This window comes from Coenobita brevimanus, chromosome 88, assembly GCF_032717465.1.
Source record: "Coenobita brevimanus isolate Jiangsu-jjx chromosome 88, ASM3271746v2, whole genome shotgun sequence".
NCBI lineage: Eukaryota > Metazoa > Arthropoda > Malacostraca > Decapoda > Coenobitidae > Coenobita > Coenobita brevimanus.
The window spans coordinates 31,988,728-32,060,816 of NC_137041.1; the positions used below are offsets into that span (position 1 = coordinate 31,988,728).

The 72,089-nt window shown below is 42.4% G+C and overlaps 2 non-coding genes across 2 annotated transcripts; one reads left to right on the forward strand and one right to left on the reverse strand.

Moving 5' to 3' along the window:
* The first annotated feature begins 12,907 nt into the window (after positions 1–12,907).
* Positions 12,908–13,026, forward strand: LOC145411277 (5S ribosomal RNA). The gene has a single exon (XR_013899403.1). It is a non-coding gene; the product is annotated as a 5S ribosomal RNA (ribosomal RNA).
* A 29,110-nt stretch (positions 13,027–42,136) lies between these two features.
* LOC145411262 (5S ribosomal RNA) lies at positions 42,137–42,255 on the reverse strand. Its single transcript, XR_013899389.1, has one exon. It is a non-coding gene; the product is annotated as a 5S ribosomal RNA (ribosomal RNA).
* Between the last annotated feature and the right edge of the window lie 29,834 nt (positions 42,256–72,089).

Sequence of the window (72,089 nt, forward strand, 5' to 3'; positions counted from 1 at the left end):
TGGTAAACATGTTGGATCCTTTCTTGATAGTTTTTTTTTTTTTTTCCACTCGCCTGCAGCCTCGGAAGATAATTCACGGTGACAAGCTGCCGTGGAATCAAATATCCTAATGTCGAAGAAAGCCCTCTGCCGTGTCCAGAAACCTTAAGCACTGACATCCACTTTTGCATCAGTTGGCGAGTTTGCTATTCTGTGGATGACGTGCTCACCGACTAGACTCTAGAGGGAGCAGAGCAGACTCTATGGTGACAACATGACATGTTTCCTACAGCATTTTTGCAGTGAGATCACGTACTTCATCATGTACGTAACCCATTACTACTACTTCTACTGCTACTTTTGTTACGAGAGAGCGAGCGAGCGAGCACAGCTGGCCTAGTGATGTTTATGGTATGTTAAGCTGAGAAATGAGCAGCCCGACACGACCTGGCCCGGCCCAACACGACACGGCCCAACCGTGACGATTTTCAAAAGTTAATAACTTATCTATTATGTGAGATAGAGCACATTCTTTCAGTAAGTAGTAGAAACATTCAGCAAATTTCGTTTTTAGCTATATATTTACTCATGAGACCAGCGAAACACCTTGGAATCCCAGCTTTCCAAGGAAATGTACCGAGGGCTTCAACTGACATGCTTCTCTATGAAATAGAATTAAAAAAAGATTTCCTGTTGTAACAGTATGTTTTCTTGCATGAATTCTAACAATTAAATACCGGGTCCTATGTTCATAATTTTACATGAATGTTGTGTCTGTTTAGGGGGTGAAATCATCAAGGGTAATTGCCTCATTTCTAGGTTTTATCATTCAGTCAATAGCCAGGCGTTTACCTATGCAGGTTGTTGACACGGCAAGTCAGGAGTAGAGAACTGAATATTGCTCGAGTGATAAATGCTACGGCGCTTCACTATATGCACATCCAGAGAGAAAACATGAGAAAAAAAAAACGTGAGAAGGTAAACATTTTAGCTCAATTATTCTCCTATTATAGTTCAACTGCGTCACCAGAAATGTGCAAGTTTACACCAAGATGAAATTATGATGATAGGCATATGTACACACAACAAAAAAACTATCGTTACACCTTCTGCGCGATATAAAATGACACACGAATGAAGGTTTTTGACAACAGCCTCCTCCATTGGTATCCCTGCGTGTGTTTGTTGCATATTTATTATAAGCTATATCCATTGCTTCTCCCATGCATATTTCTACCTCGTCCTATTTGGCAACTCACCCACTGTCAGGCTTACCAACCCTAGCGAGACAGCCAGGTTGTTCAGTATGAAACACATCGGACCCCCCTGTAACGATAGTTTTTTTGCTGTGTGTACACACGCTTACTTGCCCTTCTAGTGCTCACAAAACGCACTTTAGTGGTTATTATCATTATTATTTCTGTTTTCATTTATTATCATTAGTAGTAGTAGTAGTAGTAGTAGTATTCATTTACAGGAACACCAGCAGCAATATGGCGATGAGCTATTATTATTATTATTATTATTATTATTATTATTGTTATTCTCGTACAGGAACAACAACAACAATATGGTGATGGGCAAGTCACTGCTGCAAAGGCTGGCCAGATTCTTGCGTCACTCCGCCACGGGGGTCACGGCAGCCGTCACTGCAGCCATCACCTCTGTGTTGCCTCAGTCTTCATAATTAGTCACCTTCATAATTATTCACCTTTATAATTATTCACCTTCATAATTATTTCTTTATAATTATTCACCTTCATAATTATTCACCTTCAAATGATTCACCTTCATAATTATTCACCATAATTATTCACCTTCATAATTATTCTTCAAATTATTCACCTTCCTAATTACTCACCTTCCTAATTATTCACCTTCATAATTATTCACCTTCATAATTATTCACCTTCATAATTATTCACCTTCAAATTATTCACCTTCCTAATTACTCACCTTCCTAATTATTCACCTTCATAATTATTCACCTTCATAATTATTCACCTTTATAATTATTCACCTTCATAATTATTCACCTTCAAATTATTCACCTTCATAAATACTCACCTTCCTAATTATTCACCTTCATAATCATTCACCTTCATAATGATTCACCTTCATAATTATCCAGCTTCATAATTATCCAGCTTTCTCAGCATTCTTCGTCTATGAGAGATGTGGCTGGGAATAAATTGCCTTCCTGCCACCCTGCCTTTCGCCATTAAGCTGCCCTTCCTCCACTCACACTACTCTCGTTCCCATCCCTTTTCGCTGCATCTCCCCATCTCATCCTCGGCCTCCCTCTCACATCACTCTTGGGTCTCGTCAGTTAAGGAAGCTCCCCAGCACCTTTTCTTGGCCGATTTATTGTGCTTATTACACATTACTGTCCTATTCTGCGATACATAAAGCCTTCAAACGTCGCCATCGCCACTCTCATCACCAGTCATCACCTTCATCACCACTGTCATCACCACTATGATCACTTTCACCACCACTGTCATCATCATCACTGTCATCACCACTATGATCACTTTCACCACCACTGTCATCATCATCACTGTCATCACCACTATGATCACTTTCACCACCACTGTCATCATCATCACTGTCATCACCACTATGATCACTTTCACCACCACTGTCATCATCATCATCACTGTCATCACCACTATGATCACTTTCACCACCACTGTCATCATCATCACTGTCATCACCACTATGATCACTTTCACCACCACTGTCATCATCATCACTGTCATCACCACTATGATCACTTTCACCACCACTGTCATCATCACTCCTCACCATCACCATTGTCATCACCACTGTCATCATCATCATTTTTGTTATCACCTTCATTACCACTATCATCACCATCACCACTGTCATCATATTCATACCAGTCATGATCACCAGTCATCACTAAGCTACTGTCATCATCATCACCACTGTTATCACCTTCATCAACACTGTCATCTTCCTCACTGTCATCATCATTCTCATCACCAGTAATCACCTTCATCGCCCTTGTCTTCACCTTCATCACCACTGTAATCACTTTCATCACCAGTGTCATCACCTTCACCACTCTCATCACCACCTCTTTTAATCACCTTTAAAGTCATTAATCTGTCGTTAATATTCTGCAGCACTGACTGTTAAAAATGAGACGATATGGGTTTAAAAATGTGTGTGTGTGTGTGTGTGTGTGTGTGTGTGTCGTTACTGTAGACCCTTTAAAGATATATTGTAATAACCCATGGTATACTTTCCCACAGAAAAAGGAAAAGCTTGTATATATTAAAGCCTAAGAAACCTTTGAAAGTTCTGCAGTAAACAGACCTCTTATTAATCCCTTCAGACCGGTGAAGTATTTCTTGATCTATTATTGTTTTATCCAGTCACAAACAATATATAAAACTTTAAAGTAAACACCACCATTATTGGAAATTCGTCCTCTTTTGCTACGTGTTCAGAGTCCATCTTCTTGTTCTCTGGACACGAGCGACTGATCTGGGGTTCCCTTCAAGACCAGTCTAGAGCATGCAGCTAGAGCAACAGGGCATAAAAACTCGGGTCAACCAACCTTACCCGTGTATTGCTACAAAGCCAACACAATACTTGATACAATCTTAACACAATACACTGTACAGGTTAATTGCACAATACGACAGGAGGACTTTGGTTGGGCTGCTGGGGACTGGGCGTATCACAGGTGTCGTCCAGGTGTGGGAGGGATCCCGTCAGGTGTGCCTTCCCGCAGGAGGCACGGGACCACTGCTAGGGACCGAGTCGTCTGAAGTGGGGTGCTGGGTGGTGTGGAGGGAGGCCTTTCCCTGGTGGGGCCTCAGTGAGAAGGTCAACCCTCGGGGCTGGGGCCGAACAGGGTGAGCAAGTGCACTTCCCTGTGCCTGCTCCTGGAGGAGGACTGCTTGCTGATGGGGCTGGGAAGGTCAGGCCCCAGAGGTCTGGGGCGCCCTTGGGTGACTGAGGACTGCAGTCTCGCTCGGGTCGAGCCTTCGTCAGGGCTGCCTGCGGTGTCCCTTCCTTCGGGAGTCCGACTGCGATGGATATCATAGGGGCACAGGTTGAAGGGAGTGGATCCCCAGACTCACCAAGGGGCCATTCCAGATCTCCTCCAGCTGCAACTCCGCCGTGGGGCTGCCTCTGTGGGGGGAGAGAGAAGGGTGTCCCACTCGGCCTCTGGATGGGTGAGGCAAGCAAGGGACGTCCTCAATGAGGGCCGTCAAAGGGGTGGCAGACGAGGGACATACAGTGCCCAATCCCTCCCCGGCGTGGACGGTGGCCGTCGCTGCTGTTCTGCTTACCCCTGGGACAGCAGGTGAAGAGTGTACAGTGGCCGACCCTTCGCCAGCGCAGACGGTGGGTGTTGCCGAGGTCCTGCAGGGGGTAGTAGCAGAGAAGCGTACAGTGGCTGACTTCTCCCCCCGACGCAGATGGTGGCCATCGTCATGGTGCTACCTGGGATTGTAGGAGTACAAGTCCCACCCCAATCCCAGTGAGTGCTGGCCCAGCTGGAGAGTAGTCTGCCGGAGTGGCGTTCTTCTGGCTGGCTCCGTTGAGGGGAAGAGGGGCACAAGGTAGTGGGAGACATAGGCCTGTCTGGCCTGGGCCCTTCACGCGCCCTTTGCACCTCCCTGTGGTCTCCCCTTGGGGTGGGTGTTGCAACACCCTGTCCCTAGCCTCCCAGTGGGGTGGGTATTTCACTTCCCAACTTGAAAAATGTGTCTTTGAGAAAACAAAAATAAATATTAAGTATGATACTGAACTGTTTCACACACACACACACACACACACACACACACACACACACACGCAAGCATATTCATACTGTATATATACATACATATATATATGTATATATATATATATATATATATATATATATATATATACATATATATATATATATATATATATATATATATATATATATATATATATATATATATATATATATATATATATACAGTAATCCCCATAATATCTGGACGCCCAATTTCCGGACATCCCCAATAACCGGACATTTTGTCCCGGGATCCAATATTACCAAAACGGGCAAAAAAACACAGAAAAATCGAAAAAAATCCGACTTTTTCCCGCCCGTAATTTGAAGTTGGCGCACGCGGCGCAGGCCAGCTGTGTTTTGGTGCATCGTTCCGCCGACGTCCGCTAGAGTGCCCCTGCATCCTCCCCACTTACCGCCCGTCTCGTTGTGTGTGCACGCTCGTCGTCATGGCCTCCCACGTGCTTGCTTTTGTGGTGGTGCCTTACCTGCTGCAGGCTCTCCTGCTGCTCTCGTGCCTCTTCTTCATGTGCATGATGATGGCCCCACTGCCTGAGAAGAGGAAGAGAGTGGTTTTGACTCTGGAGAAGAAGAGGGAGATATTGGACAAGGTGGATGCGGGATGGTCTTCCTCACACATCCTTCGTGAAATCAACCTTGCCCGATCTACTTTGTTTGATATCAAGAGATCCCGCGACAAACTCATGCAGTACACGGCTGACTTCTCGTCGAAAAGCAAATGCAACATGGAGAGGAAGGTGATGTATACAGTACTCCCAAGTATGCAGAAGTCGACCGCTTCACGTTGATTAGGTATCGACAGCAACGTGCTGCTGGTGTGATGGTGCATGGCACAGAGCTGAAGGCTGTTGCTGAGAAGTTTGCAAGGCTTCACGACGCCCTAGACTTCAAGGCATCCGAAGGTTGGCTCTTCGCGTTCAAGTTACGACATGGCCTTACCAACCGTAAGTCTCATGGAGAAGCTTTGGACGCCAACGTGGATGGAGTAGATGAGTTTCGGCACAAATTGAAGCGCTTGATCGACAGGGAGGGCCTCACCCTTGGTCAAGTCTACACCACTGATGAAACTAGCTTATTCTATTGCTCTTTCCCTACGAACACTCTAGCCAAGGAGACAGAGAAACGTGTACCTGGCCGCAAGCTCTGCAAGCAATGGATATCTGCTTTGTGTTGTGCCAATGCTAACGGCATGCACCGGCTCAAGCCCGTTATTGTTGGCCGTGCAAAGCAGCCTCGGTGTCTTCGTGGGGTGATGGATGTCCTTCCTGTTGTCTGGTACCATTCCTTGAAGGCATGGTTCACAGCCCAGATCTTCAAAGACTGGTTCTACCCCCATTTCATCAAGGAGGTCATCCATTACCAGACGGAGAAACTGGGTATCCCATGCGACGAGGTAAAGGCCCTCCTTCTCCTCGATAATGCACCTGCCCACCCGTGCGACAAGGAGTTGGTGACTGAGAATGGGCGCATTAGGTGCATGTTTCTGCCACCTGATACTACTGCTCTCATCCAACCAATGGACCAAGGAGTGATCGTGGCAACGAAGAGGCTGTACTGACGGAAGTTCCTGGATGACGCGATGGTTGTTCTCGAGGACGAGGATGAGCACAGGGAGGGACGGGACACGCGAGGCCAGCGGACTTTGGAAAACCTTCACCGCCACAACATCAAGTCTGCAATCTACAACTGGGCCAGTGCATGGAAGGAAATCCCTGTCAAGACTCTAGAAAATGGTTGGTCTCGTCTGCCTCTCGGAAAGGTTGTGGAACACGATTTCCTAGGTTTTGACGTGGATGACTTCCATGCACGTCTACGTGCGCATGGGGACGATGTTGATGTGGACGAAGTGCGTGAGTGGTTGGATGACGACGAGGGCAATCCTGGGTATAAGACATTGTCTGATATCGAGATCGCATCTTCAGATGCAGGCGTCAGTACCCAGCTTGAAGATTCCGATGATGATGCAGACTCCTCTCAATGTGACACCACTCCAGCCATCCCCAAGCTGAGCGCACTCCGGGAACACCTAGAGTTCATTCTGGACTACCTGGAGCACCCAGACTGCGACAGGGAGATGGGGCCCTTGGGACTTTTGGAGGAAGTGCACACTTTCAGGCAGCACATCATTAATCATCAAAATCGTCGTTCCTTGCGTCAATCAACCATTGACAGCTTTTTCAGGCTCGTGACCCCCGCTGTGCCCAATCCTGGCTTCACTCCATTGCCTCCCCAAGATAGGCCCTCATGCTCCGAGCCACAGCCCAGCACATCAGGCATGGTGGAGTCACAACTTGATGTGAGTTTGCGCCTCTCTTCAGAGTCGTCTGCAGTGGGTACGTCATCACCACGACCCAGCGACGCACCCCTGGGTCACCTGCATGAGCTACTCTCAGACTCTGACATTGATTAGACGCCTAGAACTTCTCCACAAGACCACACGGGAATTTACAGTGTTGTGCAGTGAAAAAAAAAAAAAAAAACAGTGCATAGTGTTGAGGAATTTGAGTTCTGAGTGAAAAGACAGATTTAATTGACTTTCACTGTAACGTAAATTAACTAGAGTGTGTTATGTTTAGAAAATGGTTTTATGAGTGGAAATACTTTATGCGCAGAGTGCAACACTTATTTCATTAAGGTACAATGGAGTGCAAGTAGGACAAGAGTGCACAGTGTTACTAACAATTTGTGTGGCAACTATCTTATGCCTAGGGTTGGAATTCATTTAGCTGGATTAGATGAAAACTTTAAGGTCCAGCAGGTTTTGGTTGCAAGCCATTTATTAGACCAGTACTGTATTGACCCTAACAAGCCTATCTCTGGCATCATAGCCAAGGTACAGGTTAAGAGTGAGGTTTCTCCAAAATTCATGAAGGCTCGCACAGTTCCTTTTCATCATAGGCAGATGGTTGAAGATGCTTTAGACAAGCTTGTCAGGGAAGGCATTTTAGATCCAATTTCTTGCAGTTAGTGAGCAGCACCAGTTATACCTGTATTGAAGGCTGAGAAAAAAATCTGTTAGAATATGTGGTGATTTTAAAGAGCTAAATAAGCAAATCCAACGTGATAAGTATCTTCTTCCTAAAATCGAAGAGTTATTGCCAGGAATTGGTAAGGGCAATGTGTTCTCTAAGATTGACCTCCAGAATGCTTATTTGCAACGGGGTTGCCAGGTCTACAGAAATTTCTGTATTTCTACAGATTTTTGGAAGGATCTACAGAAATACAGAATTTTGTTCTTAAGCTACAGATATTTTGATATATTACAGAAATTCTCAAGAAATTTTACAAGCAATATGGAAAGGAATTCAATTTACAAATACCATAGAGAAATTTAGCAGTGGGCAAGAGGACAGTCCTGAAAGAAAGCGTATTGTATACAGTCGTTAACCCTTGAAACGTAAAGTTTTCTATGAAATATCGTATTTTCTTTAATTTCAAATTATGTCGCTTAAGCTATATTAGACTAGTACTTGCAGTATAACAATTAATATACTTATAAACTGCTTAATCTGTGAACTAATACGAAAATTTCGATATTAAATATATACATTTTTCTACTATCGAATGCGCAGGTGTGTACTGCCATTTTTGTTTACATTTTGAGGGAGTCAGAAGCAGGTATGTCAGAGTTAGTTTCGGAAGTTTGGACATATTTGGAATATATTAGTGGTGTTAGCGACTGTTCCTACGGTTATCTAATATAACAAGGTTATAGTTATTTGGCCTAGAAAGTTATGAGCAAAACGAAAAGTGAAAAAGGGGCTCTCTCTTTTAGCCCTTGTTTTCAGTATAAGTTTTCAGTTAGGTTCGTGTCTAACTTGACCCATAGTAACTGTGTGTTAACCCGCATTTTATGAATTTGAAATATGAAAATTCATACCATATTCTTAATTTAATAAAACTATTAATCTTAGATTATTCGTATGGAATTAATCATATTTTTTTTTTCTTTTAAATAAAGGCACAGACAACTGAGACATATTTGCATACCTTTTGTCAATATATGCGTGAAATTGTGATCTACAGAATTTTTTTCAAATCTCAAGAAATTTTATGGATGATTCTACAGATATTTTAGGGCCAGCACTCGTAGTAATAATCACTCATAAAGGAATGTTCAAGTATAAGAGATTACCTTTTGACCTTTCCTCATCTCCAGCTATTTTTCTGAGGTTTATTTCACAGTTAATGGCTCAGGTAGAAGGTGTAGCAGCATACCAAGATGATACCATTATTTCAGGTGAAAACAAAAGTGAGCATGATGAGAGGCTTAAAAGGGTACTCAAAATTTTGCAGGACCATAATGTTCAGATCAACAAGGATAAGTCTCAGTTGCATGTGAATGACTTGGAATACTTAGGTAGGGTATCATATCTCAGGTTAGGGTATCGAGCCTTCGCCAAGCAAACTTCAGGGTATACTTGATGCCCCTGCTCCTTAATCAACTGCTGAAGTAGCCTACACTCCTTCTTGGGATTGATCACATATTATTGTAAATTTGTTAAGAATTTTTCAACTTAGGTAGCACTGTTGTATGATTTATTAAAGAAGGATGTCAAATTCCAGTGGACAACGCTAGAGCACCAGGCATTTGAGGACATCAAAAATGATTTAAAGAATTCAACCTTGTTGACTAATTTTGATGGTCAGTCTCCTTTGATTGTTGAAGTAGATGCCTCTCCCACTGGGGTTGGATTTGTTCTGTTACAGATCCAAGAGGGTAAAGAGAAACCAGCGTATTTTGCACTATATATATATATATGAGTCTAAAAAGAATTACTCACAAATTGACAGGGAAGGCCTGGCTTTAGTTTCTACTGTCAAAAGATTTAGATATTTTTTGCTTGGAAGACACTTTCTTGCTAGGACAGATCACAGACCATTACTTGGATTATTTGGCAAGGGAAAACCAGTCCCTGCTAATGCTGATGCCAGAAGTCAAAGATGGGCTTTGTTCCTGTCCCAGTATGATTATGACTTGGCTCACAAATCTGGGATGGATAATGTAGTGGCAGATGCCCTCAGCAGACTACCAGTAGAGGATGATGTTGAATCTGGAACTCCTGCAGAATACCGTAAACTGGGGTGAATTCGGACTCGGGGCGAATTCGGATATTATTGCAATAAAAAGTTGTTTAAATTAATTAATAATTAATGAATAAACATATTAGAAATCTGTTTGCTCCCAATTGTTTGTAATTCTTTACTGTACTTTCGTGTATAAAGATACTTAACATATCACGTGACACATACCAAATATATACTAAAAAGCAACCATATGTAAAAAGAATAAAATTTGTAACATTGGCAAACTTTCTTTGGCAGAAATGTCAATGAATAGATGCAGGAAAATCTTCGGTGCCCGGATGTACTTTCATGCGTAGTGTGAAAGTGCAAAGTAAGTAATTGGCGTTATCTTCTCAATTAATCTCATAACTGGGCATTTAATGAGATTTTTAAAATTTTAATAAAATTTTAATGCAAATTGGAGTCAGTTCGGACATGGGGTGAATTCGGACAGGGGGAGTATGAACGAAAAAGTAACACTTTTTACAATGTACAATTGCTTATAATTTGCCATATGTGGATACTGTGTGTAATTGGGTTCATATGTATCATTTACAGGTATACTCTTGAGCTTTTATGGTACTACCTGTTTAAACAAGGTCACCCAATGACTCGAACATTTAAGAAAAGAACTGGTGGAGATCAAGGTCCTTATCGTAGTGAAAAAGGCATGCAAAAAACTGGTAAAGCCAAATAATCGTGTTAAATATCACCTGTAACTTATAATCCATCAGTCTTCCAAAAACCAAATTTTTAGTCAAGAAATGATTGTTCCATATACAGTACTAAGGTTTGTAGCTAGATTTATCTTATCTACATGTGTTCTAATATGTTTTATTTAAACCAAGGAAAAAAATAAAATTGCTGTTGTGTTCATATCTGATTATAGTCATTAGCTTATTTTGTCAGGGAGTGGCATTATTTTTGTACTGGAAGAACATTTTTTTAAAAGCCCCAGAGCGTCCGAAGTGGCCCCACATACGTCCGAGACTTAACTGGGAACCTAGGGTAGTCATATGCATTCATTTTCTATCTATGTACGAATTTATACAGTGTGTCCGAATTCACCAAAGTTTGAGTACAAATTCGGACACCCATTACTATATTTGCTATAATTATATATGAAACATTTTAAATTTTGTACTGCTATGATTCGATACCCTAGTGGACCAGCTCAACATACAGTACTTAAGATCTTGGACTGAATAAAAAACTAGATTACATGGCACAAAAAAATGAAAAAATCGTCCGAATTCACCCCGGTTTACGGTACAGTAAGTTGATAGAATCTCTGGATTTTGATGACATTTCCTTTTCCACTGTTAGGAAGCAAACCAAGAAGGATGTAATTCTTTGTCAGTTGCAAAACAGTCTGAAGTTTGGATGGAGTAAGGATATCATTCCAGCTTTAACTGAGTATACCATGGTGAAAGAAGATTTAAGTATTCATGAGGATGTTATCTTGTATAGGAACAGAGTGGTATTGCCAGGGGACCTGCACTGTAAGGTATTGGATCACTTGCATGTTGGCCATAACGGTATTTCAGCAGTGAAGGCAGAGGCAAGGAACTGGGTATGGTGGCCAAAGATTGATCAAGATATTTCAGAACTGACTAGAAGTTGTGATACCAGGTAATTGTTTGAAGAATATGAAACCACCGACCACTCCAGTCCTTTCCTGGCAAGATGCTGGTTCACCGTCTGCATATAGATTATGCAGGACCCTTGCAGAACAAATATTTTCTTGTTAGTGTGGATGCACATACTAAATTCCTAGGTATCCATGTAACCAATTCTATGACCTCTACTTCTGCCATTGAGTTGCTTAGAAGATCCTTTTATAATTTTGAATTGCCTGATATTGTTTCAGATAATGCTTATTTTGCATCACAGGAGATACAAGTTTTTGAACAAGAATGGCGTAAAGCAAGTGACCCCAGCTCCTCATAATCCTTCATCTAATGGCTTGGCTGAAAGGGCAGTGCGGACTTTGAAGGAAGGGTTGAGGAAGTTTGTGCAAGGTAGTTTGAATACCAGACTATGTAGATTTCTGTATAATCATAGGAAAACATGTCACTCTGCAACTGGTAAGCCTGATGCTGATTTAATGTTTAACCAAAATTTCAGAGTGCGGTACCTGTAACCGATGACTCAGGTAAACGAGAATCCCCCTAAAGATTGGAATTTTGCTAAGTTTAGAGATAGGGTCTTTAGTGACGAAGAAATACTCTTCAGGGTAGGAGATGCAGTCCTTGTAAAGAGTTTTGGCAAGGGAGATTCTTGGGTAAAGGAAAGAATGGTGGAGGTATTGGGGCTGAGGAATTACGGAGTCCAAGTTCAGGATTTTGGAAATATTATATGGAAGAGGCATGCCGACCAAATCATGCACAGATTTCTTGTATCTACTTCTTATCAAGCTCCCAGTAATGTATAGCCCAACTATCAGTCAAACAGTGGGGAGTAAGAAGGGTCAGCGGTACCTTTCACTGGGACTGCTTTGGAGCAAGTGCCATGGAAGAAGGATGATTCTAGGGAGAATGTTTCAAATGAGTCCAAATTGGATTCTAGAGAGCATGATAGTCCAAAAGAGTCCAGGTTGCGTCCGGAGATTCCGGAACTAAGACACTCTAAGGGAGTGGTGAAGCCTCCAAGGAGAATTTATAGCAAGTCCTTTGATAGGGGTTTGTGAAAACAATTGTAATTGAAAGTAGTGTTGCCAGCATTTACTGTAGCTAATGTATTTTGTAGATGCTTAAAAAAAATAATAATTTACATTTCTAAGGAAGTATGTTAATGTATTACCGGGACCATTCATACTTTAGTTGTCATATATTTTATTGATTGAAGACTTTCAAAATATTGGAAGGGGAGTTGTTGTATATTCGAGTCGAGGAATACTTTTCTATGCACCTTAGTTATGTAAGGGGTGCTTGCATCATGGATCTGCGCAAGCGCAGACCTCTTGTTTCTGTAGTTAAGCGGACCTGAGAGAAAACACGCCAGCTACTTCCTGTCTGTTTTATTAGCCCCTGCAATTGTCCTACCACGTTGAGTACACCGCTTCCCATTCGATCAGCGAAGTTAAGCAACGTTGGGTCTGGTTAGTACTTGGATGGGTGACCGCCTGGGAACACCAGATGCTGTTGGCATCCCTACGTCTAGTGGGGTTGGTGGAGGATTAGTGCCCCTCCCTGTAAAACAATTAACTCTAAGCCCTTGGCCACCCTGTCTGGGATACATGGCGTCTGGCAATGAATGAATGACTGAAATTGTCCTACCTTTTGGTTTAACATGTTTTTTAAGAATTACCTTTCTGGCTTCCCTGTGAAAAAAAAAAGTCATGACTAGTTTTCTGTTCTATTAAGGCTTTACATTCAGTCTAGTTTCTCACTAGTCGTATTTGCTTGTATAGCAGTTTACCACACGGTTTGTTTCCCGTTTTTTCGTAAATGTCCTTTTTAAATCTGTATAGTTTATTCTGCCAGCCGTTGGTTGTAATTGTAATTTAAGGGTTTTAAACAACGTGGCTGCCCTCAGAGTCTGACTGGCGTCTAATCTGATTTTATTTCTATCCGAATTATTTTACCATTTTGGTTTAATGGCCACATGTTTTGACTCAGTTTAATCATTGCACCATTCCGTCTGGGTAGCTACAGGCAATTGTATTAAAGGCTGTTTTGTGATGTTTAACCCTCAGTCTGGCTACCCTCTGGTTTTATTGGCTTTTCGATTTTTTTTTTTTTTTGTTCTATGATAAAGTTTACCTTTACACTTTCTTATTTACTTGCAAATTGAGTTTATTCTTCAATCTGGCAATTTTCTTGCTTTACTTTAAAATTCAGGAGCTTATCCCTTGCACTTGGGTCTTTGTTTATTTCCTTCTCACTGTCACTTAGTACATTAAATTTTCATTTTTATTTTGAAATTAATGGTAAGAGGAGGAGGCTAATAGTTGTTCATAGGTGATGGTGATGAGAAACGGTTGCAAGTGTTCTATTCCGGTAGGTGATTGTTGAATTCTGAATTTCTTATCTCTCTACAAAATTAGTAAATGACAGAATTTGGTGTTTGAAATTGGTGAAGCATTACGAGAAATTTCACTGCTGACCTTGACCTTGGTAAAACTTAAGCAAGGTTAGCAAGCACGAACCCGCAGAAGTATAGGAGAGGAAAAAAAAAAATGCCTCGAGTTTTTTGTAGCCTACACTCAATCACTCGTAGTCTTCGACTCATTGACAGTATATTCATTGTGTCGGCATACTAACATTAGGGTAGTGTTTTCCTTTAAATGAGGTTCATGATAATTTCCCTCATCCTCTTGTTATAGTGTTGGGAGAATTTTTGTTAACCATGTTGTGTGAACCGGCCTTTACAGGTTAAGAAGTAATTTTTGTATAAGTTTGTTGATGTTTGATTCTGTCTTTATTGGTTAAGATGGTATTGCGGTACCTACATTAATATATGTAAATACCGACTAGAATATGCGCCAAAATAACTCCGGCACACCATTATCTACTGACACCCATGTAAGATGATCACCCATTAGCTTATTCTACTTCCATCATTTACTCAAGTATGTATTCTAACCAATTTGTCCCTGTATTTCGTACGGCTTGAACTCAACATTTCCATGTCACCGGGTACATTTTCAGACCCTCTGAAAACCTGTACCCTTTTTACTCTAACTTGACCTAAAATTGCCGTCTCACTATTTTGAATGCTGAGTTGCTACATTAGAACATGATGCTAGTCACAAAGACGTGCTAAAAGAAAGAAGTAGAGAAGACAGAAAATGATCTAGCTACACAAAATAAGTTAGCTACCAAAGGGTGAAAAGCTTGTCTAGTTTAGGATGAAAACTACCGTAGTTATGTTAGCCCATATCTGGTGATCAAGTGCGTCATGGAGTGAAATAGACTGACAAAACCAAATTAACGAGACGACCATGTAATGCTGTAAAGCTACAGGGTCATCGTGTCCCTAATAATGGTCTCCAGTAATTTAGCTACCATAGAAGTCAAGATACCTTACTTGACCAGTAAGCTTCAGACATCGCCTGACTGACTTTCATATATATTTAGGATACAGTTTGGGAGAATGAGTTCATACATCAGCAGTTACGCTTGTTTGCAGTCTTTGTGGATCCCGCATTCTCTAAGTGTCTTGTTTAAAAAAAAAAATGAAGTTTATAGTGTTTTATCGTTAACTTGAGAAATTTAGATAAAGTTTGTCCTCCAGGACATTGGTTGCTTTTCATTTTAGTAGTCACAGATAGTGGTGTCTGGTAAACAGTATTAGGCTACCGTAGCAGGCGTGTTGAATTATATTTAATTTCTTTGTGAAAAACACTGGTTTTAAAAATTAGTTAAAGAAGCTATCTCGAGGTCATCTTCAATATCTCGAGGAAAATACAGCAGAGGAAGGAGGAATGAAAGATGGGATAGGACTTTATCACTTCCATATAATCTGTCCAGATAAACCATAGTTTGAGTTGAAAATGAAGAGTATGATCCATCCCCGTTTTTCAGATTCTCTCAGCATGAACAAGATGGAATACTTCAGTTATGGTGAAGAATGGCTGGACTGGTATCGGTGTGAACAGAGCAAGCTGGAGTGCGCCTTAGGCCATGATCAAACGAGGATATTTCGCAAGTATTTCCTGTCAAAATGCAAGAGATTCGTGGTAAGTGTAAGAAAGTTTCCCAGGGCGATCGTGTTCGTCTTTTATTTTGCTGGATCCTTGCAAGATTCTGGGGTAAAACGTTAAAGCTAATACTATATTTAATTACATAGACTGTAGTCTGTTGCTTTATTAAGAAATATAGTTTAAAAGTATTTTTGCATAAACTGCATAATAATATACCTGAAGTACTTGGGTACCACACTGATTTTGGATGGTGGATTCACGGTTGGTAGTGTTTCTCCTGAACAATTCCTCGTTAAAAAAAAAGTAAAAAAGACATCATAACACTTGTAGCTCAGTCAGTTAATACCACTATGATGCGATGAATATACTGTATATACCGGTATACATGATATATCTATCTATATCTATGCCGGTGTAAATATACACATATATATATATATATATATATATACAGTGGGCTTGCACAGTGCGTGATTCGCCTTGTACACGAGTGACCAAAAAGCATAGCCTAAAACCCTTTAATGCGCGAGTTTACTGCACAGAACGCGAGGCAGAGGCAAGGAGTGGCTCAAAAATGCCATTTTCTACTAGTGCGCGACCACCCCTCACAGAGTGCGTCATGTGTCATCCTGTTGAGGATGAAGAGGATGCAATGTCAGAAGTGTCAGCATTGGACTTTGAAGGGTTTATGGCCAAAGTGAGTGACTTGGATGCTCCTGGGGAAGATGATCAAGAGGAGTCTGCGGAGGGAAGTGTTGGTGTGGTGGGAGGTGCGGTGGGGAGTGCGGCGCTGTAAGTGTTGCCGCGCCTCGGAACCCCTGTTATTTAAGGTCATCAGGCCTGTTGTCTACTGTTGTTAAGGTGACTACCTATATTTTTGTAATTGTAGCTATAGCTTTAGTACAATGTCTGAAACATATGACCTTTATTATGTCTCTAAGGGCCAAAAAATGTCCAGGTATGAGGGGGTACCGCCTATATGTAATTATTCCCATAAGATTATGTATTCCTAACACGCGAATTCCCAGTGCGCGAGCTCATGCATCGCCCAATCTCTCGCGCACTATGCGAGCCCACTGTATATATATATATATATATATATATATATATATATATATAAAACACATACACACACAGTTACAAACATGATTATCTTGTTACATGAAAGAAGTGAACATAATGACACGTGAAAACCAATTGCTATGACTTGGTTCATAGTTGACATCAACAGCAACAACATCGATTTCTTGCTCCGTCCTGGAAACCTTCTAACGGGAGAGCCATGACAAAACCACATCCAAAGTACCTTGGCCTCACATCTTCTTCAGTTACTCTGCCACTTTTTTTCACCAATATACTGCACAGCCACCTTCTTTCATACCAGGTGTAGCCTTCCTCGTGCAGCATGATCTTCATTCTCCCTTTGAAAGTCTTCGTCAGAATATCTAAGTGCACTCTAAGTATGACCATGCCACTGTAGTGCTTTTTAATACTATGATTCCACTCATTTTGTTTTCGTCAGTCTCACAATTTTCATTAATTTCACTGCTGTATAACACCATAACACCAGCTATCCCACTTATTCCTGCTGCTATTTTGAAAAGATTGTTTCTCTCACTGCCTTCACGAGAATGTGGACAGTAAAAGTTTCACGCAGAGTCCTGTTCACCTCCAATCTAACCATCATGCCCTTCAGAATTCTCCATTTAAAAGACCCCCCCATGGGCAGCCACCTTGTCGTGGTGGGGGGGCTTGCGTGCTCCGGTGATCCCACAAGCCTATTCATGGATGTAATGACATCTGGCAGGGTCTCCCATGCGGGTAGGGTTGTGGGTGAGGGGTCTGACTAAGCGCTGCCCGAAACGTAGGTTACCTGTATGGGTCATCGGTTCCGCTCTCCAGAGGGATCGCCTCAGTGCTGTCCTGAGTTGGTTGGTTGGGTGTCTGGGCTGGGGGGTGTTGGGGAAGGGGGTCTTTGGACTGGCGGGAGCAAACTTTCGAATCACGGGGTGTCCTTTTTGGGACACCCTCTGGGGACGAGGTACCCCATGTACTGTCACCTCTGCGATCCAGACTTTTACATGGTCAAAAGGGGCAGAAAACAAGTCACTATTGATGACCACTGTGTGCTGGTACGGTCGGGAACTCAGATTGATGGAGACTCTCTCCCATTAACGGCCTCTTCGGTTGCGTTTATTACATTTCAAGTGGTCAAGTTAAGAGTGGTAGCATGCCAAAATGACGGGCCAGTCTCCAACTAGGCCAACCCAAGCCCAACCTTCGCAGTTTCCCAGAATGCTTCTAAGTTTTCACACTAATAAACTAGAAGGTAAGCTCTATACGACCAGTTCTCAAGGGTTATACAAACAATAAGGTTCAAGTGGGAGGAAATGTGTATTAACAAGACCAAAAGAAATGTAGATCTCTTCCCCAGCTACTTGCTTCACAGATTAAACCTGAATCATTTGGCAAGTTGTTAAAAAAAAAATATATGGTCCTAATATCAAATCCACAAAACTTAGCTCCTTTGTCCTGGTCCAATATGTTTCTTCATAATCGTCCCTCTGAGCACAAAGTTCACTGGTTCAGTCCACTGCCACTGCCGACCCTGACCTCCACACTGGGACCTTGACTCACTCACTGGGACTTCAACCTCCACACTTGAACTTTGACTCACTCACTGGCACTTTGACCTCAACACTTGGACCCGCTAGAAGTTAATATGTATAATGAATAACTATTCTCTCCAATGCAAGTAATCCCTTCACATGATCACGAAAGTCTCATTATAAAGAAACATGAGTTACAACACTCGGCATCTCAAGTAATAACAGAATAACACATGGCACTACTGAACTAAGTGAATTTTTCTCTTTGAAGGTTGGGTTGAAACAAGGATGTGTCATGTCTCCATGGTTATTCAATCTGTACATGGATGGGGTAATAAAAGAGGTACAAGGTAGGGTAGTGGATGTTGGAGTGGTCCTGGTGAGAGAGGGTAGTGTTTGGAAACTCCCAGTACTGTTGTTTGCAGATGATACTGTGTTGTTGAGTGAAGACGAAGGGGAGCTGCAAGGCTTGGTGGATGAGTTTGGGAGAGTGTGTAAGAAACGGAATCTAAAGGTGAATGCAGGGAAGAGTATAGTGATGGTCTTTGAGAGAAGTGAAGTCAGTGAATGTACAGCGAGGTTGGATGGTGAGGAATTGGAAAATGTGAGTATGTTTAAGTACTTGGGTAGTGTGATGAGTAAGGATGGAGGTTTGGAGGGTGAAGTGCTTGAAAGGGTACAGAAGGGAAGAAAGGTTGCTGGTTCCTTGAAAGCAGTGATAAGAAACAGGGAAGTGAGCATGGAAGTGAAAAAGTTACTACATGACAGTATTGTGATACCAATTCTAACGTATGGAAGTGAAGCTTGGATTTTGTTGGAAGGGCACAAGTCAAGAGTGAGAGCAGTGGAAATGAGTTATTTAAGAGGAGCCTGTGGAGTCACATGGAGAGACTGGTTGACAAATGAGGATATAAAGAAGCATCATGGAGTGGATGTGGATGTGATAGGAAGTGTTAGGAGGAATACACTGAGGTGGTTTGGCCATGTGGAGAGAATGGAGGGTGAAAGACTGACGAAGAGAGTGTATGTGAGTGAGGTGGAGGGAGGGAGAGGGAGGGGGAGGCCGAGGATGAGATGAAAGGATGGGGTGGAGAGGTATATGAGAGAGGGGGGTGTGAGTTGGGAGCAGGGCAGTGAAATGGCGGGGGACAGGGCAACGTGGAGGTGATTTGTTTGTGGCCACCCTGAACGGGATTGAGGCGTCTGGCAATAGATAGATACACTACAAACACATAGGCCTGCTCAAAATACTACTTATTGTAGGGATAACATGGAAGAGAAAGTACTATAACAAATTCAGTAAGCATGAATAACTTTTAACTCTAACCATGAAAATCATCAATGCCTCAACATCATTGTGCCTCACAAAGTAACTACGTGAACATTAACTCACAACATAGCCCTAATAAGTACTGAACTGCAAAGTCATCTCAACACATATTAACAATTTACAGTTCCCGGGCACCTGATACTTGGCCCACAAAAATCACACATCTGAGACTCAGACAGAACTAGCTAGCATTCTTGGATTCCAGTTACTACATAATAATACAAAGTACAGTACATAAATATATGGGAAATACCTCACTATTCAGCTCACAGAATACCAGAGTGGTGAGCGGGAAACTCGGGACTCGCTCTTCCAATGGCTAATGGAATCACCATTACACACTTCCTGAGGAACGGCAACACTTGATTCTACCCGAGTCTATTTCTTTATTTCGTCACTATTATCACGCGTGGGATATCACTATTCGCGCTTCAGCATACCAAACATCATTAATATCAAATTACTTACAGAATTCCTTGGGGAGGGGGGGGGTAAGGATGACGACAGTACCGACCATCTTCTACATTTCACAGCCGGTGAGTGAGTGCAACACGCCCAAACCGCGTGATGGAAAGGAGGAGATGCCGGATTACGCAATTTACAATTTTAATTACTACAGACTTGTGACAGACTCAGTGTGATGCCTTTCCCCTTACAATTGATTACCCAAAAAAAATTACATTCTCTAGTTGCAATAATTACTCTACAACACTTCTCTATTTATACCCTTACATCGAAAAACAATGAAAATCATCGTGCTTTACATTACTTTGAGCACGCGTACATTATGCTGGATTACGTGACCAAGGCACATATTCCCATCCAATCGAGATTTTATATTATAAAGAGACTTAATACCAGTAAATTACAGTAGGAAAAAAAATGACTTAGCAACTAGGTAACTTAATCTATGTTCTGATTACGTCCGCATGGAAACAGCCATGTCCCGGCCACACTCTCTCACTTATCCGAACTTTCGGTCATATAAAATGAACTAGATCCAACTCATTATCACTTCCAGGCACTACAACAAGAACCAACAGTAGCTAAAGGGGCACTACAGACCAAAGCACTCACAAGTAGTTTTTTTTTTCTTCTACAACCCACTTTTTAAAAATCTTACATCACTTTGGCAATCCAGCATAAGAGATAAAACATGTCTTCTCCTTCACCTGTTAGTGAATGGCACCATGCCTGGCTAACGCCTGATACCTACTACACTACAAGCTCTGCCACTTTTATCATAACTAATTGTTTTCACACCTGAATGAATTGTCAGGTGCCAAGTGAATAAGCATTTTTTCTAAACAGTTTTCCTGTCATCACATTTCAATTTTTTTCAGTCTTGAACTGATCCTGGAGAGGACTTTTAATAAAATCATTTATCCCATTCATCTATCTATCTATCTATCTATAGCCCGACGCCCTAATCCCGCAAAGGGTGGCCGCAGACAAAACGCCTCCAAGTCACTCTGTCACCCACCATTTGACTCCCCTCCCCCCAACTCACCCCCCCCTCCCTCATATACCTCTCGACTCCATCCCTCCACCTCATCCTCGGTCTGCCCCTCCCTCTCCCTCCCTCCACCTCACCTACATACAACCTCTTAGTCAGTCTTTCATTCTCCATTCTCTCCACATGTCCAAACCACCTCAGTGTATTTCTCCTAATCTTTTCAACCACATCCACATCTACCCCACAACGTTCCTTCACTTCTTCATTCGTCAACCTGTCCCTCCACGTCACTCCACATGCTCCTCTCAAGTAACTCATTTCCACTGCTCTTACTCTTGACTTGTTCCCCTCTTGCAAGGTCCACGCCTCGCTTCCATACGTCAGGGTAGGGATCACAATACCATCATGCAGTGACTTCTTAACTTCCATACTCACCTCCCTATTTCTCATCACTGCTTTCAGTGTACCAACAACCTTTCTTCCCTGCTTTACCCTTTCACGTACTTCATCCCCCAAAGTTCCATCCTTACTCATCACACTACCCAAGTACAGTACTTGAATGCACTCACATTCTCCATATCCTCACCATCCAACCTCACTGCACACTCTGTGACTTCATTCCTCTCATCACACTTGAATTTCTTCACTCCTTAATGAATTAAATTGTTGGATGAGATCAAATGAGTCAACCATTTACCAACTTAAACACATTAGAAACTCTTCCCTCCACAATGATTCAGGTGTTTGGTAAGACAGCATTTCTGACGAAACTGTTTACCACATGCACCACACTTGAAATTCTTCACTTCTGAATGAATTAACAGGTGATGTTTGAGATTAACCCTACGTGCAAATAGTTTACCACACTCATCACACTTCAAATTCTTCACTCCTGAATGAATTATTAACAGGTGCTGAGTGAGACTATGCTTCTGCGTAAATAGTTTACCACATTCATCACACCTGAAATTCTTCACTCCTGAATGAATTAACAGGTGCTGAGTGAGACTATGCTTCTGCGTAAATAGTTTACCACATTCATCACACCTGAAATTCTTCACTCCTGAATGAATTAACAGGTGCTGAGTGAGACTATGCTTCTGCGTAAATAGTTTACCACATTCATCACACCTGAAATTCTTCACTCCTGAATGAATTAACAGGTGTTGAGTGAGAGTGGCCCTCTGTGCAAATAGTTTACCACATTCATCACACTTGAAATTCTTCACTCCTGAATGAGTTAACAGGTGCTGAGTGAGAACCCTCTTCTGCGCAAATAGTTTACCACATTCATCACACTTGAAATTCTTCACTCCTGAATGAATTAACAAATGACTGGTGAGTTCACCCTTCTGTACAAAGGATTTACCACATTCATCACACTTGAAATTCTTCACTCCTGAATGAATGAACAGGTGTCTGGTGAGATCACACTTCTGTGCAAATCGTTTACCACATTCATCACACTTCAAATTCTTCACTCCTGAATGAATTAACAGGTGTTGAGTGAGAGTGGCCCTCTGCGCAAATAGTTTACCACATTCATCACACTTGAAATTCTTCACTCCTGAATGAATTAACAGGTGCTGATTGAGCCTACACTTCTGCACAAATAGTTTACCACATTCATCACACTTGAAATTCTTCACTCCTGAATGAATTAACAAATGTTTGGTGAGTTCACCCTTCTGTACAAAGGATTTACCACATTCATCACACTTGAAATTCTTCACTCCTGAATGAATTAACAAATGTTTGGCGAGTTCACCCTTCTGTACAAAGGATTTACCACATTCATCACACTTGAAATTCTTCACTCCTGAATGAATGAACAGGTGTCTGGTGAGATCACACTTCTGTGCAAATCGTTTACCACATTCATCACACTTGAAATTCTTCACTCCTGAATGAGTTAACACGTGCTGTTTGAGATTAACCCTACGTGCAAATAGTTTACCACATTCATCACACTTCAAATTCTTCACTCCTGAATGAATTAACAGGTGCTGACTGAGAGCACTTTTCTGCGCAAATAGTTTACCACATTCATCACACTTGAAATTCTTCACTCCTGAATGAATTAACAGGTGCTGTTTGAGATTAAACCTACGTGCAAATAGTTTACCACATTCATCACACTTCAAATTCTTCACTCCTGAATGAATTAACAGGTGCTGACTGAGACCACTCTTCAGCGCAAATAGTTTACCACATTCATCACACTTGAAATTCTTCACTCCTGAATGAACAACTGCATGCTGGATAAGATGGGACTTAAAAGGAAATGCTTTATCACACACTAAACATCTGAACCGCTTAACTTCAGCTGAGGACACTGCGTCCAGGTCAGTCTCATTGTCACTGAGGAACATTTTGTCATCCACTTCACACACTGACTGTACATCTGGTTCTTCCTTTACCACCTCCATTATTTTGTCACCCACCTCACACACTGACTGTACATCTGGTTCTTCCTTTACCACCTCCATTATTTTGTCATCCACCTCACACACTGACTGTACATCTGGTTCTTCCTTTACCACCTCCATTATTTTGTCATCCACCTCACACTCTGACTGTACATCTGGTTCTTCCTTTACCACCTCCATTATTTTGTCATCCACCTCACACTCTGACTGTACATCTGGTTCTTCCTTTACCACCTCCATTATATCATTTCTTCCACCTCTTGTCAACTTCCACCATACTTCAGTTACTCTATCTTGGTGTTAATCTTACTGTCTACCACCAATAGGATGACTTACCTTCACAGTATCAATGCTCAGTCATAAGATGTTCCCATGCCAATGAACAATAAGTGTCAAAAATTCATCACTTACTGGATAATAATTGTAATTACATAAGAAGGATAAAATTTCAACACAGACTATAATTCCTTCAACCCTTTGGCTGTGACCTATCATTTCTCGGTCATTCCCCTGGACGTGGCCAAAGTCCCTATAACATGAAAGTGCTAATTATAACTTTGTTGTTACTTTTCCAATGGGAAATGACCGTGAAATGATGATGATGGTCACAAATGCATCTTTATCTATGAGAAAATTGCGATTCCCTGAGAAAATAATTAATTTTTGTTATTGTGTATTTTTGCAATAATGACAAGATCATTTATATCAAGCAAGGTTTTTCACTTATCTGTCTACACTAGACACATGTACAATGTTTGTTGGCACTAAAGAGAAATCAAAACTTGCCGTATTTGTACGAGAAAATTGTAATTTTCTGAGAAAAAATGCGAAAATAATTAACTTGTGCTATTCTCTAGCTATGATGACAAGATTATTTACTTCACGCAAGGTTATTCACTTGTATATATGCAATAGACACATGTACACTGTTTGCTGGCTCATAAAAGAAATCAAATTCTACCCTATTTATACAAAAACAACAGATGTGTGGACAGAAATGTTTTATTCGACTGTGGACTGTAGTTGCCTGATGCGTCACGAAGAATAATCAGTAGGGCAACCACAGTCGTAACATGGCCAAAGGATTAAATATTGCTAACACTCATGAAACTTTCAACATACCGGCCACCACTGCTGAGTCAAGCTGTCAATTCAGACTGATATTACCACTCTCTTCCTTATTTCAATAGCTGTTACCAATTGTCTCTGCAGCAACAGATACTGCAAAGGATACCACACCAGTTAAGTCATCCAAAATCAGCTTCTATGTGGGAAAAAACAAATCTTCCACAGGACACTACAAGAATAATAACCCATAAGTTGTTGGTGAGGTACCTCTTGTTGGATGTGCTACACAACATAAGATGTGCCTTGAGTCCTGATTTGTACTTATCATCCATTACTCAGGCAGCACCCTGATGACGACAGTGTTTACGACTGCTTCACTGTTATGACTTCAGCTGCGAACCTGGAACAACAGCTGCCATTAGACTGGCATTTCCATCAACTTAATTACACTGTCCAGTGATCCCTAATTTTTCATGAAGCTCATTTATACACAGAGGAAAAAAAAAAAAAAATCAGATCCATTTTTATGGTTATTCAGTTTGCACGGCAATAAAAGACATATGGCTTCATGAGTACTATCCCGCTACACAGGCTTCTTGAGTACTATCCCACTACACAGGCTTCTTGAGTACTATCCCACTACACAGGCTTCATGAATACTATCCCACTACACAGCCTTCATCAGTACTATCCCACTACACAGGCTTCTTGAGTACTATCCCACTACACAGGCTCCATGAATACTATCCCACTACACAGCCTTCATCAGTACTATCCCACTACACAGGCTTCATCAGTACTTGTACATCATTATGCAAACTTCAGCAGTACGGTAATAATGTTCGCAAATTCATTATACCGGTAAGTAGTAAAGGAATCCACAGATTATCAAAATCTGACAAGTCAGGCTGGCTTTTCTCGAATTAAAATGAAAGAAAATTGTACATTTAGTAATTGTAAAGGTTATTTGAGGCGCTGCACAGTGTATGATACACAAATGCCATTTTTTTAAAGTGCCAAAAAATGCTGTTGATGTTTTTAATGTTCGATGAGTGATAACACTAAAATAATTATAGCTAGGATGATGCTGTTTGCAGCATTTTAAAGCTGAATGTAAAGAAACTATTATTTTTCATATTTTTCCTGTTAATTTGAAAAAATATTAGACCGCATTTTTACACTGCATTGTGTTGTGCAATCTTTGGACAGCAATAACGCATAAACTAGTATCGTAGGCCTATAGTTAGAGGGTTCCTTTGTTTTAAAATGAAGTTGAATGTCGCTATACCGCAAAATTTTATGCAAAGTTATCAGTGAAAATAACTTTCATAAAATTTTGGAAAGATTATTCATAATTGTTGTTTTATTTGCATGCCCAGTACTTGCTCTACTGTGTGATTTGTGAACAGTAGACATTCTTATGTCTGTGAGACTAGTTGACACAGCCACAACACCATGGTTTTACACACTTTGATGGTGTGTTGGTGTTTTACAAGTTGTAGGTGCAAGCAAACCTGGTAATAATAACAAGAAAGATTCCTATACCAGGGGATTCCCCTGGATGGAGACAGTGCAATATTAATGCAATAAAAACAGACAAACTTAATAAGAATAATGAAAATGCAACTCAAAAACATTGTTGCAATAAAAAGCAATGTTGCATAGAAATAATAACCTTATTGACTGAGTTAGTTAATCATAAAGAATGAAAAACCATAAACAATGACACGGAAAAATAATAAGTAATAAAGGTTAGTATTGTAGTGAATATTATTTTTATTGGCAAAACAAGGTCAACATTCACACTGTCTCCTGCAGTGTTGTTGTGTAAGGGATTGGTCCTTTATCCATTCCATTATCAGTACCGTTGTCTTTGTCTAGTCCAAAGTCATCAACAAAAAGGTCAATCAGGCGAGGGATATAGCACTTAATCAGTGTCTGTTTCATCACAGACATAGGCCATGGTGTTACAGTCTGGGTCATCCACCTCCTGGTGCTTGTACTATGCACATACATGACCACAAAGATGTTGTTGCCATACCACAAGCCCTTCCAGCCATGCTATTTTTAACCCCTTAACCGCGGGCTTGTTTTGCTTTGACTTGCGTGTCCCGTGGGCATATTCGCGCTCCGACAGACTCTCTAAAAATATTTGCCAAAAATCAGTTATTAGTCCTAGAATATTTAAATTACATATGCATATGGCACATACCTTCAGCTTTCTCCTGGGATGTTTGTTGAGCCTTTGTCGAGTACCGTAGGACTTGTGGAGACCTCTGAAGTTGGGTAACGAAGTCTCCACTTTACACTTCCCGACAACCCGTAATATGATTACCACAGCCTGATATCACTAGAAACGCTATTCTATGATTCTCAAATAGTTTGGAATCCATACTCCAAAAAAAAAACACTGTGAAAGCAATGAAAATTACGAGCGCGTACGACCTTCCCACTTGCGATCATTCGCCGCTGGTGTTCTGTCATTTATTATTCATAAAAACACTCACACTTTATATTTCTATTACTATATAACACTTATATATATCTACAGTCTTTATCCATAAGTTTCCTTCAGTAATGGTACTGTAATCCCTCCAGTATCTGACGTAATAGGGCCATATGCAGGTCCGGATAGTAGTCCTGTCCGGATATTGGGCCCCAGCTTATGGACTTGTACTTATGGACCCTAACTCAGAGAAACACCTATACAACTCCCTCTGGACATGCATAGCACCTATTTAAGACCCAAATCACACCAATAAGGCACATAAATGACTGAAATAAATGCAAAAGAAGCATAAAATGAGCGTTTTGAGGTACGTTCATACAATATTAAACATTCTGGTTACTGGCTCCTGGACTGGTACTTATGGACCCTAACTTAGCCTAACTCAGAAAAACACCTTCCTACTGCACATGCATAGCTCCTAACACCCTATTCACACCAATAAAGGACATTAAAGAGTGAAATGAGGTGTTTGAGGTAAGTATAGTATGGAAAAAAGTACAGTATGAAACATTCTGCCTACTTAGAGCGAGTCCATGGCCATCTCGATGAATAACCGCCTCCTCTCGGACTCTGACAGTAGGAAGGATTTCCTGAAGCACTTGCAGTACACTGTTCATGAAGTCTTGCATTGAACTTAGTCAATCGCACTCAGAAGTCCGTTCTCTTCACAGTGCGCACTCTTGTCTAACTTATGCTCCATTGTAACTTACTAAGTGTTGCATTCTGCACACTAACTTTTCCCACTCTTCTAACCATTTTCTAAAGCAAAAACAAACAAGTCTATTTACGTTAAATTTTGTTCCAAATTTGTCTTTTCACTCACAACTGTAAATCCTTAACACAACACACTGTTTTTTTCACTGCACAACACTGTAAATTCCCGTGTGGTCTAGTGGAGAAGCTTTTGCTGTTTAATCACTGTCAGAGTCCGAGAGTATCACTGGCAGGTGACCTAGGGGTGCGTTGCTGGGTTGTGGTGATGGCGTACTCACTGCAGACAACTCTGAAGATAGATGCAAACTCCCGTCGAGCGGTGACTCCACCGTAGCTGATGTGCTGGGCTGTGGCTCGGAGCATGAGGGCCTGTCTTGGGGAGGCAACGGAGTGGAGCCAGGGCTGGGCACAGCGGGGGTCACGGGCCCGAAAAAACTGTCAATGGTTGATTGACGCAAGGATCGACGATTCTGACGATTGATGATGCGCTGCCTGAAAGCACGCACTTCCTCCACAAGTCCCAAGGGCCCCATCTCCCTGTCGCAGTCCGGGTGTTCCAGGTAGTCGAGAACAAACTCTAGGTGTTCCCGGAGTGCGCTCAGCTTGGGGATGGCTGGAGTAGTGTCATGCTGAGAAGAGTCCGCATCATCGTCACCGTCCTCGTCGGAATCTTCAAGCTGGGTACTGAGACCTGCAACTGAAGATGCGATCTCGATATCAGATAATGTCTGATACCCAGGATCACCCTCGTCGTCATCCAACCACTCACGCACATCGTCCACATCAACATCGTCGCCATGCGTACGTAGCCGTGCATGGAAGTCATCCACGTCAAACCCTTGAAAATCGTACTCCACATCCGTTCTGAGAAGCAGATGAGACCAACCATTTTCTAGAGTCTTGACAGGGACTTCCTTCCATGCATTGGCCCAGTTGTAGATTGCAGACTTGATGTTATAGCGGTGAAGGTTTTCCAAAGTCCGCTGGCCTCGCGTGTCCTGTCCCTCCCTGCGCTCGTCCTCATCCTCGAGAACAACCATCACCTCGTCCAGGAACTTCTGGCGGTATAGGCGCTTTGTTGCCATGATCACTCCTTGGTCTATTGGTTGGATGAGAGCAGTCGTATTAGGTGGCAGAAACATGCACCTAATCCGGCCATTCTCAGCCACCAAGTCCTTGTCACACGGGTGGGCAGTTGAGAAGGAGAGCCTTTACCTGGTCGCGCGGGATTCCCAGTGTCTTCATCTAGTAATTGATGACCTCCTTGACGAAGTGGCAGTGGAACCAGTCTCTGAAGATCTGGGCTGGAAATCATGCCTTCAAAGAATGGTACCAGACAACAGGAAGGACATCCATCACCCCACGAAGACACCAAGGCTGCTTTGCACGGCCTACAATAACGGGCTTAAGCCGGTGCATGCCGTTAGCATTGGCACAACACAAAGCAGATATCCGTTGCTTGGAGAGCTTGCGGCCAGGTACACGCTTCTCCATCTCCTCGGCTAGAGTGTTCGTTGGCAAAGAGCAATAGAATAAACCAGTTTCGTCAGCATTGTAGACTTGACCGAGAGTGAGGCCCTCCCTGTCGATCAAGCCCTTCACCTTGTGCCGAAACTCGTCAACTCCATCCTCGTTAGCGTCCAAAGCTTCGCCATGAGCTTTACGGTTGGTAAGGCCATGGCGTAACTTGAACGCGAAGAGCCAACCCTCGGATGCCTTGAAGTCTAGGGCGTCGTGAAGCCTGGCGAACTTCTCAGCATCAGCCATCAGCTCCGTACCACGTACCATCACACCAGCAGCACGTTGCTGTCGATACCAAATCAATGTGGAGCGGTCAGTTTCAGCAAACTTGGGAGTAAACATCACCTTCCTATCCACGTTGCGTTTGCTTCTCGACGAGAAGTCAGCCGTGTACTGCATGAATTTGTCTCAGGATCTCTTGATATCGAACAAAGTAGATCGGGCCAGGTTGAACTCGCGGAGGATGCGGGAAGAAGACCACCCCGCATCTACCGTCTCCAATATCTCCCGTTTCTTCTCCAGAGTCAACACCACTCTCTTCCTCTTCTCAGGTGGAGGGGCCATCATCATACACACTAATAAGAGGCCCGAGAGCAGCAGGAGTGCCTGCAGCAGGTAAGGAACCACCCCAAAAGCGAGCACGTGGGCAGCCATGACGACGAGCGTGCACTCGCAGTGAGAGACAGGCGGAAAGTGGGGAGGATGCAGGGGTGCTCTATCGGACGCCGGAGGAATGACACGCCACAACAAAGCTGTCCCGCGCCATGCGCGGCAAGTTCAAATTTTTTTTTTTTATTTTTTTTTTTGCGGTTTTCGGACCATTTTGGGAATATTGGATTCCGGGACGATTATGTCCGGTTAGTGGGGATGTTCGGATATTGGGTGTTCGGATATTAGAGGGATTATTTATATATATATATATATATATATATATATATATATATATATGTATAATATATACAGTACTCGTCAAAATTATTCAGCACTGTCCGCCAGGCGCACAATACTTATGGACAAAAAAGAATCACCCATTTTTGGGGGTAAAAATTGAGTCACAAGTTTGCGCCGCGAGCATGACGTCACGGTAGCCTGAGGCCTTCTGACGCGCTGGTTGGTTCCCGCCTCAGTCGCCCACGGGCTGCCTGCGAGAGAGGAACTCCGCCGCATGTCCCTCTCAAATTGCGCCATTTTTTACTGAGTGTCCCGCAGTGTTTTGGCCTTCACCACTTTCTTATGGCACCTACCCGTGAACTGTTGAGTGAAATCATATCCCAGATCATTGCTCTAGAGGAGGCAGGCCACCAGACAAAGGAAATTAGTGAATTGGTTGGTGTGGCACGATTGACTGCGTCGTTGGTGTGCGAGGTTTCGGTTGGAAAACAGTGGTGAAGTTCCCACAAAGAAACCGAGGTCTGGTAGGCCTAGGAAAAGTTCCCCAAGGTCTGTTAATGTTTTATAACGTGCAGTGGAGTTTAATCCTCGTGTGAGTGCAAGGAAAATTAAGGAGAGCAACCCGGAAGTGTTTGGTGAGGTGTCTGTGAGAACAGTGTCTCGTAGGGTGCATGAGCTTGGTTACACAAGTCATAGGCCTGTGAAAAAGCCTCTTCTCAACAAGAGCCAGAGAATTCGTAGGCTTGCCTTTGCTAATAAATATCTTAACTGGGGTGAGGAGCAATGGTTGTCAGTGTTGTGGTCTGATGAGGCAACGTTTAGTGTTACCTGTAACAGAGGAGCACGTGTGTATCGACACAAAGGTGGATGACGACGAGGGCGATCCTGGGTATCAGACATTATCTGATATCGAGATCGCATCTTCAGTTGCAGGTCTCAGTACCCAGCTTGAAGATTCCGATGAGGACGGTGACGATGATGCGGACTCCTCTCAGCATGACACTACTCCAGCCATCCCCAAGCTGAGCGCACTCCGGGAACAACTAGAGTTTGTTCTCAACTACCTGGAACACCCGGACTGCGAGACCCCCGCTGTGCCCAGCCCTGGCTCCACTCCGTTGCCTCCCCAAGACAGGCCCTCATGCTCCGAGCCACAGCCCAGCACATCGGCCACGGTGGAGTCACCGCTCGACGTGAGTTTGCATCTATCTTCAGAGTTGTCTGCAGTGGGTACGCCATCACCACAACCCAGCGACGCACCCCTAGGTCACCTGCCAGTGATACTCTCGGACTCTGACAGTGATTAAACAGCAAGAGCTTCTCCACTAGACCACACGGGAATTTACAGTGTTGTGCAGTGAAAAAAACAGTGTGTTGTGTTAAGGATTTACAGTTGTGAGTGAAAAGACAAATTTGGAACAAAATTTAACGTAAATAGACTTGTTTGTTTTTGCTTTAGAAAATGGTTAGAAGAGTGGGAAAAGTTAAAGTGCAGAATGCAACAGTTAGTAAGTTACAATGGAGCATAAGTTAGACAAGAGTGCGCACTGTGAAGAGAACGGACTTCTGAGTGCAATTGACTAAGTTCAAAGCAAGACTTCATGAACAGTGTACTGCAAGTGCTTCAGGAAATCCTTCTTACTGTCAGAGTCCGAGAGGAGGCGATTATTCATCGAGATGGCCATGGACTCGCTCTAAGTAGGCAGAATGTTTCATACTGTACTTTTTTCCATACTATACTTACCTCAAACACCTCATTTCACTCTTTAATGTCCTTTATTGGTGTGAATAGGGTGTTAGGAGCTATGCATGTGCAGTAGGAAGGTGTTTTTCTGAGTTAGGCTAAGTTAGGGTCCATAAGTACCAGTCCAGGAGCCAGTAACCAGAATGTTTAATATTGTATGAACGTACCTCAAAACGCTCATTTTATGCTTCTTTTGCATTTATTTCAGTCATTTATGTGCCTTATTGGTGTGATTTGGGTCTTAAATTGGTACTATGCATGTCCAGCAGGAGTTGTATAGGTGTTTCTCTGAGTTAGGGTCCATAAGTACAAGTCCATAAGCTGGGGCCCAATATCCGGACAGGACCACTATCCGGACCTGCATATGGCCCTATTACGTCAGATACTGGAGGGATTACAGCACCAATACTGAAGGAAACTTATGGATAAAGACTGTAGATATATATAAGTGTTATATAGTAATAGAAATATAAAGTGTGAGTGTTTTTATGAATAATAAATGACAGAACACCAGCGGCGAATGATCGCAAGTGGGAAGGTCATACGCGCTCGTAATTTTCATTGCTTTCACAGTGTTTTTTTTTTGGAGTATGGATTCCAAACTATTTGAGAATCATAGAATAGCGTTTCTAGTGATATCAGGCTGTGGTAATCATATTACGGGTTGTCGGGAAGTGTAAAGTGGAGACTTCGTTACCCAACTTCAGAGGTCTCCACAAGTCCTACGGTACTCGACAAAGGCTCAACAAACATCCCAGGAGAAAGCTGAAGGTATGTGCCATATGCATATGTAATTTAAATATTCTAGGACTAATAACTGATTTTTGGCAAATATTTTTAGAGAGTCTGTCGGAGCGCGAATATGCCCACGGGACACGTAAGTCAAAGCAAAACAAGCCCGCGGTTAAGGGGTTAAAAATAGCATGGCTGGAAGGGCTTGTGGTATGGCAACAACAGCTTTGTGGTCATGTATGTGCATAGTACAAGCACCAGGAGGTGGATGACCCAGACTGTAACACCATGGCCTATGTCTGTGATGAAACAGACACTGATTAAGTGCTATATCCCTCGCCTGATTGACCTTTTTGTTGATGACTTTGGACTAGACAAAGACAACGGTACTGATAATGGAATGGATAAAGGACCAATCCCTTACACAACAACACTGCAGGAGACAGTGTGAATGTTGACCTTGTTTTGCCAATAAAAATAATATTCACTACAATACTAACCTTTATTACTTATTATTTTTCCATGTCATTGTTTATGGTTTTTCATTCTTTATGATTAACTAACTCAGTCAATAAGGTTATTATTTCTATGCAACATTGCTTTTTATTGCAACAATGTTTTTGAGTTGCATTTTCATTATTCTTCTTATTAAGTTTGTCTGTTTTTATTGCATTAATATTGCACTGTCTCCATCCAGGGGAATCCCCTAGTATAGGAATCTTTCTTGTTATTATTACCAGGTTTGCTTGCACCTACAACTTGTAAAACACCAACACACCATCAAAGTGTGTAAAACCATGGTGTTGTGGCTGTGTCAACTAGTCTCACAGACATAAGAATGTCTACTGTTCACAAATCACACAGTGGAGCAAGTACTGGGCATGCAAATAAAACAATTATGAATGATCTTTCCAAAATTTTATGAAAGTTATTTTCACTGTGATAACTTTCCATAAAATTTTGCAGTCTAGCGACATTCAACTTCATTTTAAAACAAAGGAACCCTCAAACTATAGGCCTACGATACTAGTTTACGCATTATTGCTGTCCAAAGATTGCACAACACAATGCAATGTAAAAATGCGGTCTAATATTTTTTCAAATTAACAGGAAAAATATGAAAAATAATAGTTTCTTTACATTCAGCTTTAAAATGCTGCAAACAGCATCATCCTAGCTATAATTATTTTAGTGTTATCACTCATCGAACATTAAAAACTCCAACAGCATTTTTTGGCACTTTAAAAAAATGGCATTTGTGTATCATACACTGTGCAGCGCCTCAAATAACCTTTACAATTACTAAATGTACAATTTTCTTTAATTTCAATTCGAGAAAAGCCAGCCTGACTTGTCAGATTTTGATAATCTGTGGATTCCTTTACTACTTACCGGTATAATGAATTTGCAAACATTATTAACATACTGATGAAGTTTGCATAGTGACATACAAGTACTGATGAAGCCTGTGTAGTGGGATAGTACTGATGAAGCCTGTGTAGTGGGATAGTACTGATGAAGCCTGTGTAGTGGGATAGCACTGATGAAGCCTGTGTAGTGGGATAGTACTCAAGAAGCCTGTGTAGCGGGATAGTACTCATGAAGCCTGTGTAGTGGGATAGTACTCAAGAAGCCTGTGTAGCGGGATAGTACTCATGAAGCCTGTGTAGTGGGATAGTATTCATGATGACCGTGTACTGGAAAAAAAAAAGATCAACCATCAAGACCTTTTCAGAATCCACAGTGTAAAATAATTCCCCAAATTAATGCCGTTTCTACTTTGGTCATTGTTATATATATATATATATTGATATGTAAGTGTATAGTATACTGCCTTCATTAATTATGTTTATTGATTATGCTATTTTTACCAAGGATAATATGTTTGGGCTTAAGTCAATAATGTACTTAGGCTCGTGGTTAGCAAGACAGTCAGAATAAATCCACCCAAGAGCAAGCGTGTTTGTGGCTTCCCTCCCTCCATAGAATCCCTAAGGATACCACACTGGCGACGAGGATGGGATTGAAAAGGTGCTGTTGACGTCATTTATGAGAGGGTGACTACAACAGGAGGGAAAGCTTCTCTGGAGGTGAAGGACTGCAGTGAATAGGGCGACCATGACTGGTGTGGGTGGATACATCGGACGTGTGGGGGAGTACGATGCAGACAGGGAGAACTTCATGTCATATTGTGAGAGAATGGACCTTTTCTTTATGGCAAACGAATTAATGGACGATGGTGGTGATGCTGAAAAGAAGAACGCCCTTGAAGAGAAGAGGAAAGCAATCTTTTTGACACAGGTGGGGGTTAATGTTTATTCTACTCTGGTAAACTTACTTGCTCCAACCAAACCCAAAGACGCTACACTAATTGAGATCATCAAGACATTGAAGCAACATTTTGACCCTGCTCCCCTTGAGATTGCTGAGAGTTACAAATTTGGTACCAGAGACAGAGGGAAGGATGAATCTGTAAGTGATTATATAGTTGCCTTGAAGAAAATATCCATTCACGGTAATTTTGGACCGTTCTTGGACCGAGCTCTAAGAGACAGATTTGTTATAGGTCTGAATTATGAAAAAATACAGATAAAGTTAATGAACACCACAGATCTAACTTTTGAAAAGGCATGTCAGATAGCCACTAGCATGGAACTAGCTGAGAAAAATACCAGAGAATTTGTTCCAAATACTGGTGGTGAATCTGTTAGTAGTAGTGGCTCTGTGTGCAAAGTGACTGTGGCCAGAAAGAAGAACAATGCCACAAAACAAGGCATACATTCTGATTTGAAATGTAGGAGATGCTTAGGGAAACATGAGAGTTCTCATTGTAAGTTCAAAAACTTAAGTTGTTACAATTGCCAGCGTGTTGGGCACATTGCTTCTGTCTGCACAGCCCCTATCAGAAGTGGTAAAGGTAGAGTAAATGTCATTGAAAGTGCTGAAAGGGAAACAGAAAACATTATTAATGAGAGTATCAGCAGCTCTGAACCTGATAATGATGAGAGTGCGCATGTGTTCACTATTTACAATAGTAGTGCAGGAAAACATGGACATGAGTATAGTGTGGACTTGTGTATTAACAATACTCCAGTAACTATGGAAGTAGATACTGCAGCTGACTTTTCTATAATGAGTAGAGATACATATGAGAGGTTATTTGCACATGTTCCTTTGGAAGACTCAGTGGTTAAGTTGAAAACATATTCTGGAGAGATTTTGGACACAGAAGGGAAGCTGGAGTGTGAGGTCAAGTACAAAAATCAGAACTTGAAGTTGCCATTAATTGTAGCTAGTTATGTGGACAGACCAACTTTGTTAGGCAAGAACTGGTTGCGTGAGCTTAAGATGGATTGGAAGGAGATATTTAGTATGAAGACATGTAACAGTGTTCCTGACCTTCAGAAACTACTTGAACACTACAAGAGGTTATTTGATAAGGGACAGGGAGCTATAAAGGGCTTTGAGGCTCATGTCACTGTTGACAAAGGTGTTACACCCATTTATGTTAAGGCTAGACCCGTTCCTTATGCCTTGAAAGGGGAGGTGAAGAAAGAATTAGACAGACTTGTGAGCGAGGGAGTTCTTGAGAAAACTGCTAAAAGCAGTTGGGCTGCTCCTATAGTAGTTGTACCTAAAGCTGATAAATCGGTTAGAATATGTGGTGATTATAAAGTTACCATCAATCAAGCTGTTGAGGATGAGCAGTATCCCTTACCCACCTCTCAAGATTTGTTTGCTGCACTGACAGGTGGAACCATTTTCACAAAGTTAGACTTGTCCCAGGCATATGCTCAAGTCAGTGTTGATGCTGAAAGGCAACAGTACCTCACCAACAACACTCATAAGGGACTGTATAAATTCAAAAGGTTGCCTTATGGGGTCAAAAGTGCACCGAAGTTGTTTCAGTGCATCATGGACAAAATTCTTGTGGGTCTTCCAAATGTACTATGTTTTCAAGATGATGTCCTCATTGTTGACAGTGACTCTCAAAATCATGTTAAAACCCTAGCTACAGTATTTGAAAGATTACTGGCTCACAATGTCAGGCTTAATAAGAGCAAATGCTCATTTTTAGCTAAAGAAGTAACTTACCTTGGATACAAGGTCAATGCAGAAGGGCTGAGACCAGTTAAAGATAAAGTAAGAGACATATTAAATTTACCTGCTCCAAAAAATGTCAGTGAATTGAAAGCCTTCTTGGGAATGATACAGTATTATTCAAGGTTCCTTAAAGGACTTTCATCAGTTTTGGCCCCTTTGCATGAACTGTTAAAGAAAGGTATTCCTTGGAAATGGAGCAGTGTAACTCAGAAGTCATTTGAGGATTGTAAAGCTGCTTTGTCTAGTACTGATGTTTTGGTCCATTATGATACTTGTAGAACACTAAAGCTTGCTTGTGATGCCTCAGGCTATGGGTTAGGTGCTGTCATAAGCCATGTAATGGATAACGGTGAAGAAAGACCCATTGCATATGCCTCCAGAACACTAACCCAAAGCGAGAAAAACTATGCTCAGATAGAGAAAGAGGCTTTGTCTATTATATTTGGAGTAAAGAAATTTCACCAATATTTATATGGCAGGAAATTTGTCTTAGTAACTGATCACAAGCCTCTTTTGGCAATATTGGGTCCTAAATCACCTGTTACTACACTTGCTGCAGCAAGAATGCAGAGATGGGCTGTGATATTGTCTGCATATGACTATGAAATACAGTACAGACGTTCTGAGGATCATGCTAATGCTGATGCTTTGTCTAGGTTGCCTTGCAGTGGATCAAATGATGGAGTAGAACCTAAGGTTTATGCTGTAACCATGGTAACAGAAGATTTTCCAGTCACTTCCAGAATGATCGCTCATGAGACTAAAGTCCCGTCCAGACGATCGAGCAATGCCCGCGGGCACAAGCGAGCAGTTTGCCTGTTGACGGGCTCACCGCTTGTGCCCGCGGGCAAATGTGTAAATTGCCACGGGCAATTTACACATTTGCCCGCGGGCACAAGCGGTGAGCCCGTCAACAGGCAAACTGCTCGCTTGTGCCCACGGGCATTGCTCGATCGTCTGGACGGGCCTTAAGACAGATGTTGTGTTGGGAAGAGTCCTTGAGTATACACTTAATGGATGGCCAGAGGTCCGTCCATGCTCAGACTTTCAACCGTATCATTTAAGGAGATGTGAATTATCTGTAGAAATGGGGTGTGTGCTGTGGGGTATGAGAGTGTTAATTCCACCATGTTTTAGAGGGCAAATTTTGAATGAACTGCATTTTGAACACCCAGGTATATGTGCTATGAAAGCTCTGGCCAGAAGTTTTGTGTGGTGGCCTAAACTGGATGATGAAATAGAAAGACTGGTACGGGAGTGCTGTGTATGTCAGAATGCTAGGAGTATGCCACCCAGTGCACCTTTGAAAGCTTGGAAATGGCCTACCCGCCCCTTTCAAAGAGTACATATTGACTTCTGTGATAAGGGAACAGACAAGTTTTTGGTATTAATTGATAGTCATTCAAAGTGGATTGATGTTAAACACATGTACAGTACCAATGCTTGTAGCACCATTGATGAATTAAGGTTAATATTCGCTGAACATGGATTACCTGAGGTGGTAGTGTCAGACAATGGACCGCCATTTCATTCATCAGAGTTTAAAAACTTCATGAGGCTCAATGGTATAAAACATGTACTGACCCCACCCTATCATCCTGCCTCTAATGGTGCTGCCGAGAGATCAGTTAGAATTGTAAAGGAAGCGCTGTATAAGCAAGTAATTCAAGGAACAGTTGGAAGATCAGTGAAACACAGACTAGCAAATTTCTTACTCAGATACAGAACTACCCCACATAGTGTGACAGGATGTACTCCTGCAGAGTTAATGATGAGAGACAATTGAGAACAAGATTAAGTTTAGTCAAGCCAAGTCTGCTTGCAGTTGTAGAAAGGAAACAAGACCAACAAAAGATGCATCATGACAAAAGTTCCCATGAAAGAGTGTTCAAGGTAAATGATAGAGTGAGGATTAGGAACATGACCAGAGGTTTTGGTACTGCACATGCCAAATGGATAACTGGTGTTATTGAAAAAGTGTGTGGAGATAGGACATATTTGGTAAAGTGTAGTAATTCAGTAAGATATGTTCATGTAGATCACATCATTCATGCACATGATGAGATCAGTGTGGCAGCAGAACCTGATGATCTTGATACAGCTGTGGATGATTGTCAAGGTGATGAGGTCAAAGATAACGTTCTCCAGCATCCACTCAATGCGTCAACTGACTGCCGTGAAGATGTGGTAGTCACAGATCAGTCACAGAGTACAAGTAAAACACCTGCAAAACTTGATGGAGGGAATATTCTTAGAAGATCAAACAGAGTTAGGAAGCCTGTAATAAAATTAGACCTTTGATTATATGAGTCGAGAACTGGCTTTTCAAAACTTATTTGTAGGAAGTTATGTTCTTGTGTTCTGTTCTCTCTCATGCCAAATGTAGAGCTATAAGTTTTGTTTCTTAATTGGTAGCAACCATATTTTCTTTCTTTCAAAAGGAGAAGCAGTGTTATATATATATATTGATATGTAAGTGTATAGTATAGTGCCTTCATTAATTATGTTTATTGATTATGCTATTTTTACCAAGGATAATATGTTTGGGCTTGTTAAGTCAATAATGTACTTAGGCTTGTGGTTAGCAAGACAGTCAGAATAAATCCACCCAAAGAGCAAGCGTGTTTGTGGCTTCTCTCCCTCCATAGAATCCCTAAGGATACTACAGTCATGAAAACGAAATTCAATTTTGGATAATGGTAAACATATGCTTTATCTGAAGCAGTAAAAGCACCTTACCAAATCAACCAGTTCTTCTTTCTGATATTATATTATATTTTTCTCGGGTGGTACATAAACATTGCATGCAAAATCTGTTTCCCCATTGTTATTAGCTGTGTTCTGTTGTGTCAGCTCATTTGATTTTCTGCTGTAATGGTGTAACGGACTGTCCTAACCCAAGTGTTAACTAAATCTAACCTAACCTAGCTTAATTGCAGCTACCTAATCTATCTATCTATTGCCAGACGCCATAAGCCCATAAGGGGTGGCCATTTAGCTACCTAATAATTTAATTAAATCTAACCTAACCTAACCTAGCCTCTAGTTGTAAAGTTGGGAAATAAAAACCACCTTCAAGTACATACAGTAAGACAAACAATCGTAGGTACGGCTTTAGGAACATGATGATAAAAAGTGGGAAATTTTCTGCAGGAAAAGGTAATTTACCACCCTGAAAACAGTCATAATAATACAGAAAACAAACTGAAGGAATATGAAATGAATTGGTAAGGTCCTTCTACTGGTCCAAGTAAAACATATGTTTAACTGGATACAGTAATACCTCGATATACAGTAAACCCTCATTATACGATGGGGTTCTGTTCCTGAAAACCCCATCGTAAAGCAATCCATCGTATAGCAATCCCATTAGAACATGGAGTCAATGGGGATACGTTCCCAGACGTGCCTTAACTCTCACATACACACACCTTAGCACTCACATACATGAAATATCCTTATGTTTAAACATTTAAAGTAACACATTAATAGTGAAAAAAGAGAAAAAAGCATGAAAACTACAGTATACAGTAGATCTTACCTTTACTGAAGCAAGCAACGGTTGTTTATGTGGTTCCTAGACAATTCGCCATGAAGTTGACAATTCGTCGTCATAATATAGACGTTCCCCGTCAGGACAATTCCCCATCATTCTATAAACATACTTATTACTGATTAACTGATACTTCAATAACTAATTCTCAGGGGGATCTATCAAAGTCTATTTTCATTCAATAGCATTGGCTTTGGATATCATTTGTAAGTCGCACTTTTAGACAATATTTAACTTGTTTCTACCTTGCTGTAGTTGACTTTGAATTATGTTCTAGCATCACCCACAGCTGTTTTCATTAATTTCCATTGGTACTACAACATCCTGGGTATATTTTAAAACGATTTTGAAGAGGTACAAGTACAGTACTAAAAAACTAGTGTACTTCCTAAATAAACTGATATGAAAATAAACGACGGGGAATCATCCTGACGACGAAAAGTCCCGATGGCGAATTGTCTTGTTATTGTTGTGATGGCGAATTGACTTGATGGCGAAATATCCTGAAACATTTATACAGACGTAACATGAAGATCATTTGTATAATTCCAAAGTATGTCGATCATTCACTTAAGGTAATTAGGCATTTATATAAATGCCAATGTCTCGTATGTAGCCTTATGCTAAGATGAAGGATCGATCATAAATCAGCTGATTCACGATTCAATATATTATTATTTTTCATTTAATGCCCATGATTTGATGCCATATTTTACATTTACTATATAAACATTAAACCACCATCACTTTTATAACTTACATAATTAAAAAACTAGTGTACTTGCTAAATAAACTGATACGTAAATAAATGATGGGGAATCGTCCTGACGGCGAATTGTCCCGACTCGGCCTCACAGTCACAGTGACTCACAGCCCTCACTCATCAATGTCAGAACTGCCTGGCTGGGCAGGGCTGGCTAATGAGGCTGGACCGGTGGACAAGTGTGTGTGGTCTAATGCCGACAGTGTGAGGACGTTTTTGTTGCGTTTGCACATTCGCTGTTCACTGAGCCGCGGATGATCCATCATTGTTGCAAATCATTCCCATTGTATAGTGGGCATAGGGTACTAAAATTCTGACATTGTATAAACGAAATATCGTACAAAGAGACATCGTATAATGAGGGTTTAATGTACGATAACCCTAGATGCGATACCCTGGCTTAACAATGGGGGTAGAAATATCATCATACCCCACCTAACGATGGCCAAACCCCAGTTTGACAATGGGGTTTTGTTTTGTTTTTGCCGATTTTGATGATATTTTAGACTAAAATTGAGTGTTTGGGTTGATTTATAAACTGTTTTTAGACTTAGCTTAGTCTAATGTGTTTTAGCCATAGGTGGGGTGAACATTGTCATTTTGGGGTACAGTTTACTAAGCTTTAGTTTTTTCCTGGCTTATATTTGATAATTTTCGGATTTTATTTGTTGGTTTTAGTGAGTTATTTACAGGCGTAGGCTTAGGTTAGCTTCCTTAACATCTGTTAGGCCATTTAGATTGGCTTTAAACTTGTTTTGGGGCTCATTTGAGTGGGTTTTGGACTTGGTTTGGGGGGAACCCAAGGCTGGTAATTGCTCCACAATACATGTTAAAAGTACCCTGATATATGATACCCCGCCGAATGATGGGGTTTTACCTAACCAATTACATCGTTAAACTGTAGTATGCTTATAATTACTAGCTACACCACACAAAAACTGACAAGAGCTTAAAAATTCTTTGAAAAAGAATGAAACATTAAAACAAACCTGATCCAAACAAGCTTGCAGGGTGTGGTAATTCTTTACCAAACAGGCACGGCAATTCCACTTACATTATAACAAACTCGGTCTCCATCCATCCATTGCCAGACGCCATGTATCCCAAACGGGGTGGTCAAGGGCTTAGAGTTAATTGTTTTACAGGGAGGGGCACTAATCCTCCACCAACCCCACTTGACACGTAGGGATGCCAACAGCATCTGGTGTTCCCAGGCGGTCACCCATCCAAGTACTAACCAGACCCAACGTTGCTTAACTTCGCTGATCGGACAGGAAGCGGTGTACTCAACGTGGCATGGCCGTTAGCAAACTCGGTCTCAAGGTAAGTAATTTCGGTACATATGCAACACAGATGGTTAACTAATGAACTGTCACTGCATGAAGTGATTGGAAAAAGACAAAATACAGTATACCTTTTTCTGGGCTGTCAAGGAAGTGGCCAGGTCGCCCACGGCAACATTTACCGATGGTCTCTCCAACTGCACGCACAGTTTACCAACCATTGTTCCAAATGGACACGTCAATGTGTCCTGTGTCAAAACGATGGCAAACTTGGTAAATTTTTACAAGTTGCCAATACACCCCCCAGGTTGTGCAGTATATTTTTCTGGACATATCCTAACCTGCTGCAGCGGAATGCTTACCTTAGAGTAAGGTATCATACTATGAGTTTATGCAGGTAATATCCCTGAACCGCCTATTGGCAACTTGTAAAATAATACCACAAACATAGTGATTTAACTAAAATTAACCTAGCCAAACCTAACCTAATCTAATTGGATAATATCGATTTTCAGCCCATAATCATTCCTGTCGATTTTATTTGTTCTGCACACTAATCTCTTCAAGTTCACCAACATTTTCCTTATATACTTCTGTCACAAATCAGTTTTAAGGAAGATATAGTAATATTTGGGTACCCCCACCCCATCCTCCCCCTTCCAACCCAGCTAGGATGACTTCCTGGCTCAATGAAATTCGGTACTAACTGAGCTCAACACCAGCACAAAGCAAGCCAATCACAGCTGTCACCTTGATCACCTACAGCCAATAAACATTTGTGCTGCTCCCCCTGCTTTCATTTCAAAATCAGAGTAGATATGGCAGTCCAGTGCAGCTCGTGTCTCTCGGTTCCTGGCCGCGTTATTTCAAAGGTGCTTTGAATACAACGATTTAGGCATTGAATTTCTTAGGTCCCTGCACTCGCTGTCCCCATCAGTGAGGACACAGATTCTGACAAGGTAAGAAGAAGTATGCATAGGTTGCTTTTAGTTTGTTAGGTTGGTTGGGTTAGGTTTGGTTAGGTTGGGTTAGGTTAGGTTGGGTTGGGTTAGGTTGGGTTAGGTTAGGTTGGGTTAGGTTAGGTTAGGTTAGGTTGGGTTAGGTTAGGTTCAGTTAGGTTTTAGGTAAGGTTCAGTTAGTTTTATATTGGGTTAGGTTTGAGCTTCGTATTTTACCCACGAAACCTTGTTTTTTCCTATGGTTTTTTATACGATTCAGTTATCAGCTCATTTCACTCGGAAAAAAACATTTTCTGTGTTTCTCCCCTCCCTAAAACCCCCGATTCCCCAATATCCCCCATTGTTGCTGGAGGACAGGGGAGGATCTTATCTCAAAATCTGGTCATTTTTGACGGAAATGATGCTCAAAATCGAATGAATCACATCAAAAACCATCAGAAAAGCCTAGGTTTCACGGGAAAAAGCAGTATGGGCTGAAAACCAATATTTAATCCAACCTCACTTGCGTTTAACAGCTAGCTTTCTAATCTAAAAATGTGCATCATGAATGTTAAGTACGGCCGGCTACTGGCAGACGACGAAATATTTACGCTTTCTAAATCCTCATTTATAGCTTTCAGAAGTAAGTTTATAAAAATCCCCAGTAGCTGTGGTAATCCAGGAAACATTCAATAGAAAATAAGGGAAGGCCGCGCCCGTTTGGTAACGAATTAATCAGTTCTGTATACATTTCTAATTTAGCATATTAGACATGAATAACACAGTATCTTACTGGTGGTGTCTATCCTTGAATGACGCAGTGAACACCCTCCATACGATCGTACTAACGGGGAAACGATCAAGTACACCTCACCAATAATTACAGTCAGCTGACGCCACAACAATGATTACAGTCAGCTGACGCCACAACAATCTTCTTCTTCTTGTGGGTTTAAGGGCCACGGCCAGTACAATGGCCCAATGCCCTGCCAATGCAAACTGCTTAGGGCCTCACATTAAATGCGGGAGAGCTGTCTAGATTTTCGGATAAAGTCAGACGTGCACCTCACAACCTGTTCTCGTAACCGAGGGTCCCCAATACCGCCTCCCAGGAGTGTGTGGAGAGACAAACTGAGAACTCCCAGAGATGCCAAACTATCTATCTATCTATCTATCTATATACCTAGGCTGCTTCCCCCAAGGAAAGGGAGGTAGCCGAGACAGGACGACTCACTCTCCATTTACTCATCCATTCAAACACATTCATTCGCATCTTAGCTCCAAAGGCGAGAACGGACAGATCCTCACCGCATCACACCGCACAAGGGTCAACTGCGCAATGCAATCAGTGACATCCGCAGCAGGGCCCGACAGCAGAACTGGTTTACCCCTGCCACATCATAACAGACCCATCCCCTTACCCGCACCTGACCTGACTAGCTGATCAGACCAAATGCGGGAGAATATCCCCTCAGGGCTGCGTCATCACTTATTCATTCACAATTTCTCTCCATTTATTTCTGTCACGCACAGCCACTCTTCCTTGCTCAACAGACATCCCTCTCGCATCCAGCGCTCTCTTCACACTGTCCATCCATCCTATTCGTGGTCTTCCTCTCAGCCTTACACCTCTCACATTAGATCTAGTTATCTTTTTCACCAATCGCTCATTATCCATTCTCTCCATGTGCCCAAACCATTGCAACACCCTCTGCTCAACTCTACCAGCCATCTCCCGAACAACTCCAGTTCTCCTTCGCACTTCATCATTTCGCACTCGATCCATACGCGTCACTCCACACATACTCCTCAGACATATCTCCATTACATTCAAACTTTTCCTCTCTGCTACACCCATATTCCATGTTTCAGCCCCATATAATGCAGTCGGTACCACAACACCCTCATACAGCCTTCTCTTTACATCCATTCTAAGCGAACGACATTTAAACACTTTTTTCATTCCTCCCAGCACCTTTCCTACTTCATTTATTCTAAACTTCACTTCTGCATCTATTCTTCCATCCACAGCAATATGTGACCCTAGATATTTAAAACAATCTACCTCCTCAAGCAACTCACCATTCAAAACTATATTCATCCCCCTACCATCTATCAACCTCGTACACTTCATCACTTTACTCTTATTCTCATTTACTTTCAATTTCCTCCTTTCACACACCCTTCCAAACTCCTCTACCAACTGTCTCAATCTCTCCTCTGAATCAGTCACCAGTGCAGTATCATCTGCAAACAGCAGCTGCTTCAGATTCCACTCTCCTCCATCAACATTTACCAGACTCAGACCACCTAAAACTCTTGCATTCACCTCCCTTTACAACACCATCCATGTAAATATTAAACAACCAAGGCGACATCACACATCCCTGTCGCAGCCCCACTCTCACGGGAAACCAATCACTCACAGCATTTCCCACTCTTACACACGCTCAACTATTTACATAAAAACTTTTCACCCCTTTTAGTAACCTACCATCAAGTCCATACAATCTTAAAACAGTCCACAAAGCCTCCCTATCAATTCTATCATACGCTTTCTCTAAATCCATAAATGCCCAAAACACATCCTTGCCTTTCGCTAAATACTTTTCACACACTTGTCTCACAGCAAACACCTGATCAACGCATCCCCTCCCTCTCCTAAAGCCACACTGCTCATCACTAATCACTCCCTCTGTACCATCTCTAACTCTCATAATTAATACTCTACCATACACTTTACCTACAACACTCAACAGACTTATACCCCTAAAGCTAGTACATTCATACTTATCACCCTTGCCTTTATACAACGGGACCACACAAGCACTTGCCCAGTCAATTGGCACCATACCTTTCTCAAAGCACACATTCAACAATCTTACTAACCAGTCAACAATAGTCACTCCACCACCCTTCAGGCATTCCACAGCACACCCATCCATACCTGCAGCTTTCCCTGTTTTCATCTCCTTTACTGCCTTCTCCACTTCCTCCTTCGTGATCAAAGAATCATTCAACTCTCCCAACACATTTATTCCTTGCACCCTTCTATCCACCGCAATCTCAGCCACCCTTTCCTCCTCTACATTTAACAATCTTTCAAAATACTCTGCCCATCTCTTCCTTACTGCATCCATCTCAATTAACATCCTTCCATCCTCTGCTTTTACTCGTTCTTCCTCTCTAGACTCTCCCTTTCGCACCCTTTTCACCTCCTTCCAAAACATTTTCTTATTCTGTTGAAAATTCTCTGTCAGTCGCCTACCCCACCTCTCATCTGCTGCCACTTGAGCAATACGCACAGCCCTTCTCGCTCTATTCCTCTTTTCCTTATACCTTTCATATGACATCTCATCCTTCCTCTGCAGCCACACTTCATATGCACGTCTCTTCTCAGCCACAGCCATACTTACTTCCTCGCACCACCATTCACTTCCTTTTCTTACACCACCACCCACACATCTCACACCACACACCTCTTCTGCATGCCCCACCACAGCACTCTTAAACAACTGCCATTCCTCCTCCACGCTGCCATTTTCCCGATCTTTCACTGCGTTCCACTCATCTTTCAATTTCTCCTGATACTCTATCTTTTTCTCTCTTTTTATCCAACTCACTCACTTTCAAAACCTCCCTGCCACACCTAACCCTCCTAGCTCTCACCCATCTCTTACCTACTCTTAACTTTCCCTCCACCAGGTAGTGGTCAGACATACCTCCACCCTCCCCTCTCAGAACTCTCACATCCAACAATCTTCCTATTACATTCCTGGACACAACCACATAGTCCATCAAGGCTCTATCAACAACCCTTCCACCCTCCTGTCTCACCCATGTATACTTATAAATATCTTTCTTCTTAAACAGCGTATTCCCAATCACCATCTCTCGCTCAACACACATCGTTATCATTCGTTCCCCATTTTCATTTCTTCCAGGCACACCATGCATACCAACTACGCCTTCAACTGCTACATTTCCCACTCTAGCATTCAGATCCCCCATCATTACCACATTCACATTCGCTCCAAAACTCTGCAGACACTCATCAACATCATTCCAGAAAGACTCCCTCTCTTGTTCATCCCTTTCACTACCAGGCCCATATGCACTCACAAACACCCACAACTCACGTTCAAATTTCGCTTTCACCCACATCAGTCTCGATGACACCTCCTTCCATTCAATCACACACTGCTGTACTTCCAGACTCACTAACAAGGCCACACCTTCTCTTGCCCTTCCTCTATCAACACCTGACAATCTTCCATTCACACTTCCAAACATAGATTCCCCCTTCCCTTTCATCTTGGTTTCACTCAAAGCTAACACATCCAACTTTCTTCTCACAAACATTCTCCCAATCTCCTCCCTTTTAGCCTCAATTGTACTACATCCACGCACATTCATAGACCCAATCTTCAGGGTACGGGGATAACTCCATCCCCCATCCCTTTCTCTGGCCTGTCTCTTTTTAGGAACTAAAAAACAGAGGAGGGGGTCCCTAGTCCCCTCACCCCGCCCCTTTTAGTCGCCTTTTACGACACGCAGGGAATACGGTGGCAGTATTCTTCCTAACACAACCTGGCCGCAGAGTAGTAGTACCACCCCATAGTGCGGCCAGGTTGTGTCCCCCCCGCCACAGGGGAGATGCCAAACGTTCCCGCAAAAGGGTGCAAAGCGAGTGGAACCTAGGACACCATAACATGAAATGTTCTATGGTTTCTTCAACCTGAGGACACCACTGGCACCATGGATGCTCTATCATACCCAAACGGTACAGGTGGCTTGCAAGGCCTGTGTGGCCCAACCGTAACCTGGTGATGGCTACATCAATGTCTCTACAGGGATGGCGTGCCCAAGGGTGTTCAAAGGAGTCAGAGCGAAAACGCCCCAAGTGGGAGGCAGGTAGGGTGGTTGCTAGGTGCGCATTCCAGTGCGATATGCAGGCGCTACGTGCAAGTTTAGGGAATGTGGCACTATCTGGCGTCACATGGACCAGTGTACTGTATGTCAGTGGCCGTTTTGCTGCTGCATCTACTATTTCGTTGCCACGGATGCCCACATGTGAGGGAATCCACTGAAGGTGGAGGTACCAGGGAGGAGTAACAAGGAAAAGGAGGTGTTCCATAATAGCATGGACAGTCTTGACATGAGTCACTGGACGATCCGAGAGAAGGAGGGTAAGTGCAGACTGAGTCGGTGTATAAGACTACCGATTGAGGCTGGAAGAAAGTCCGGATAAATTCAAGGGCCTGGAGGATGGCTATGAGTTCTGTGGTTAGGACATCGTACCGCCCGCTGAACGACCAAGTTTGGCATATGGAAAGATCTTCAAAATAAGCCGCTGAGGCAAAGAAAGATGGAGGGGAGTGCGACCCATCCTTGTAAATTCTCAGGAAGTCCTTATAAACCGAGGAGACCAAGCTGTAAAAGATCTGCCGTGCCAAGACTGCATCTGTCGACTTCGAGAACGGTACTGGGAAGTAGGGGGAGACATATGGAGACAAATCCTTCCAAGGTGGCTCTGGGGAGAGAGGGGCCACTGGGGTAGGCCTGGGCAGATCGAGAGACAGGGTGTGGCAGGCTCGGATGCTGCGGATTATGTACGGTAACCTCACTCGCGGCCAAGCTGGGGGCTGACGAAGGACTGTGGAGAGGCGATAAAGGGAGGAGACCGGATGGCTGGAGGGAAGGGCCGAAATACGGTGAAGCAGCCGACAGTCCAGTTCCATGCGGTAGATGGAAAGGGGCATCACCCCTGACTCTGCATGAAGCGAAATAATTGGGGTGGACTTGAAGGCACCTAGGGCAATGCAAAGTGCCATGTTCTGGACAACATCCAACTTCTTTAGGTGGGTCTGGGCAGCTGATCCATAAAGGATGGTGCCGTACGTGATTTTACTGCGGATGAAGGCCAGATATAGTCTGAGTAGAGTGTTTCAATCAGCACCCCAGCGAGCTCCTGCGACACACTTTATGATGTCCAGGTGCCTAAGGCATGCCGATTGAAGATGGTCAATATGGGGGGCCCAGGTGAGACGGGGACTGTCCAAATGGAGGCCCAGAAACTTGTGCCGAGTCCGGAGGGTGAGAGGTTCTCCAGCTAGCTGAATCGTCGGCATGGAGGGGAGCCTCCTTTGGCCAAAGTACATAAGAGCACTCTTGGGTGCATTGACTGTTAGCCCCCAATCTGCGGCCCAGGTGGCAAAGGCATCCACAGCCTGTTGGAGGCGATGTTGGGCCTCCCATAGGGAGGCAGCACTGCAGACGATTGAGACATCATCTGCATAGACTAAGGTGGATACTCCAGGAAGATGAGGGAGGTCATACATCAGGACATTGAAAAGTAAGGGACTGAGTCATGATCCCTGTGGCACTCCCTGCCTGACTGGGGTAGGGGAAGAGTATGTACCCCCAAGGGAAACACGAAAGGATCGCTCCTCCAAAAAACTTTGCACCCAGGCCAGTGCAGAGCCTGTGATGCCAAGACAGCACAACTTGTACAGTATCCCATCATGGGAGGCAGAATCAAAAGCCCCCTGGAGATCCACGAAGGCAGCCAGGAGTATCTTCTTATGACAGGATGCCTGGTGGACATGATGGTCAAACTGGAGGAAGATGTCAGATGTCCCTCTCCCTGGGCGGAATCCACATTGTACATCAGACATGCAGCTATTGTGCTCCAGCCACCAGGAGAACCGACGGCACACCATCCTCTCAAGTACCTTCCCGATATTGGAGAGCAGTACAATTGGTCTGTAAGAAGCCGGAGAAGAGGGGTCCCTCCCCGACTTGGGGAAGGGCAGGAGGTGGGAGGTTTTCCAGTGAGATGGGAATATCCCTGATGCCCAGCTGTTGTTAAAAAGATGTCTAAGAGCGCCATTTGAAGGTGGACAGGGAGATGAATCAGAAATTCGTTAGGTACTAAATCTGGCCCACATGCCTTCTTTGGTAGTAGGGTCCGCAGAGCAGAGGAGAGTTCTGCCTGGGTAAAAGGAGAGGCTAAGCCTGCTGAGGGGGAGGAGGAGATGCCTGCCTGAGTGACCCTGAGTAGGTGTTGAAGATTTGGAAGTGGAGCTGGGGAGCCAAGTCTAGCTCCAAAGAAGGCAACCAGTAAGGTAGCCTTGTCTTGGAGGCCTACCAGAAGATTACCCTCCTTTACCAGAGGATACGAAAGGGTGGTAAGGCGACCCTTCATTGCCTGAATAAAGGACCAGGTCCGGGATGGTGAGCTTGAGAATGACAGGGTTGAGCAGAAAGCAGACCAGGCAGCACGGCGAGCTCGGGTGAGAGTCCGCTTGCATTCTGCATCCCTACGGCGGTGAGTGTCTCAGTGGCTAGGGCAGGGACATCTCCACCAGATGTTCCAGGAAAACCTCCTAGCCCGGACAACCCTGGTACAGTCCTCTGTCCACCAAGGAACCGTGGCAGTGCCTCGGAGACGTGTTGAGGACCTGCAGAAGGTCGCCTTACCTGCTGCGATCACAGAGGATCTTAAGTCCATCACGCGATCATGTATGGGTTCTCCAGGTGGAGGCCCAGTGTTATCAAGGGTCGCCATAAAGGAGGACCAGGACCCTTGTGTGAGGATCCAATGTGGACGAGGTGGAGCAGAGCAGGGTGGGGAGAGATTGGAGACATCTAGTATAACTGGAAGGTGGTCAGACCCCAGATATGGGCTAGTCCAGATGGTTGAGCCTCCAAAAAAAGGATCCCCCAAATATAGATCAAGTGTGGAGGGTAGGCCTGAGTACGGGTCAATACGGGTCTGTAGCCCCAATGGGGTGAGCAGGGTGAAGCGATCACTTTCTAGCAGAAACCGGAAGAGGGAAGTTCCTGACCTACTTCCAGAACCTCGGGGTCAGGAAAGGATCCCAATGGGGGTGTCGCGTTAAAATCACCTAAGAGGAGGCATGGTGAAGGGAGCTGGTCTTGATAGGCCTGGAGTTCTTCCAGGCCTATGTCCTTGCATGGGTTGTAGCAAACCGCCACAGTGATCCATCCCTGCACAAGGGATAGGCAGACCGCAAGAACGTCCAACACCCCTCGAGGGGGGCGGGTCAATGGCAGAACCGAGCTAGGCACATCCTCCCTGATGCGACAGCTAGACCTCCTCTGACACCCTGACGATCAGCTCGGTATACAGTAAAACCCCTGAGCGATAGATGGAGATGTGGAGCTAACCAAGTCTCACATAGACCAATAACATCTGGAACGAGGTCTGCTACCGTGCGTTTGAAATCGGATGTTTTCCAAGGGAGCGATCTGGCATTCCAGAGGAAGAATCTACGTAGAGGTAAAGGAGCCATCACTGAGGGGAGAGTAGAGAGAGAAACTGGGGCAGGAGGCTGACACATATGTCTATAAAGGACTGTCCATTTTTGTACATGGACAGGGCTGTAAGCAGAAGGTCCACAAAGGACCCTGTAGAATGGGCACCTGTATGGTTGGCAGAAGGGGAAGCGTGGGAGGTTGCCCTTGGTACAGACTGACGTGGAGGGGCAGGAGATTCACCAGGTGTGGAGCCCGTCTCATGGGATCTGGGGGAGGTGGCGTAAGATATGTTTGGATCTGTGGTGACGCCACAACAATGATTACATACAGCTGATGCCACAACAATGACAACGGTTCCGAGACAATTCGCCGTCAAGTTAATTCGCCGTCAGCCAACTCGCCGTCAAAACATGGACGATTCCCCGTCAGGACAATTCGCACCCTGGACGATTCCTCGTCATTCTGTAAATATATTTAATATTTAATAATTAATAATTTGATAACTAATTTTCAGGGGGATCTGTCAAAGTCTATGTTCATTCAATAGCGTAGGCTTTGAATATCACTATAAGTTGCACTTTTATCCAATAATTAACGTGTTTCTACCTCGCTGTAGTTGACTCTGACAGTTGTTTTCTCAGTCGCCTATGCACCCGAATCGGGCACCCGCTCCCGAGCCTCGGACGCCAGCACCCGATAAATGAGATTGGTTTTCTCAGCCAATGAAATTCTCGGGTGCAAGCACCCGAGCCTCGGAACTAGCACCTGAGTCACTGAGTGGCCAGCACTGAGCTGGCAATACTGACCAGGCCCGCCTGTGGTAGTTAGCAGTACTTTACTACCAAATAGTGACCAATCATATTTAATTTTGTATAAATATAGGTATATTATATTTTGGGTAGCTTTTTCCTTGGCCAAAATCATTTTAAAAGTGTTTTGAATGACTGTTCAGCAAGAGGAGCCAAGGTCACTCGCTTAGAGAACATTTACCCACATTACCAATGGTTTAAGGTGTAATGCTAGGTGAAATTAGGCTCGACTTCTCGTTCCTATTTCACCTAACGTGGAGCGGGGTCCTCTTTCGAGACTGGAGCTAGTGCAATAAAGAGAGGCAGGACATAAAAACTCTAGGCAACAACCTTTACACGTACTGTATATTACCACAGTCAGACACAGGACAAATCAGCATATATGACAGCACAATAATTTAGCAATATAAAACCTTATCTAGGATATGTGTATCTCGCAGGATACTTGCTTCTCTGATAGTAATGACAACACAAACAATCCTAGTGTATCAGGAGTGCAGTAAATATAGGCGCGCGCGGGGGCGCGGGAGGGGGATTGAGTCTCACTAGGAGGAGATAGGGGAGGTGCGTGGAGTGACTTGTGACGGCTAGGGGAAAGTTATGGTAATACCGGAGGGCGGCAGATATTAGCCGTGAAGTTTATATGGTTTCCACTAGCCAAAAGACTTTGGTAATTGATTTTATTCTTGATTTACACTTACTTGAGATATGGGAGTGAGAGAGGGTGGTAAACAAGATTTATGGGTAGCGTGGGGGAGGGAGAGAATACCATTAATACTTCCCTTCACAATATTCCTTCACAGTAATGGGGGTATGTCTTTATAGGGGAATCTCCCGGCGGCACAGGCTTATTAATTGTATAACAGGGATGTCACTCACACGTATAGTCAATCAGATATTGTTCCACACTCTCGTCCTTTAACTTCTCACTGTGATCTTATTCACCCCGATATTCACTATATGAAATCACTGCACAACTCTTACATTAGGGGAAATCACACTTAACCTAAATCACTCGTGCTACAATATCACACGTATTCATCAGGGGGATAGGCAGGAACATGTCGTCGGCGGTCCTGCCGGGCTAGGGGCACCGCCAATGCGAGGCGTACCGAGAGGACACGGGATAACTTGTAAGGGCGTCCTCTCGCGTCCTGGGCTTCCCGTAGCTTCCGGGCTTGGCTCAGGCGTGTGGCCCTCGGGACTGGGGCCAAATAGATCCAGGAACCTCTGTGATAAGTCCCGCCGTCGTGGGGGCGTAGAGAGATTACGCCCGGGTGTCCTGGGGAGAACCGAGAGAGACTGTGGGCTGCGGTCTCCAGCGTCTAGGGGTGCCGACAGGGGAGGGCTGTGGCAGCGACTTCCACTGGGGTCCGTCAGGTGCATCTGCTCTAGAGCCAGGCGTAGGGAACAGAGACCAGGGGAGGCTGTGAGGCCTGTCTGGGTCACTCTGGGACAGGAAGCCTGGGCTCTAGTCTCCTGCCGTGGGGACGTCTCTCCACTCACCTCTCTCTGCACACCCTCGGAGCGACAGTAGATCGTCTCACGAGGAAGGGAGCGACAATAGGTCGTCTCTACCAAGACACTCTCGGAGTGACCATAGATCGTCTCATGAGGATGGGAGTGACCATGGATCGTCTCTACCAGAGCACTTTCGGAGCAACCATGGATCGTCTCACAAGGATGGGAGCGACCATAGATCATCTCTACCGGAGCACTTTCGGAGCGACCATAGATCGTCTCATGAGGATGGGAGCGACCATAGATCGTCTCTACCGGAGCACTTTCGGAGCGACCATAGATCGTCTCACGAGGATGGGAGCGACCATAGATCGTCTCTACCGGAGCACTTCCGGAGCGACCATAGATCGTCTCTATCGGAACACTTTCTGAGCGACCATAGAATGTCTCTACCAGAGGGGCGCCGTCTGGAGTGTTTTAACTCCACCCCTAGCTGGCTAAACAATTCCACTCTGTGAAGGTAGTGTCCTTCTCCTACGGTGGCGGCGGCGTGGTGACTGCATGACACAGGGGCGCACGGCCCGGGCTGACATATGTCGCTGTTGCCGGGAGTGGTGGTGACTGGTGGCTGCTACCCCGTGGGGTCCGTGTGGGGGCGTCGGCACATCTTCGGGCATACTAAGCTGTGTTTGGCTTGCCCTGTCGTCGGGGGTACTGTGGTATTCTTCGGGGGCACTGTTCTTCAAGCCACGCATTTTAATAATAATAATAATAATAATAATAATAATAACAACAATAATAGTAATAATAATAATAATAATAATAATAATAATAACAACAACAATAATAGTAATAATAATAATAATAATAATAATAATAATAACAATAGTAATAATAATAATAATAATAATAATAATAACAATAGTAATAACAATAATAATAATAATAATGTTTCAGACGCATCAAGACTAATGCTTGTTTGTCAGCCCTGGATGAAAGTGTGTCTAGAATTACTATTTATCTATCTATTTTTCCATCTATCTGTGTCTGTCTATTTGTCACACTATATATGTCTGCATCTATCTGTTTATCTATCGTTATCTGGCTAACTATCCATCTAGCAATTCGTCCGTCTATCTATCTGGCTCCCTGTCTGTCTATCTTTGTGCATCTGTCTGTCTATCTATCCGTTTATCTATCTGTCTATCTATCTGTCTCTGGCTAGACATGTGTTTGTAATCACTATCTACCATCCATCTGTTTATCTGTAGCTGTCTATCTGGCTAACTATCTAGCCATCTATCTCTAGCTGTGTATCTATCGATCTATCTATCAGTCCGGGTAACTGTCTGTCTGTCTGTCTATTTATCTATCTGTCTATCAATCTGTGTCTGTCTATCTATCTATCTATCTATCTGTCAGTCAGTGCATCAGGGTAACTATCTATCCATCTATCTGTGTATCTATCAATCAATCTATCTATCTATATCTATTTATCTATCTGGTAACTGTCTATCTCAGTCTATCTATCTATCTATCTATCATTTTGGTTTCCCAGATGATGTACTTGCTGTCAGAATCTATCTATCTAGCTATCTGTATATCTATTTATCTATGTCTATCTGCCTGGGATGAAAATGTTGGTAATTAGTAGCTATCTAGTTATCTCTATCTATCTATCTCTGTCTATCTGTCTGTCTATCTATTTCTCTCTCTCTGTCTATCTATGTCTCTATCTATCTATCTGTCTGTCTATCTTTTTTGTCTATGTCTATCTATCTATCTGTATCTATTTATCTAGTTGTCTATCTATCCATCCGTCTATCTATCCATCCATCTATCCATCCATCTGTCTATCCATCTCTGTCTATCTATCTATCCATATCCATCCATCTATCCATCTATCCATCCTTCTATCCATCTATCTATCAATCTGTATCTATCTATCCATCTGTCTATCTATCTATCTATCAGGGTAACTACATCTATCCCTTTGTGTCTATTTATCTATCTATCTAGTGTCCTGGACCAAGGGGGTCTGGACTCTATCTATTTATGTCTCCCAGGACCGTGTCTATCTGTCCCATCTATCAACCTACCTACCTATCTGTCTGTCTGTCTGTCTGTCTGTCTATTGATCTGTATGTCTCCATCTGTCTATCTATCTATCTATGTGTCTATCTATCTAAGTCATTTGTCTGTTCGTCATTGTCTTTCTCTGTGTATCTTTATCTATCTACCTGCCTATCAGTCAATCTATCTATCTATCTATCTGTATCAATCTATCTGTCTATCTACCTATGTCTATCTGTCTATCTTGTAATCTATCAGTCAGTGTGGGCAATATGCTGAGGGCAGACTAACCCACACAAAACACATAGGTTCCCTGGCCTTCTATGGGTTGCTGTGGCTATACTTGGCTATACATTGGTTGTGGCTCATTTCCCTGGCCTTAAATGGCTTACCGCTAGTCTGGCTTTACTTGCCTTTACACTGGCTTACCTCAGCGGCGCAGGCAAACATCTGCGGCGTCCACCCACGCGATAAACCTCTTCCATTTGCCTGCACCTCGCCGTGGGAAGGACCCTGGTGAGGCGGTGTCTACCACAAGGAGGTGCCGATTGCCCACACGTTGTACTGTACCTGTAGCAGCGCCACAGAAGCACTTACCTGTGGTCGACGGGTCTGGTCGGCCACACACACTAGGTAGGGGTAAGCAGCAACAACAACAACATCCTGGTGAGATTCATACACGCTGAGTCCAATGTAGTGGTGGTGGTGGTGGTGGTAGTAGTAGTAGTAGTAGTAGTAGTTGTAGTAGCAGTAGTAGCGTTGGTGGTAGTAGTAGTAGTAGTGTTGATAATATTTGGTAGTAGTTGCAGTGGATGGCCAAGTAAGTTAGATCTGAGGTGCGGTTTGACTAGTAACCAAGGAGACTCATTGCTACCTGATAACTAAAGCTGGTTGAATGTTATGCCAGCAGGACTCAGTATTGCAGATGTCAAATTGGCCAGTTGCATCAGATGACAACAGACGCCTTGTGCAGCAGCAGGGAAAGGGTTAAGTGCAACCTCTATTATCACTGACCTATTGCAAAGGACGCGCCAACACTGCCACAACTGCCTTTAACCGTCCAAACATTTCAAGGACACATTGCAAGGACAGCGGCGCCAAGTTGCAGGCGCTGACCGTTAACGGCAACTTCCTGAGATGTGTTTTGCTTTTAGTAGTCAGTTGTTGGACGTATTTGTTTAATCTGGGTGTCCCGTAAGCATTTTCTTGCATTTCTGTCAAGTATAACTTCAGAATTCTCATCATTTGGCTTATTTTGTCATATATACATCTTGTTTGTTCACCGGTAACAAGACTTTGAGGCAGAAATGGCGCCAGTTTCGAGGGAATGCTGTGGTGAGGATGCAGGGCCGTAGCATCGTCTTATTTAGCCTCTGAACTACGGTAAATAAGGTTCAGAAACCCAACAATCTCCTTTAAGATAAATAAACTCTACCATTGTTTATTACAAGCACGTCAGAAATAATCAAGACATTACCTGTAAACATTCAAAGATTTTAAAAGTAAATCAGCGTTGCCAATGTTGAGTGATGGTACACCTGAAGGCAGCTGCCGGAGATGCAGTCTTTTAAAAGAAACGACCAACGTACACTACGATGGTGATATTTTCTACTTTATTTTATTCTTTCCATTATGATCCTATCAAGTAAAATCTGTTGTATCACTTACTGATTTAAAGCATGGGTAAAAAATTCGTGTAATATTGGTTTTAATCGTCATAAATTTAACTGGAGGAATCTCAGGCACAATGTTGCCTTGGTCACGTGACCATTGAGACGCAGCGTTGCAGACCATCGGGCAGTCAGTCACCCCGCGGGTCAGGAAGTGGGAGGGTGTAGGTGTGCACAGCTCGTACTAACTTTGTGTTTCCCTTTTATTGGACGTTGGGGGCACTGTGGCTCAGTGGTAGAGCATCGGAGTCGTGATCGGGGGATTGCGAGTTCGAGCCTCGCCCGGGACTGCCGTGCCGGGAGTGGTAGCGCGTTCCTGTAACCTAGCGGGGCTATATGGCCATAGTTGCTTAGCTCGGGGATTAAATCCCTTTTATTGGACGTTAGCGATTGTGTTTGCCGTGATGAATGGACAGACTGGATTACTGTGGAGGCGAGGCAAGTGGCACAAGTGCCGGAAAAAGGAAACTATGCCTGGTATGGACACAGGGTGAGTTGAAATGTATTATTATTATTATTATTATTATTATTATTGTTATTTTTTTATTATTATTTGCTACAACTGCTGCTGCTGCTGCTGCTACTACTACTACTACTACTACTACTACTACTACTATTATTATTATTATTATTATTATTATCTTTCCACATGACCCACAAACAGGTTATCAGTTCACCTTTAATCTATCGATAATCAAAGATAGATACATACGCCTAAGTCATTTATCAACCTACCTACCAAGACTAATGTGGACACGCATTTTGCCCACTACATACCATCCACTCACCCGATGTAGTGATAGATTTATTGGACAGATAGACAGGTGGAAGTGTAGGCATGATAGATTAATTTTGAAATTGTAATATATATATATATATATATATATATATATATATATTCCTTTCAGTCTGTCGTAGCTACCATCCACTCACCTGATGTAGTGATAGATTTATCGGACAGATAGACGCAAAAATAGATCAACCTTCAATCTGATGAGTAAGAATGATTTGAGTTTTCTTTGTCCATCCATGTCTGTCTGTCTATCTGTCTGTCTATCTATCTGATGTAATGATAGATTTATTGGATAGACAGATATGTAAATATATATTAAAAGACATCAATATTTTTTTCTCTATGTCTGTCTGTCTATTTAGTACGTACCATCCACACACCTGATGTAGCGATATATGAATTGGATAGATTAATAGACCCAAAAATAGATTAAAACATGATTTATTGCAATTATCTATCTGTCTATCTATCTAGTACGTACTATCCCTTCACTTAATGTAGTGATATATTTATTGGATAGATAAATATATAGACAGATAAATACATAAATACACTTTTTCAATAAATTCTCGACAAAAATGGATCTCTGTCTGTCTGCCTGTCTGTCTGTCTGTCCATCCATCTCTAGTACGTACCATCCACTCACCTGATGTAGTGATATATTTAGGATAGATAGGTAGGTAGATGCAAAAATAGGTAGATTACTTTTGAATCTGTTGAATCACTGATGTTGATTTTTTTCAGTATCTACGTCTGTCTATCTAGTTCATACCATCCACTCACCTGATAAAGTTATAGATTTATTGGATAGATAAGTAAATAGATGTAGTATGTAGATAGACAGATAAATAGACAGATGCACTTGATTTAGATATAGATATCCACCAACACCAATACGCACCATCCACTCACCTGATGTAGCGATAGATTTATTGGATAGATAAATATATAGACAGATGCAAAAATGAATTAAAGATATCAATATATTTCTCCGTCTACTACGTGCTATCCACTCACCGGATGTAGTGATAGATTTATTATATAGGTAGACAGATAGATGCAAAATAGATAAAAGGCCTCAACATTATTTTCTGTATCAGTCTATAAGCATGTCTGTCTATCTAGTACATACCATCCACTTACTTGCTGTAGTGATAGATTTACTGGGTAGATAGATAGATGCAAAAGTATATTAAAGACATCAGTATTTTTTCTTTATCTGTTTGTCCAACTAGTATATACCATCCACTCACCTGATGGAACTATAGCTTTATTGGATAGATAGATAGATGCAAAAATAGATTTAAAGACATCAATTCTCTCTCTCTCTCTCTCTCTCTCTCTCTCTCTCTCTCTCTCTCTCTCTCTCTCTCTCTCTGGTACATACCATCCACTCACCTGATGTAGTGGTAGATATATTGGATAGATGGACAGACACATACATACATAAATAGGTCAACTCGATAACGTGAATGTTTTGACACTGATTCTCTCTCTCCGTCTATCTATCAGTCTGTCTAGTGTATACCATCCACTCACCTTATGTAGTGATACCCGTATTTGATTGATAGAAAGACAGACATATAGATAGACAGATAGATACCGGTAGATAAAGATATATAGATAGGTAGGTAGGCAGGTAGACAGATAGACCAGGCTAGAAATAATAATAATAATAATAATAACAACCAGATGCCACCCAAGGGGGGAATCACACCAGCCGATACATATCTAGCGCGGCTTGGAATATGACCTTGACCTTGACCTACCTTCACCAGTTTCGAACTTGTAGATATTCATCCCTACTACACACGTGTACAATTTTGTGATGATATCTTGAGCGGTTGCGAAGTTATCGTAGTAAAAGACACACAGACGTACACACAGACAGACAAATTGAAAACAATACCAGCTTGGCCATCGCGGCTGGTAATGGTAATAGTAATCATCATCATCATCATCTGACCCTGTTTCATCCCTGAGTGGCATGACGTGAGCAATAAACCCCAACCACCCCTTGGATATAAACCTGCACCGGCTCAATCCGATTGGAGCGCTGTGATTACCCACTAAACCACCAGGCGCCATAATTTGGTAATATGGTTACCACCCAGCGTAGTAAATGGTTTCCTGGTGTACAGGAAACCATTTGGCTTGTCACTCAGTGTAGAGTCACCCACAGGCAGAAGGAAGGAAAGAAGGGAAGACAGACAGAAGAGGAAAGAGGGAAAGAGAGACAGCAAAGGGCAGTCATCGGAGAGCAGCACTACATCGAGTGAGCGGATGGTGAGGGCCCCCACGTACCACTATAACGATACCGGCAATAATAATAATAATAATAATAATAATAATAATGATGATTACGATATGCTATTTTTCGCTATTGATAGATGTGTGGGTAGATAAACAAATACATCCATACACTGATAGATTATACATAGTTTCACCGCAAGTGCATCAGATGTCTGTTATTATTATTATTATTATTATTATTATTATTATTATTAACTCCCCAATCTGTGGAGTTCTTACTGATATTGTAGATACTATATATATATATATATTTTTTTTTGGGGGGGGGTAAGATGTAGGCCAGTGGTTCTCAACTATGGCTGGTGAGCCAGAGGTGGGTCGCGAGAGGAATTTTGATGGGTGGCAGGGACATAGAATAGGCCTAATGCTTTCACTGTATTTTATTGACGTAATTGAAACTGTAATTATCCTTATTACACACTATTAGCGTATTGACAATAACTACGATAGGCTATATACCGGTTACTCTCTCTCTCTCTCTCTCTCTCTCTCTCTCTCTCTCTCTCTCTCTCTCTCTCTCTCTCTCTCTTTCTCTCTCTCTCTGATATTTTTACGCCATGGGTGGCGAAGTCTTGAAATATTCCAGATTGGGTCACGCACTATAAAGTGTGGCAACCGCTGATCTAGAAGGCTGGCATTGCAACAGCGCTGATCTAGAAGGCTGGCATTGCAACAGCGCTGATCTAGAAGGCTGGCATTGCAACAGCGCTGATCTAGAAGGCTGGCATTGCAACAGCGCTGATCTAGAAGGCTGGCATTGCAACAGCGCTGATCTAGAAGGCTGGCATTGCAACAGCGCTGATCTAGAAGGCTGGCATTGCAGCAGCGCTGATCTAGAAGGCTGGCATTGCAACAGCGCTGATCTAGAAGGCTGGCATTGCAACACCGCTGATCTAGAAGGCTGGCATTGCAACAGCGCTGATCTAGAAGGCTGGCATTGCAACACCGTTCAGGACAGAGCCTTGACATTGGCAGCAGTGATGTATCTTGGCTGCGTCTTTTGCCATCATCTTTCTTCCCTACCACTACCGCCCTCTGCCCTAGTGTTTCTCTCGCCCAGATTTGTTGGATTTCTTGCATTTCTCTGCAGCTGTATTTTCTCTCTTCCTGTATTCCGAATTTTCTGTATTTTTCTGTTTACTATATTTATCTTTTTCCGTATTTCCTGTTATTCTGTATTTCCATATTTCTATATTTTCTCTTTCTGTATTTTCTGTATTTCTTTATTTTCTGTATTTTATGTATTTCTGTATTTTGTTTTTTCTGTATTTCTACATTTCCGTGTTTCTGTGTTTTCTGTATTTCTGTATTTCCTGTGTTTCTGAATTGTCTGTATTTTCGGTATTTCTGCAGTTCCATAGTTCTGTATTTCTGTATTTTATTTTATTTCCTGTATTTCTGCATTTTTGTATTTTCTGTATTTCTATATTTTCCGTATTTTTGTATTTCTTTATTTTCTGTAGTTCTGTATGTCTGCATTTTCTGTATTTCTTTTTGTATTTTCTGTATATCTGTATTTTCTGTATTTTCTGTATGGTATTTCTTTTTTCCGTATTTTCTGTATTTTCTATACCTCTGTTTTCTGCCTTCTGTATTGTCGGTATTTTTGTATTTTCTGTATTTTCTGCATCTTATTTCTGTGTGTTCTGTATTTCTCTATTTACCGTATTTCTGTTTTCTATATTTTCTGTATTTCTATATTTTCTGTTTGTATTTTCTGTACTTGTCTATCTATCTATTGCCAGACGCCTCAATCCCGTTCGGGGTGGCCACAAACAAATCGCCTCCACGTCGTCCTATCCCTAGCCATTTCACTGCCCCGCTCCCAACTCACACACCCCTCTCTCATATACCTCTCCATTCCATCACTCCATCTCATCCTCGGCCTCCCCCTCCTTCTCCCCCCCTCCACCTCACTCACATACACTCTCTTCGTCAGTCTTTCACCCTCCATCCTCTCCACATGGCCAAACCACCTCAGTGTATTCCTTCTAACGCTTCCTATCACATCCACATCAACACCACAACGCTCCTTTATATCCTCATTCGTCAGCCTGTCTCTCCATGTGACTCCACAGGCTCCTCTTAAATAACTCATTTCCACTGCTCTCACACTTGACTTGTGTCCTTCCAGCGATGTCCAAGCTTCACTTCCATACGTTAGAGTTGGTATCACAATACTGTCATGTAGTAACTTTTTCACTTCCAAGCTCAATTCCCTGCTTCTTATCACTGCTTTCAAGGAACCAGGAACCTTTCTTCCCTGCTGCACCCTTTCAAGTACTTCACCCTCCAAACCTCCACCCTTACTCATCACACTACCCAAGTACTTAAACGTACTCACATTTTCCAATTCCTCACCATCCAACCTCACTGTACATTCACTAACTTCACCTCTCTCAAAGACCATCACTTTACTCTTCCCTACATTCACCTTTAGATTCCGTTTCTTACACACTCTCTCAAACTCATCCACCAAGCCTTGCAGCTCCCCTTCGTCTTCACTCAACAACACAGTATCATCTGCAAACAACAGTACAGGGAGTTTCCAAACACTATCCTCTTTCACCAGGGGCACTCCAACATCCACTACCCTACCTTGTACCTCTTTTATTACCCCATCCATGTACAGATTGAACAACCATGGAGACATGACACATCCCTGTTTCAACCCAACCTTCAAAGAGAAAAATTCACTCAGTTCACCATCCACACGCACTGCATACATACTCTTCACAACATTCAACAACTTCCCATCTACTCCATATATTCTTAATACTTTCCACAATCCTTGTCTATCCACCCTGTCATATGCTTTCTCCAAATCCATGAAAGCCGCATACAACTTCTTTCCCTTCTCTAGAAACTTTTCCACTAAAGATCTAAGAATGAATATCTGATCTACACAACCTCTTCCCTTCCTAAAGCCTCCCTGTTCTTCTCCAACTAATTTCTCTGTTCTTTCTCTAACTCTGTCAATAAGTATCCTACCATACACTTTTCCTATTATACTAAGAAGACAAATGCCCCTATGATTACCACACACTTCTTTTTCCCCTTTTCCTTTGTACAAGGGAATAATTATACCTGACTTCCAATCCTCCGGGACTCTACCTTCCTCCCAGGCCAATCTGCACATCTTCCACATCCATTCTACTACTGTCTCAACCCCATGCTTCAGCATTTCACCACACTCTCAATCAATTCCTGGGGCTTTTCCCGATTTAACTTTCTTCATTGCTTCCACAGCTTCTATCCTACTGATTTCTTCCTGTCTTCTCACCTCCCTCCCTCTCCCAGCCATTCCCCAGCCACTTATACTCGCATTACTTCCATCCTCAATGTTCAACAATTCCTTAAAGTGTTCTCTCCATCTGCTCACTTTTTCTCCCTTTTCCACTAGTAATCTACCATTTTTATCTTTCACTCCCCTGCTAACCTCACTTCCACCCTGTCTTACTCTTTTCACCTCTTTCCAGAACATTTTCTTACAGTCCGTCCACATTACACTCAAATTCCTTCCAAATTCCTCATCCACTCTCTTCTTACTCTCTCTTACTAATCTTTTCACCTCTCTCTTTCTTTCTGCATATAACTCTCTCTTCTGCCTCTCAACTTCTTCCACGCCCCTATTTCTCATCCATTCATTGTATGCTTTCTTCTTTTGTGCCACAGCCTGTTTCACCTCTTCAGTCCACCACGCTGTTCCTTGCACGCCCCTCCGTCTTCTCTTCATCCCACACACCACATCACATGCTGCACATATTTCTTCTGTGAATAACCTGCATACACCTTCCACGTCCCCCATCTGCTCCAATTCATATTTGCCCAATCATTCCTCCACTTCTCTCTTATACTCTGCCTTTTTCTCCTCCTCCTGTTTCCTTTCCACTCTCCTTGCCACTACTCCTTCCTCTCGTCTTTCCCTTCTTCTATTGCTCCATCTTACTTGACTCCTAATTCTGGCCACCACCAAGTAGTGGTCAGAAAGTCCACTCCCCCAACCTCTATAAGCTCTTGCATCCATTACACATCTTCGCATCCTTTTATCCACACACACATAATCAATCACTGCCTTCTTTGTATTTTCTTTATTCTCTGTATTTTCTGTATCCTCTGTATTTCTGTATTTTGTGTATTGTATGTCATGTAGTTTTTCCTTGCTACTTTCCTCGTTTTCTTCACCTTTGGTCTTTTGCTCTTTGTCTTAATTCTCTCATCTTTCTCCCTCAGCATTTGTTTACTGCCATTCCCTTTCCTCTCCTTCCCTAGGCTCATCTTTCTCCCTCAGCATTTGTTTACTGCCATTCCCTTTCCTCTCCTTCCCTAGGCTCATCTTTCTCCCTCAGCATTTGTTTACTGCCATTCCCTTTCCTCTCCTTCCCTAGGCTCATCTTTCTCCCTCAGCATTTGTTTACTGCCATTCCCTTTCCTCTCCTTCCCTAGGCTCATCTTTCTCCCTCAGCATTTGTTTACTGCCATTCCCTTTCCTCTCCTTCCCTAGGCTCATCTTTCTCCCTCAGCATTTGTTTACTGCCATTCCCTTTCCTCTCCTTCCCTAGGCTCATCTTTCTCCCTCAGCATTTGTTTACTGCCATTCCCTTTCCTCTCCTTCCCTAGGCTCAGCTTACTCTCATTCTTAGTCATCTCTTTCTCTCTTTCTCATTCCTCTCTTTCTTTCTTTCTCATTCCTCTCCTTCTCATTCCTCTCTTTCTCTCTTTCTCATTCCTCTTTCTTTCTCATTCCTCTCCTTCCCTCTTTCTCATTCCTCTTTTTCTCATTCCTCTCCTTCTCTCTTTCTCATTTCTCTCTTTCTCATTCCTCTCTTTCTCTCTCTCATTCCTCTCCTTCTCTCTTTCTCATTCCTCTCTTTCTCTCTTTCTCATTCCTCTCCTTCTCTCTTTCTCATTCCTCTCTTTCTCTCTTTCTCATTCCTCTCCTTCCCTCTTTCTCATTCCTCTCTTTCTCATTCCTCTCCTTCTCTCTTTCTCATTCCTCTCTTTCTCATTCCTCTCCTTCCCTTTTCTCATTCCTCTCTTTCTCTCTTTCTCATTCCTCTCTTTCTCTCTTTCTCATTCCTCTCTTTCTCTTTCTCATTCCTCTCTTCTCCTCTTTCTCATTCCTATCGTTGTTTCTCTCTCATTCCTCTCTATCTCATTCCTCTTTCTCTCTCATTCCTCTCCTCTCTTTCTCATTCCTCTCCTTCTCTCTTTCTCATTCCTCTTCTTCTGTCTTTCTCATTCCTCTCCTTCTCTCATTCTCATCCCTCTCTTCCTCTCTTTCTCATTCCTCTCTTTCTCATTCCTCTCCTTCTCTCATTCTCATCCCTCTCTTTCTCATTCCTCTCTTCCTCTCTTTCTCATTCCTCTCTTTCTCTATGTTCTTCTTCGTTTCGTTTTCTCTTCGTTTCTTTCCTGTTTTATTTATTTTTTATACTGTCTTAGTCCATAACTATTATTTGTTCACCTCCGTTCTCTCTCTCTCTCTCTCTCTCTCTCTCATTTCCCATTTTCTTTCTCTGTTTATATTAACGTACTGGGTAACTGCATCTTATTTTCTGAATTTCGATGCTGCATTATTTATTTATTTATTTATTTATTTATTTTATTAATGGATGTCACCCCTAGTTAACTCTACACTGAGTGACAAGCCTAATGGTTTCTTGTACCCCATGAAACCATTTACTATGCTGGGTGGTAACTGTATAACAAAATGATGCCTGGTTTTCTAGAGGAAGAGGTGCAGGAGGAGGAGAAGGAGGAGGAGAGAAGTAAAAGAGGAGAGGAGGAGGAGAAGAAGAGACGAGGGAGAAAAGGATCAGGAAGAAGAAGTGAAGGAAGGAGGAGGTGGAGGAGGAAAAACACAAGAAGGATGAGAAGACAATGGAGGAAGTAGACAGAATAAAGAGAAGAAGGGGAAGAAAGAGAGGAAGAGGAAGAGGAGTAAAAGAGAAGAAGGAAGAGGAGAGAAGGGGTAAGGAGAGAACATGAGAGGGGGAGGAAAAAGAAGAGGAAGATGGTAAAGAGGGAGAGAAATAACTTGGAAAGAAAGAAGAGTAAAAGATGACGATGAGGAAGAGTCGAGAAGAAAAACAGGAGGAGGAGGAAGAGAGAGAGGAGGTAGAAGACAAGGAAAGGGAAAAAGAAGAGATGAGAAAGATAATAAAAGAGGAAGAGGAGTATAGAGGAGAATGAAAAGACGACAAGGAAGAGGAGTGAAAGAATATGTGAAGGGAGTGGAGGAGGAAGGAAAAAAGAGAGGAGAGAGAGGAGGAGGAGGAGAAGGGAGAGTAGAGAAGAGGGAGAGGAGGGGGAGAAATGGAGAGTAGAGAGAAGGAGAAAGATTAAAAAGAAAAGTAGGAGGAGGAAGAGGAGGAGAAGGCAGAAAAGGAGGGCAGGATAAAATGGCTGGCTCTCTCACCCCCTTTGTTATGTTTATTTGATGGAGTACATATGTCCTCCTTGTGGCCCTCTTCTGGCTCTTTTCCTGCCTTCCTTCATCCAGTTTTTACTTCCTTCCTTCCTTCATTTTCTTTCCCTCCTTCCTTCATTTTTGCTTTCCATTCTTCCTTCGTTGTTTCTTTCCTTCCTCCCTTCATTCAGTCATTTTCTTTCTTCCTTCCTTCCTCTCTTCATTTTTTCTTCCTTTCCTTCCTTCATTGTTCCTTCCTTCCTTCAGTCTGGTTTGGGTCAGTCTGTCTTCCTGTCATCACTGCATGTCTCCTTCGTCCCTTCTTTCCTCTCCTTTCTATATATCTCTTTGTCTTCCTCTTTGTTATTCCTTTATTTCTTTGTCCTTTTCTGGGCTTCTCTACAACCTTTACCCTTCCCTTTTTCCCTCTCATTAGTATTTTCCCTTCCTTATATTTTTCCCTGCCTTCCTTTCCTTGTTTTCTGGTCGTCCCTTTTTCCTCTGTCTTTCCCTTGACTGACTTACCTTTTTAGTTTATTCCTTCCATCTCCAGACGATTATTATTGATCTTGAGGGAAGCTTTGGTAATCAAGGAGTCAGCTGGTAATCAAGGAGTCAGCTGGTAATCAAAGAGTCAGCTGGTAATCAAGGAGTCAGCTGGTAATCTAGGAGTCATCTGGTAATCAGAGAGTCAGCTGGTAATCAAGGAGTCAGCTGGAGTTCCGTCTGACGCCTTTAGTTGTTAAAATAGCTCCTAAACTGAATAAAAGCGTCTGATAGTAGAAAGAATACACTAGCAGAATACGTAACTGGATAGTAGTAGTAGCAGTAGTAGTGGTAGTAGCAGCAGGGGTAGTAGTAGTAGTAGTAGTAATAATATCAATAAATAAAAAATAAAATAACAATAGTAATAGTAGATGGTTGGTCAGCACAGCCGTTGGCGTGCTTGGGGCCAACGGATTGTAATACGAGGGTTAGTGTTAACCTTCACACTACAACTCCTAATGGTGAACTACATGTATTAGCAAGGTTGGTGCAGATCTTCATAATATATTTCCCCAATGGATGGAGGTGATAATCGAAAAAAAAAAAAGTTATAGTACTAGCAGTAATAGTAGTAGTAGTAGTAGTAGTAGCAGCAGCAGGGGTGGTAGTAGTAGTAGTAGTAGTAGTAGTGGCAGCAGGGGTAGTAGTAGTAGCAGGGGTAGTAGTAGTAGCAGCAAGGGTAGTAGTAGTAGCAGCAAGGGTAGTAGTAGTAGTAGTAGAAGTAATAGTAGTAGTAGTAGTAGTAGTTGTTGTTGTTGTTGTTTTAGTAGTGGTAGTGGTAGTAGTAGTAGTAGTAGTAATAGTAGTTGTTGTTGTTGTTGTTGTTGTTTTAGTAGTAGTAGTAGCAGTAGTAGTAGTAGTAGCAGTAATGTGGTCAAGACAGGTGTGGCAAATCGTGCATCGGTCGCCAGGTGTGTACTGTTGACTCTTACCTGTGTCTTGTTGTAGTCTTTGTATACATGTTATTAGCCTTCAGTGTCAGCCAGTCTTATCCCTCTACAGTCTTATCCCTTGCCACTCGTAGCCCTTCAAGCCACTCCTTGCTCTCTCTCTCTCTCTCTCTCTCTCTCTCTCTCTCTCTCTCCAATTATTATAAAATCCCACGTCTAAGGCAATCACTGTTGTATTGTATTCCTTTCATCACTTCCTTCTCTATTACTAACATGCATCAAAGGTCAGTGAAAAGTTTTTGTTTCTTTAATCATATTTATTTCTAATCATACATAATCATATTTATTTTTAATCATACTTGTGGAGACTAGTGCTTGTGTCAGGACGCATTACATTGATGATGGCTGTAATATTACAAGAGGTGTAACTTGTGCTGTTGGGTATAGTACACCCTGAATACTTTGTGTGCTCCACAGCTAACCTATAAGACCAGTCAAATAATGCACCAGTCTGAGAGTTAAAACCTATAATGCCAGTGACCCGACTAAGTTGATGCCAGGCATAGCTTTTGTATTGAACTAAGCTGTTAGTGCATTAAAATGCATACTACCTATCAGTGCCATGGGTCACAAGAATACCAACATTATACACAGCAAAGCAGTGCCTGACACACTCAAGTTGGCTGTATGACATTATTGCTGAGGCCATGTCTAACATGGCACACAGCAGCACTGACATACTAAACACGATTATTGCTGAGGCCATGTCTAACAAATGGCACACAGCAGCACTGACATACTAAACACAATTATTGCTGAGGCCATGTCTAACAAATGGCACACATCAGCAGTGACATACTAAACACAATTATTGCTGAGGCCATGTCTAACAAATGGGGCACATCAGCAGTGACTTACTAAACACAATTATTGCTGAGGCCATGTCTAACAAATGGGGCACATCAGCAGTGACATACTAAACACAATTATTGCTGAGGCCATGTCTAACAAATGGCACACATCAGCAGTGACTTACTAAACACAATTATTGCTGAGGCCATGTCTAACAAATGGCACACATCAGCAGTGACATACTAAACACAATTATTGCTGAGGCCATGTCTAACAAATGGCACACAGCAGCAGTGACATACTAAACACAATTATTGCTGAGGCCATGTCTAACAAATGGGGCACATCAGCAGTGACAACATAATTATTGCTGAGGCCATGTCCAACAAATGGGACGCAGCAGTAGTGACATGCTAAACACAATTATTGCTGAGGCCATGTCTAACAAATGACACACAGCAGCAGTGACTTACTAAACACAATTATTGCTGAGGCCATGTCCAACAAATGGGACGGAGCAGTAGTGACATGCTAAACACAATTATTGCTGAGGCCATGTCTAACAAATGGGACGCAGCAGCAGTGACAACACAATTATTGCTGAGGCCATGTCTAATAAATGGCACACATCAGCAGTGACATACTAAACAAAATGGTGTTGCTGTATGTGGACATGCATCAAGGTTTTGCCTGTGTCCTTTGTTATACTGCTACTTAACACAACTTGTAATAATCCAGCCACTAAGGCACTAACTGCACTATGGCCACACTACAGTTCTTAATACTACATACTAATACTAATACTGTACTTACAAACACACTGCCTTATGTCAGTCTCTATTTCTGTTTCTACAGCTCTACATTTTCTGTCATCAGACTACACAGTGGACTAAGCCATGTACTCTCTCAATACTCTTAGTTTAGTGATATTCAAAGTTTTTCATCCTGTGTACCACATGAACATTTTCTGCAGTGGTGACGTACCCCTCACCTGGCATGAGGACAAAAATGTGTGGCTTACTGACACTATTATAAAATGCCTATTAAACTAACAACATGTATGGCTTACTGACATTATTACAATATGCCTATTAAACTAACAACATGTATGGCTTACTGATATTATTATAAAATGCCTATTAAACTAACACAAGTATATGGCTTACTGACATTATTACAATATGCCTTTTAAACTAACACAAGTATATGGTTTACTGACATTATTACAATATGCCTTTTAAACTAACACAAGTATATGGCTTACTGACATTATTACAATATGCCTATTAAACTAACACAAGTATATGGCTTACTGACATTATTACAATATGCCTATTAAACTAACACAAGTATATGGCTCACTGACATTATTACAATATGCCTATTAAACTAACACAAGTATATGGCTTACTGACATTATTACAATATGCCTATTAAACTAACACAAGTATATGGCTTACTGACATTATTACAATATGCCTATTAAACTAACACAAGTATATGGCTTACTGACATTATTATACAATGCCTGTTAAACTAACGTGTTGATTCATCACTGTGCCAACATCACTTACTAACCCAGGGAAGTTACTGTGTCGGCACTACTGTTAACTTTGTAAAGTTAATGAGATGGCTGGCCTTGTTTCTTTGCTACTATATTCTTTTTTTTCTTCTTTTTTTTTTTTCCCCGAGGGGAAGATGCACTTGACAGGTTGGTGATGATTGGTGAATGCAACACGTCCGAATAGCATCATTGTATTTGAGTTAGTCAATAAGTTTCTATTTACATTACTGGTAATTATTTGAAATACAATGATGATATTCAGACATGTTGCATTCAGCCAATCATCACCAGCCTGTCTAGTGCATCTTCGCCTCGATTAAAAAAAAAAAAAAAGTTGAGTATAGTCATTCCTCAGAACAGTGTCTGAAAGGGCTACTCTCATGTCCTTCTGTCGCCCATCCCAAATATTCCTATCGCCTATGCCAGCTTGTTGACAACCACTGGCTTACAGGGTTAGCCAGGAAAAAAGCTACAATTCTGGCACCACTCTTATGTTTGAAGTGGAGGGCTAGTTGACTCCATTATTTCTTAATATGTGAGTATGTTGTTATCAGTGTCAGTAGGTTGATGGGTTGTTCTCTGTAAATTAGTAAACAATGACAGGTGTAGCCTATTAAGGTAGTGTAGGTGTTGGGGCAGCAGTCGTTGTCAGTATACAAGGCTGATATTGTAATTGTTACTAACTGGATATACTTTGTTCCATGCAATGCTGCAGTCAATGTACCTGACTAATCTTTCTTGACTGACAAAAGTTATATAATAAAATGTCATTATTTACTGTCCTTCCATCTGTCATACAACACACCATGCACAGAGTCAAGTTACTTAGGCTGCTTTGACATGCTCTTAATTTCCCACCAGCTCTGTTAATTCGGGAACCGTCTTCCTCTGTCTGTATTTCCTACTGCCTATGACCTCCAGCCTTTCAAACGCAGTGTGTCCGGGCATCTAGAAAATGAACAAATCTTGCATTTGGCACTGTTATTTTCTTTCTTTGAGGGAACAGTATACAAGCTCCTGGCCTTTGGATCCTTCTTCCTTACATAAAAAAAAAAAAAAAAAAAAACTTAAGCCAACCACTCCTTATGCCTGCCGCCACCATCATGCACAATAAAAGGGTCACTTCACCAAAACACGTCACCTTCAAAACCTTTTTTTTTGTGTGTGTGTGCTTGGACCTATTCAAACCACCCATGCCACCTTTGACAACACAACAGTTATGCTTCTTGTGTAATGCTTCATTAATTCCACGTGT